Source organism: Athene noctua, chromosome 1, assembly GCF_965140245.1.
Source record: "Athene noctua chromosome 1, bAthNoc1.hap1.1, whole genome shotgun sequence".
Taxonomy (NCBI): Eukaryota; Metazoa; Chordata; class Aves; order Strigiformes; family Strigidae; genus Athene; species Athene noctua.
Genome location: NC_134037.1, coordinates 196017135 through 196078082, shown reverse-complemented (window position 1 = coordinate 196078082; position 60948 = coordinate 196017135). Strand labels below are relative to the sequence as shown.

The window sequence follows — 60948 nt, the reverse complement described above, 5'->3', positions numbered from 1 at the left end:
TACCAGACTGTTACACTAGTGTAAGGACCAGCACTTCACATGACACTAACTGCTGCTAAAACTCCAAAGTAGCTACTGAGCTTTTTACCCTGTAAGCTTCTTCTTAAGTTCTAATCACTTGGAGTCCTCTGAAATATAACCGTATAAAGTGAACAAGTTTAATTACATCACAAAAACAAGTCAGCACTATTTCGTTTGCTTTTAATTGACTTTATTTAAATAGGATAAGGCTACTTAAAAGACAACTCTTTACATACAAAATGTACATTACATTAAAGTTTGCTGTACTCAAGTACAAAAACTGCACAAGTGTTTAGTAAAAGGGAAACAGCACACTATTTCAAAACACATTCTTACCATTTTACATCATTCAGGAAGTGCCTTTTATGTCCTAACAGTGAATGGAGGATTTCTGTCAGTAATGAATTCAGCTATAGTTTTTGGTTTCAATATTAACCAATGTTAAAAATGTAAACAAGCTCTCAGATCACTACTGACAGCTTCTTTTAGTGAGTTAACTAAGAGAATTTAGAAGTTGATTCTTTTTTTGTTTATTAAGTCTGAGAGCATAATTATTGTTTACCATCCATATCTAAAATGGATCTAAATTGGCTTCACCCTGAGCCACTGAGATTTCAGAAAAATGTTTCCATCAACTTAAGTGGATTTCTGCCTTATAAGGGACTACCAATAGTCCAGATGAAACACCAAGTTTCACAGAAAAACAATATCCATCTTAAATTATCAATGGAAGGGAAAAAAAGTTGGGTTTTTTTTTTTTTTTTTTTTTAAGAGTGTAACTACATACACTAATGCTCTCAAGGTACTTCTTTGTCTTCCTGTCCCTGTCCCTCTCCAATAGTTACCTCAGAAAGCACTGGCCTACATTCCACGGGTTTTCCCCATATTCTATAAACATAACTAACAAGGAAAACAAGTAAATTTGCTACATCAGCACATTTTTACACTTACGCATGTATAAAATATGCCTATGTATCTAAGAGAACATGGCACTAATCCATTCACTACTTCCTTTCAAAGATTTATATCAAACAGTCTAATGGCATACTTCCATCTGCACATTTCTTATTTCATACGTCAGTAAGAGAAACTTCAATTTGAAGTAATGCTGTTAAAATAGTTCATCTCTTATCACCAACCTAACTTGCACTGTAAATTCTACACTCCTGTGCAACAAAAAGGAAAAGATTTTGTCTCAGACTATCTTATCGGCAGAATGGTCAGTTTTCTTATCTAAATTAATTATCTTTTTAAAACCAAGAAGTCTCTTGGGATCACTCTGAATCGCAATAGCTATTTTAACTATTTAACCAGAAGTGAAACACAACTGATTCTTACTGAAACAAAAAAAAATATTTATATGTGTGAATCATAGTGACATGCAGTAGATGAACTATAATAATCTTGAAAACTAAGGGGGGGGGGGTTACTATATTGTAATATTACCACCTTTTAAAGAAGTAATGAATTATCTGGTGTACATGAGTAGACACTCTTAAGGTGACTGGTGATAATGACTCCAGCTTTACAACAGGGAACTTTTAAACTTGTTAAAACTTCACAGCAATCTGAATCCCTGTAAGGTTTAAAAAGAAGTGTACTTAAACTGTTTAGATATGACTTATCTGATTGAAAATATGGGAGTAACATTTATGTTTCAAGCACCATTAGCTGTTTCACGGCCATGTAACATGCTGGATTTTCTTCTTTGCTTCCGTAGGCTTTAGGTCATTCTGAAATAAAAGAAAATATATAAGTATTCCTAGATATGCTGTGCAAGTAGGAGTTAGTAATTAACCTGCCACAATCAAATCTAGTACTGGCTATTGTAGTATTCAGCTATATGCTACTACACAGTTTTCTATTGCCATCTTGTGGAGAAAGTTAAATATCACAGAACTTCTCTAAAGAGAAAAATAAAGCCACTGAATTTAACTACCTCCAAATCATACATGCCTTTTGTTTTTTCTTAATCCTACAATTAGTTATGCAAAAATATCTTCAATTAGGCAGCTGAGAAACGGGTACATATTGGAGTTTCAAAACATACTTCTAAAGTTATTTCAGACAGCCTTCTTAAAATACATGTTGAAACCAGATTGTATAAGAAAAAAACCATACAACTAGAAAACCAAATTTGTTTTGTCAAATAGTAAAAACATTAGAAAAAGAGATGGAAAAGTTGGTCTTCCTTTGTAATGACCTGTATAAAAAGCAAAACAATTGCCAATGTCTCAGATGAACTCATTTTTCAAGTCCCGCCTCAAGAAACCAGAAAAAAATCAAGCAATCCCAAAGTAAAACAACGGCAGATTGAAATGCTGAAATAATTACCTTTCACCATCTAAAATAAGAAAAAAAAATCTGAGAAATTAGAGTTTTAATAGTTCACACAAGCAGAGTAAAGACAGGTATATGAGTTTTCAAGAACATTTTGCAACACACTGGTTTGGGGAGCACAATCTAGAGATCTCTCCTTAAGAATTTCGGTATTAGTTTATTTACAGCAATCCTGCAGATTGCAACAGCTGGAAGGTTTAAGGGAATTAGATCCAAAGATCAGAGGGATAGTTCTGTGCTATTCAGCACAAGAACTTCAGATTTTCTTGAAAGTCAAAGAAGAGTCACTTGCTTGAAAAGGCAATTGTCATTATACTAAAAATATATCAGGCTTTATACTCTACAGCCATCTGCCAAGTATACTGGTTCTTACTGGCTGCACCACTTATTACTCAATACCACAACCTTTAATTCCAGACAGTAAAGTAACATCCATACAACACACTTGCCTAACTTCAAACGTGTCTGACCAACATCAACCAAGGCACAACTGAACTTACCCGTCTTAACTTGAACAACATAAACTGTGGCTAAGGTAGAAAGTCAAGTATCAGAGGTCATAACTTCTGCGTGTCAGTTATACAGTGTCACTTAAAAGTGTTTATCACTGTGTCTACAAAACATTTAAATTAAAGAAGCTCTGCGGGTATATCAAAGAAGTTTCAGATGCTCTGCAGGTTCACATCTGACCAATACTTTGAAGAGCTCTAAATACTAAAATGTTAGTAATACAGCCAGTAGGAAACACACCTCGCCAGCATAAGTTTGACTCAGGGCCTCAGCCATGACTCTTGTAAAAGTTGCTAAAGCTGTCTTTCAGAACAGCCATGTGCTTAGGTGCTTGTGTTTAACAGATGTCTGGTGGAACCTACCAATCCAGGCAGCAAGGATATTACCTGTATTCTTGCACAAAAGGATTTTAAAAAAAAAGAGATTAATAGCATTTCATGAAGGCAATATTGAAAAAGCAGAAGTTAGGTCTGGTGTCCTGGGAAAATTTTAATCAATGTAATTGCTCACTGCATATCTAAGTTACCCCTGCAGTTCAACTGTGAACAGGTATTTCTATTCCTCTGAAGCCCAGACTTATTCCAGCTATTCCCGTATTCCAATGGAAACGTGAAAATTCCTTCATTTGTATCATGAAAGAATATGACAGAAATATAAGACTTGCCCATACCTCATGGCATGTTTTAAAGAGGAGATAGCCCATTGCTCCTTGATCACTGACAAGCCCTTGAAGACTAATCAAACCTTTGCAGAAATAACCACTGTTCTACCTTTCTCCCCAACTGGCAGCTACAATCAGCACTATTTCCTACACTTTTAAAGATATGCCCTGCTGAATTCATATATCCTGCCTTAGCAATTCTCTCATCACTTCAGCTCACCAGCCTCATTCTGCCCCCATCTGTAATGCAGTTCTCCTCTCTACAGAAAATTTGTTTGCAGCTGAATCTAACTTGCAGATGGAAGGTAACTTATTTACCTTAGCAGCTCAATCATCAGCCTTCTACTTGAGACCAGCACCCTTCTGTTCAAGATCTCAGTGTGTCTTTTTCATCATCTTACAGAAGCCCAGGTTCCTGATTAAGATCATCATGGCTCAAAACGAGCACTCGACCTTTGGCCTCTCACTTCAACTATTATGGTTTGTTGTCATGGCTTCTCACTCAGACCCACAATCTAGGCAGCTGTCCAGATTTTCACATCCAGTTCCTTCCTCTAGCGTGCCAATTCCTATGTGAGATTTCAAACAGATGGCGTTCTTCCTCTAAGGATATATTCTACAGCTCTCAGCATCTCACTTCAGTTCCTGTAACATTTCTTTCTTCACTTTGACAAATGAAAGCTTGTCCTACTCAACCATTCAAGTGTGATTGTTACAAATAGTATTCATTTTTTTTCTTCCCTACTACAAGAAACAGACCACTTGTCCTATCTTTAAGGCTGTTCATGTTGTTCTGTAACACCTGTTCTTTCAGACTGACCGGTAGGATTCTTTTGTTTGTTTTATTTGACTGCTACCAGCACCACCTTAAGTATTACCTACTTGCTCATTTTAAAATTACATGCATGTTTTCTACAAAGATGCCTCTCTCACACACAGAAGTTTCACATGGACAAGTACAAAGGACTCAATTTTTTTCCTTCTAATCTTTCCTAAACTAGCTATTCTTTTGCCTGTTTCTGAATAAAGACTCTGCTATTTCTCCAGAATAAAATAATCCTGAAAACTCTTAAAAGGTCTACCTCCTGAAAGTTTCTATTTAAAAAAAAGCTGCAAAACAAGATACTGAACGTACATACCGGCAAATCAGATTCTTCTTTTGGAACAGCTCTCTTTAACTTCACAACAGTAGTTCCTGCTACTGGAGACAAAGGGTACACCTTCAGACTAGCCAACACACTGCTGTTAGTCTTTGAAATATTGTTCTGCTTAGCCTCATTGCTCCCCATTCCCAACTTAGCGTCCTCTGATAAACTGGAGGCTGAAATGTATGTTGAGGCATTTGAAGGAACTGATAATCTTCTAACAGTGTTGGTGGTGCTTCCAGCTGGAGGAGGTTTTAGGCGATCAGCAGCTCCATTCTCTGTCTTCTTCACCTTTATGCTTGTACTTGTTGAATTGCCATCAAATACAATTAATGGTCGTTTCCTTAAACCTTCCACTGTTGTAACACTGAAAATAAAACATTATAAAATTCTCAGAAACATAAGCCAAGTGATCCAAAAATAGCACATCCAAGACATCAGTAGTAAAACGGAATTTAACCTTGCTTAAAAATATATCCCCGAGTACTAACCTTAAACCCTTAGCTGCTCCAAACTTAGCACAAAAATTGCTTCCAAAATATAAAGGGGGAGGGGGCAGGGGATTGTGTGAGGAACAGTGTTTTCAGCAAAGAGGGTTGCGTGAGGAACTTTCTAGGCAGACGATGACAGTTGTACGACCAAAGACCGTATGCTTACACCACTGTAGCTACCCCAGAGTAACTGAAGAGATAATAGTTGTTAAGCACCTCAAAAGGTAAATATTTGAGAAAGCGTGTGCCACCATACCTACACGAACAGCATCTAATATTCCAACGCTTCTAAATCTCCCTGTTTCTACTCTTATTCAAAATCATAATGTTAGAATAGCCTAAAATACTCTCAGACAAGGAATAAAAACATTAAGCAAAAAAAGCATACCTGTTTTTGAAATAAGCTGTCTTTGAACAGGAACCCTAAGCTGATTTGATGACTTCTTTTTAATAGTTTGTCCCTTTAAGCCTACATGTAGTCAGAGCCAGCCAATTTAGTAACAAATGATTCATGAAAAAGGAATACTATCAAACTAATATCAAAACTGTCGTATCATAAAACATCGTGACTGTCCAAAAATAAAGCACAAAGTTGTCATTGCTCACTCTACATGAATTTGGAGTTTTAAAAAAGCATTGCTCAAGAATGACAAAGTGTTTAGAAAGTGCAGATTTAACAAACAGAAAACCCAAACCACCATTAAGTTATTTAAGATTCTTGTTTGGAATTTTGGTATACACTTACTGTTTAACCACCTAACATTAAACAGAGGAATAAAAGTTGAACTATAGGGTTTTCAACAATATATTAATTTATAATTAATAAATTTGACAATATTGTTAGGCTAGAACTATAATGTTAGGTCTCAATGGACTTCAAAATAAGCCTCAAGCAGACTCGATTCTTTCAACTTGGAACATCATCAGATTAGTAGCTGCTGCTGAAACTCACATATAAAGAAATTACACATCACTTGCACAATTTACGCCAAGACTGGAGGTTTCTTAAAAAAAAATAAAGGAATCAAAATTTAAGAGCTCACAGAGCAAGAGAAAGTTCAGCTCTCATTCAGTTTTGCTTCTACATCATTATCTGTTCAGAACTTATGCCACATAATCCTCTGCTTTTTCTATTCATCAGGTTCCCAGAAACAACAGAGACAAAGAGAAACCTTCAATACATTTGGGACTTGTTTCTCAAGAGATCAGACACAACTCTTTGGCTTATATCTACAGTAGATGCGGTTTCTAGAAGAGCTTCTACAAAATGAGATTAGCTTCCAAGACCAGGGGTGTTTGGCCAGGCATGTTGTTTCAGCTAAATACTACTGAAACAACACTAGTATTTAACACATCCATTAAATTAAGGAGTATAAATACACTGGAAAATCCTAAAAAGCTGACACCCACTTCAAAAATAAAAACATGGTACTTTTTGCTCACTTTGGCTTTATTCAGAATTTATTCAACACTCCTGACAAGCAACACATTCCCCAGCAGCCTTTTTTGGAAAGCTAGTTTACAAACTATGTGAAAGAAAATATTTTATACCTTTTTGCAGTCACCTTCCTTAACATAAGAAGTTTGCTTTTTCTATGGAGTTTTTTTCTAAATTCAGCTTGGTAAAGACTGTCAAGTCAGGAACTAACTGCAAGTCTAAAAGGACTGTTATCTATTCTAAACTGAATTTTAGAATTGTAGCACTTTGTACAAATGACCACATGCTACAATACAGATAACATTCCCAGAGAAACACTTTAGGACAGTTCCAAAAGAAATCTGGATGCTGTACTGTCAAGAACTGTCACATCTAATTTTTAGATACATGGCTGACAGAACACAGAGCCTTGGGTGTGACATTCACTTTCATTATATAAAGCACAGGCAGTGAAAAGTTTCAGAGTAGGACTCATGTTAGCCAGCACTCTTCTGAGAGACGACACTGACACTAGCTAAGAGTTGAAAAGCACCATTTTGGGATTGTGTCCCCTCCTGCAGGACACTCTGTGAAACCTGTATTTCAAAGAGCAGCTCCTACATCCTAGAGAAACGTTCTAGCCACCCTTTGGGCGGGGCTGGATGGAGGGCATGCTCTAATCCTGCTGGTTACTTTGTAGCACATGGTAAAGATTACAAGATTTACTAGAGGCAGCAAAAGCTTCTCTACATGAGCAATCAGAATTTCAACTGTTTCACATGACTACTCATGTAGTTGGGATGGCCTCTGAGCAACTCCCAATTATGAGGGCCATTTAATGAAAAATGCTCCTATTCTTGTCTAGCTTAGCCTGGTACTTAAGGTAGGACCCTAAAACCAGGGAAAACAGTAGGTTTTAGCTCCCACCCCCTGATTATCCCAAATATTTGCGTGTTACCAAAGATTCTCCTCTACTGTGAAAGTCTGAAACTGGCCAGAAGTACCATGTTTTACAGGGAACTCAACACTACTGGTGTATTAGCAGCTCTCAGAGGATGTCAAAGCAGCCTTCCAGGTGACTAAAGAGAAATGGTGAGCTCTACCAAGGCCACAGCCCTGAGCATGCACAGCCACAGTGCTCCTGGAGACTGAGAGTTTGTAGGTGAGTCTTCAAACTTGATGACACTTCAGAAACTACATATACATTTTGAGATTCATACCAGTCTCCTTCTTCCAGAAGGCAAGATTATCTTACAGAGCTACAAAATTAACTGTCCCTGAACACAAATACTTTCTGAAATGTTTGAAGTTGGATAGACTTCTTTTGTTTCTATTTGGTATGATTGTCTGCAAGCTGTAATATTCAGTAATAAGATGTATAAACCATCATCTGTGACACCTGTGATCTGACTGTGATGTTTGATTGCATTATTGAGGTATAACACCTTACTGCAGCTCAGCTGATATACAGCAAGTCTTTTAGGACATGCCATCAATCACAAGCTGTAAAACTAAACACGATATTCAACACTGACTTTAAAATTTCAAGGTGTTTTTACCACCTAACTGTAACTACTAGAGGCAGGCAAACACACACTGAGCTGTGCTGATCAAGTCTCCAAGGCTCATATTAATTCCAGCACCTGTTGTAGAGCTGTGCTTTCCACAAAGGAACTTGTCAGAAAATTACTCTTATTCAATCCATCAGTCTATCTGACTTCTAAACTGAACAGCACACTTAGTTCCCATCTCTGACTTGCACATAACTTAGAGCCTCACAATACCTAAGAATTTTGGTTTGTTTTTAAAAACAGGAACTCCAAGTTCTACTTCTTCTTCTGCACAACGGCATCGTGCAAGTTCTGCTTAAGTGGTGTACATAACTGAAGAAAAGTGTAGTATCTTAATATCCAAAAGATGATTGAATTCCCTTCATTCTTTCCATCAATATACTAAAACTGAAGTATTCCCTGTGTAACTTTTACTTACTGAGAAGTGTTGAAAGTCTATTTTTCCCACTTCTCTGAGGTTAGTAATACTAGCAGTAAAAGATTAACTTTTCTAGACAGTATTTTGCCAGCATTTTTTTCAAGTATAAAAGATTTAATACAAGCAAATTTATAAAAGATTTAATACAAGCAAAACCAGAACTGCTGGAAAATCTTAAAACTGTCTAACAACAGAGCAAATGGCAAAACCAGGGTAAAGAAAAGGAGATTGGCAGATTAAACATATCTCTTTTTACTTACTATTTTCCCAGCAAATACTACATAGGTTTAACCATTACTGAATTTTAGTATAGAAAAATAAGAGCCTCTAAACTTATTCTACATATAAACTCTGTATGAAGCCATTCTCTCATTGAAAAAATAATATTGCCTCATTCTCTCAAAGACATCCAGCCTGCTATCTTTATTTCTTTGATAAAAAATTCTTCTACTATTTCATCACACCAACAGTTTCTTATTATCCAAACACTAATCTCATGCTTGCGTCAAGTTGCAAGTTGTAAACAGAGGTACTATAACCTTTTATGCACATGGAAAAAAACCAGAACTGATATAAGACAATACAGTGTTCTAGCCCCTGCTAAAAATTTTAAAAATTAACAAAACAAAAAAAAGAAAAAATCATTTGATAGAATTTGTTTAGCTCTTTCCAGTTAGAAACCTCAGTAAAGCTAAAACACATTCATGAAATCAAAAAGCTGTAATACTGCAAAACTATAACAAGAATTTCTATCCACCTTAGGATTTACTGCTGAAGCTAAATCAGAATGCCACCAATGCACACCATACATCAAAGTCAAAATCTTGGGCAGGGGGAAGGTTGGGAGGAGAAGTGATTCAGTAAAATAAACTTCTGAGGAAGATTTTGCTTTCTGATCAAATACAAAGAGAAGGATTTTGAAAACACAGCAGAATGTTTCTTTCAGAAAGCAGATGTTAGTTTTGAATTGGACACACAAAGCTGCTGCAGAATACACCCCTGACTCTAGAGTAGACCAAGCCTGTCCAGGGAACAAGCATAATTAAACATGCTTTAGGAACTTCTCTTAAACACTGTAAATATGATTATTATTTAACAATTATATGGTGAAACAAAAAATAATTAATTCTTCTTCATTATAAAGAACCTTGAAATGTACCAATAACCTGGTACCAATACAGGCTGGGGCATGAAGGGATTGAAAGCAGCCCTGCACAGAAGGACTTGGGGGTACTGGTGGATGAAAAGGTGGACATGATGCAGCAATGCGCACTCGCAGCCCAGAAAGCCGACCACGTCCTGGGCTTCATTGAGAGAAATGTGGCCAGCAGGCTGAGGGAGGGAGGGAGGGGATTCTCCCCCTCTACTCTGCTCTCATGAGACCCCCGCCTGGAGTACTGTGTCCAGCTCTGGGGCCCCCAGCGTAAGAAGGACATGGACCTGCTCAAGCAGGTCCAGAGGAGGGCCACAAACATGATCAGAGGGCCGGAGCACCTCCCCTGTGAGGACAGGCTGAGAGAGTTGGGGTTACTGAGCCTAGAGAAGAGAAGGCATGGGGAACCCTTACAGTGGCTACCCAGTCATTAAAGGGGACCTACAGGAAAGATGGTGACAAGCAGGGCCTGTTGTGATAGGACAAAGGGTAATGGTTTTAAAGTAAAAGAGGGCAGATTCAGACTCGATAGAAGGAGGATTTTTTTACAATGAGGCTGGTGAGACACTGGAAGAGGATGTCCAGAGAGGTGGTACTTGTCCCGTTCTTGGAAACATTCAAGGTCAGGCTGGACAGGGCCCTGAGCAACCTGATCTAGTTGAAGATGTCCCTGATCACGGCAGGGGGGTTGGACCTTGAAAGATCCTTCCAACCCAAACCCTTCTATGATTCTACAATAAGAAGCATTTTAAGCTAGTTACCATTAATAACATTTGGATGACAAAAAAAGACTATCTTCCCCTTTTTCCTATTATTGCAGCAGTAGAATCTAACACTTCTGACACAGGAGAGCTGATTCGGCATTCTCTGTAAACTGTAACAATGCCCCAAAGCTGTACAAGTTTCATTAATCAAGAAAACTAAGATTAAACTAAACTCATTGTCCTAAATTCTCCAAGTCTAGCCCAATAAAAGTTAAATTACCTTTTATTATTACTGTTCAATTCATTTTGCTGTCTTTTCTTTTCCATCATTTTCCCCCATCTACTTTTTGGTAAGTCACGCTGAGGAAGGGGAATGGCATGTTGAATATAGAGATCAGTGAGACCATCTTTGTCCATCTTTACATCCTTCTCAACTAGTATATTTTTCTGCGGGAAACAGAAAAAAAAAAGAGTTAGTATTATGACAAGTTCAAAGCAAAAGCATCCTAATGGCTTTTTTTTTTTTTTTTTTTCAAAAACCACTTTAAGGTAGCGTATTGGGCATAAATGCCAGGGTTTCAGAAGTGAGGTGGCTGCAGGGGTGACCAGTGTGGAGAGGTCATGAACTGCCCTAAGCCAATGACAGCCTGGCCTCATGCCTTCCTACTGACAACTTTCCTTGTCCACAGAAGTGTGGATTACACTCAGTCTCTCCCTTCAGTGAGGCAATGGGATATGCAGGATGTTTGGGTCAGTGCACAGTGTTTTCTTTTTCCACTACCTGCAAACACATTTCTTCACATATCTCCTCATGTGCCTCTTCCTGTACATCCTTTTGTGTCTCCTGACCCTGGTGTCTGTCACTCTTTATTAAGTGCATTAGAGCACAGCTGCCATAAACTCCTCTGCTTGAAATGCTGGTGTGTGATGGACTGTGTCAGACAGCTGGATCCAGCTGCAACCAGTACTGGGCATTTCATCACCTTCACCCACACACGTCAACCCTGCAGCCTCTCCCTACGCAAAACTCTGCATTTTTTCCCCCCAAAAAATAGCAAAAAAAAAAGGAAGTTATGCTAGACATACTGCTGCTGATGACTGATGTTTTCATGCACTCTTAAACCCTGAATCTAACTACTGTATCAGAGTTCTTCTTCACACCTTTAAAAAACATGCAACAAGAACATAACGCAGTTCAAACTTACAGGTGCGGAGCCATACTTCCTTCCCCAGTTCTCAAAAAGTTGCAAAGGGAGATTTCTAATAACTGTCAGTTACAACAGAACACCAGTTTTCTTTCTGATCGTGCGTAGGGTTGTGAAAACAAAATTTCTTGGTACCTCCTGCCAAATTTATTAAAAGAGAAAAAACCCCACTAACTTCCTACAAACTAGGTCACTGAAAGCAGGTCAAGTCCCTGCCACTACTGGTTTTGGCAACACTTCATGACTTCTGATATGGGCCTAAAAACTCACGTGTGGCATCTTTGTTCAAATAAAACTACACGGACAAAAGCATACAAAAATTCAGTGAGCTCACGCACAAACCTAAAACTGCAATTACTGTTGTTTCACTCACCTAAAATTTTCAGGCAAGGCAGTAACAAGCATTACAAATCACATCAACTGAAGCTTCATATGGTCCAAAAGTGTTTATAACTCACTTTCAAACTCATTTTTATGCATATTTAAGCATTACCTTGACTGATTATGTGGGATGCATTTCCTTAATTCACTGGGTATGGACGTGGCAACTTTAACAAAGATAGATTCCACTAATAATTTTTACTGCATGCAAACACATATGTAACAGACATGCTGCTTTGGATAAATTACTCTTTAGCAACTACAGTGTTCAAACACAGCTCCTCTGCAAACACGGGGCTATCTCTCACATTACAGGCCTCCTCTAAGCAAGCCCCTAGCCGACAGAGTACCGACTCGGGTTTTGTTTGTTGTTTCCTGAACGCTTCTTGCACACCCGTTAAGGGCGGTACAAAGACGGGAAGCCGCAGGAGGTCTGGGAGAAAACTTCCAGTGCAGGTGATGGGGGTAGGAGCTTCCCTGCAGGGTAAAGCGGAGAAACAAACAGGGCAGGTCTAACGCAGAGGAGGAACGGGACAACAAGCATAGGCCGCAGGTCCGGGAAGCGTCCCTCGCCGCCGGGCGGGACAGGCGCCGCACCCCCCCCACCCCGCTTGAGGTGCCGCCGCGGGGTCGGGCCGCTCCCCGGCGGCGGCCAGGCGCACCTGCTCCAGGGTGAGCAGCAGAAACTCCTCCGAGAGCAGCTCCGGGTGCAGCAGCAGCTCCGACTCTGGGCGGCCCGACCCCCGGTCCTCCTTACGGCAGCCGCCACCGCTCACCCGGCCCCTTCCCTGCGCCGCCATCTTCTTCCCCCGGCGACCCCTTTACCGGCCTCCCACAATGCCGCGCGGGAGCGGCGCTCGCGCGGAAAGCGACGCGCGGGAAGTGACGGCGGGGCGCGTGGGCGGCGCGGGCGCTTTTTCGGGTTGTCCGTCGGTAAATGCGTGTGAGGGAGCGGCCGCCAGGCCGGGCCGGTTACCTGCGTGGGACGGCCGGGCCGGGCTATTGGCGGCAGCTAGACACGGGGAGGGAGAGGGGGACTGGGAGCGGGGTCCAGAGCAGCCGCGCCGCGCCGGAGCCCGCTTTCGAGTGACGCGGTGGAGCGGGAGGCGGCGCGTAGGCCGGCTCGCGGGCAGGTCGGAGGGCGTTTGGCGTTGCCGGTGAGGTTCCCCTGAGGGGCGGGGCGGGGAAAAGGAGCCTGTTCCGTTGCAGTCCTGCCGGTACCTGTGGCACGTTGCCCCTGCCTCGGCTGCTGAAGTAAACGGGGCCTAAATCTCGCCCGTAAGAGCGGTAACCGCCAAATTAACGCTTCTTGTTCTGTGCTGGCAGAAGTTGCTTAGTAATTCCAAAGTCAAATAGCCGTGTGCTGCTTTGGGGTGGTAATCTGCTTTGCAAGTTGAAAAGCAGACAAGTATTACAACTGATTACATTAGCAAATTAACCGTGTTGTCGTTACAACGTGAAAGTGCAACGTAATTTGAAGTACTTGATGCGTTTTACGGAATTACGAAGCAGAGGCAACGGAGTAACAACAAAAATAACACGCACGTGGAACAATTCGCATATACATGACTACGTGTGGAACATGCTATCTGTATGCAGCTCATCTAAGAATATGAATTCAGTCTTTGAATATTTAAAATTTATTTAAGTGTACCAGCAAGCAACGTAATAACTGTTTGTTGACGTTATTTCACGTGGCGTCCTCAAAGCTGCCTTCTGGCAGTCTGGGCAGTTTGTTTCCTTGTGCTCGCCCTCCTCCCAAACCATCCGCAACTACCGTGGTTTCTTGTTTTTTCCTGGGAGAGCTGCTCTCTCCATCTACGCTTATCCTTCGTACGTCAGGGTCGGACCGGTCCGTAACTGCGGCGTTCGGGAAGAATAACGTGCCCTCCGGCCCGGCTGCACGGACGCTCCCTGCCCCGGCCGCGCCCCCGGTGGGCGGGGCTAGGCGAGGCTCCACCCCCCGGCGCCGGGTACCCCACCTCACGTGACCGGAAGGGCTGCGGCCTCTCCTCCTCCTTCCTCCCTCCCCGCCCCTCCGGGAAGCGGTGGCGCCGCCGCGGGGCGGGGCCTGTGTGGCACCGGAAGCGGCGTGTCCCCGTGCCCCCGCGCCCGCCGGCGGAGCCCCGCGCGCCGCGAGGCCTGGGCGTTGACAGCGCGGCCTGAGGCGGCGCCCGCACCGCCCCGGCCCCGCACCGCAAGGCCTCGAAGCGGCGGGCCCGGCTCCCGGTGTGGCGGCGGCGCCTGGCGCTGGCAGGTGCCGGGGGCGGGCGAGCGGGAGGACAGGCTCCGTCGCCTACCGGGGTGGAGGCGGGGACTGCGGGGCCGGTGGCTGCCGAGCCTGGTTTGCGCCGCCGGGTTGGGCTGCGGGCGCGTGACGGGGGGGACGAGGGCGAAGCGAACGGCGCCGCTTCTGCCGCTGGCCGGGGCGGGCCGGGTGCTCCGCCGTGCGGGCGTGCCCGGGGTGAGGCGGATTCCCGGCTTCCCGGGGGCTGCCGCGGCCATCCCCGGCGCTGGTGTGGGCCAGCACCTCCAGACCTTCCTGTCTGGAATTGTATGTAAAGGTCAGTTAGGGCTTGTGAGCATTTAATTGCACGGGGCGTAGGAGTAAATGTACGTGAGAGGGCAGCGCGGAGGTAAGGTAGGAAGGGTGCTGGCTGGCAGGGCAGCAGCGAACAAAATGTAAGTGCAAAGCGAGGTGTTACTTAACAGAAGTGGGGGAGAGCTACTTTCCACTTCTTACCGGAAATGAGTACATGCGGGGTTATCAGTGCATTTAGGAAAATAAAATTTAGTAGGCTGATAATTTGCTTGCCTATTGATTACTTTTTGACAGCAGACATCCCCATTTTCTTGTTTTCCGGAGTTCTGAACATCTTAAAAGTAGTGTACTGACATCCATTTGTGACTCTGGCGTGACCTCTTGCACTTTAAAGGAACAGCATGTTCTGTAGAACCTGTTCCTTTGCAGTACGTGTAGGTCTCTAAGCTCTTGAAAATGAAAACAAAACAAATGTAAAAAGAAATCACATGCAGATTATGTGTGTTTCCATTGGTTGTTCTTACAAGCTTTTTTCACAGCTTTTTTTTTTTTTTTTAGCATGGATGTTTAAATTTCTTTGCTACTAGACTTATGTAGTACTATGTTATTTTTTTATTCTTTCTACTCAGGGATGGTATATCTATTTTGAGTTCTTTTATGATTTTACTTTATATCTACTTTAATTTAGTACGGGTTTTGGAGGATTTTGAAGGTTTTTGACACATCTTTGTCAAGAGCAAAATTCTGTAGCTCTCCCAATGGTGTACATTAACGTTTTTACCTTGGGCTACAGGAGCGTTAAATTCCCTGCCCAACCTCTCCAGACAATAGTTTATCACTTCAGGCTATACACAAAGGCTCTTAAAAATGACTGGGTTTTTTGGCAGTCAACCTTTGGACAGCCGTCTTTAACTTAATAAGCAGTGTTTCTTTTGATAACATTGAAGGATAACATAGCTATGTTGCCAGAGACTGGCATTATCATTTTACCCTAAGCTGTTTCTCTAGCACTTCCTGGTTGTGGGTTTTCTTGTTGGTAGTCGGAACACTAATTTATATCCCAGGTGAGGTTGCAATTTGAAAATGTCATGGAAGCCCAAACTAAAATCTTTAACTTCTGAATGAAAATAGGAAGTTCTTGGCATAAAAGATGACTGCCATCTCTTGGTAAAATGCTTTGCTTCTGGCTATATTCTTAGTTTGATCTGATTTTATTTAGTGGTTACTTCTGCGTTGTGTACCTTACCTTTCCTCACTCAGTTTTAGAAAATTTTGCTATGGTTTTCAGTGTTCTCTCGCAAAAGCGAAGGGGTTTTTTAGATGTAATAATTTGAAACAAAATTCTTTCTGATTTACATTTAAGTTCAGGATTGTTCACAAGAGCATTTTGTTGATGTTGGTCTCCGTTGGTCCACAAAAATTTCATTTGATGTTTTGTATCTTCATTGTGCATATGGTCTACAAGTAGTAATTGTATATGTTATTTCTTAAATTCTTTCAAGATGTTCAGTGTTGTGTCTTCCCCTGTGTTGGCTAAGTGGTTGTTGCAGACAAGTCATGACAAATTAAAAGGTGATTAAACAAGGGCAGCAATTTCTCATTTGCTTTTCTTTGGAGTGTTGAACACAGATGTCTGACAATTTCTTATAAAAATAACACAAGTCTAGAGTACAGTAAAATTACATGGTTTTTAAAACACTATTAATTGCTTCACAAATTGCATCTGTCCCTTGACAGTGCTTGATTGCAAAAGGGTAGGTATAGTTTGCAGAACGAATATTAGAAGTGGTGCTTAGTGCTTAAAGACAGACTTTTGGAATGGTTGTGATAGAGAACAGAAACTCTTTTCATTTCTGTGATATTGCGTCTTCAGTTTAATGAATGCATTACAGACCACGATTCCAAATTTGCTGTGTGTATGTGCTTTATAATTGCTGGTGCATGTAGTCTGATACAGAGAATGCGTAAATAGCACTGAATAAAACAGACACTGCAGATAATAAAAAAACCACAACACACAAGCCAACAACTTTTATTATGAGTTACCTTGGTTATACCTTTGAGTATACCTTGGCTAAATTATAATTTTGAGTAGCTTGGAAGTTGTGTATTTCTGATTACTGGAGAGCAAGGAATGTAAAATATGTGTTAAAATAGAATATGCCTATGATACTTCATTAAGAAGTTATGTACTAATAGGCCTAAATTGAGTATAAAGCAGCATGAGTTGTTAACGTGTAGCACTAAATAGCTTGTGGCTTCTCTAGAAATCTGAGAGCCGAAGCTTGTATATAAGTTCTGGCAGGAACCACTTGTAGGGCCAAAGTGTCTGGGAGAACCAACAATATGCCAGTTACTTGCAGAGAAAGCACCACTTCAGAATAGCTGGGCACTGTTGTGAATCGTTTCAGAATAGACTTGAAGTGGAAGCGTACAATTTGATTTATTTCTGTGGTTCTTGATGTGCTCATTATGGCTTGTGTAATCAGGTTTGAAATAGGGTATAGACTATTAGAAATGCAACACTGAAGATTTTTTTTTATTGTTGAATGTTAAATTTCTACCTCTGATATTTGACTATGTGTGTGGAGGTAAACAGTGGGGTTTTTTTCTCTTTAATCAGATCACCCAGAAGACACAATGAGTGTTAAGGCTTTCAAGCTCGTTTCTGCTGTTGAGCGGGAGATGTTAATGGGAGACAAAAATTACATCAACATTGAATGCATTGAGTGTTGTGGAAAGAACCTCTATATTGGAACCAATGACTGCTTTATCTATCACTTTCTCTTGGATGAAAAGATATCAACAGCTGGAAAAATAACTTTTGCTGCCACCAAGCAACTGCATAAGTACCTGGGCTTGAAGAAGCCTGTGAGTGAGTTGAAAGCAGCCTCTGCCCTCACTAGGCTTCTTGTGCTTTGTGACAACACGATAACACTAGTTAACATGATGAACTTGGAACCTGTCCCCACTGGTGCTAGAATCAAAGGAGCTGTGACATTCGCATTAAATGAAAACCCTGTGAGTGGGGATCCTTTCTGTGTCGAAGTCTGCATTATCTCGGTCAAGCGGCGGACCATTCAAATGTTCATGGTGTTTGAAGACAGAGTCCAGATAGTGAAAGAAGTGTTTACTCCAGAGCAACCTTGTGCTGTGGCTGTAGATGGTTATTACTTATGTCTTGCACTTACTACACAGTATATAATTTTGAACTATAATACTGGCGCCTCCCAGGATCTGTTTCCTTATTGCAGTGATGAGAAACGGCCAATTGTGAAAAGGATAGGCAGACAAGAGTTTCTGTTGGCTGGCCCCGGAGGCCTAGGTGAGACCAAGGATTGTAATTTTTTTGCAATTTTTTTAACTTTTCTGTTTTAATTTCTCTCAATTTGGGAAGTAAAGCTTAACTAGTTAAGTGTTGCTCATGATAATAATGATTTTCTTCACAGGACTATACTGGAATGTTGACGTAAAAAGGTAAATGGTAAATTTATAGTAATACTTAGTACCAAAACTCTCCTGTGCTTTTTTTTAGTGCCCAAAAATCTGATTATTTGTATTTTAGTCCTGTCTGTAGAAGGCTTCATTCTGCAGCAGTAGTACCTTGCAGCCCAGAGTAGAAACATTGGTTGGTACCAAGTGAAAGTTCAGAGGCTGATATCCTCTTTGTAGTGACTAGTCAGACGGGGTTTAAGGAACCCCATGTTGCTGTAAAATTGCCATAAAATTGTTGAATTAGTGTAGATGAGTTAATTTTTTCCTCAGTTGCTCTTCGGAGAAGTTCATATGAAGTCCATTTTATAGCTTGTAACAGATTTGCAAATATGTATGTTGTCCTACAGTGTTACTAAGAAATGTTAGTGGAAGTAAACTGTATCCTAACTCCTGTAGAAGTAAACTGTCCTATCAGTAGATGATGTCAGATACCACCCAGTTTTTATGCTCCCTTTTGCTTAATTTTTTTAGTAGTATTTTTCAGCTCCATATTACAGAAGATTAGTTTAAGTATTGCAAAACCAAAGTTAGATCATATGAAATAATGCTCTTGTCATAACAGACAGATGATTGTAAGGACTACTGCTGCTGTAATCTGTCTAAATCAACAATATGCTATGAGGTCAGTAATCTTGAGCTTTTTTTGGAAAACCTGCAATATCCCAGAGCTGACAAACCACAGGCAGAATGGTTTCATGCTGTTTGCCATATGACTTTCCATTTAGGAGATGCAGTTGATGTATTTTCCATGACACATTAGGAATAGCATGACACAAAGATCATAACTTTTTAGGCCCTTAATTCAGGGATCTCTGTGGGATTTAATTTATTAATATGAATTCCGAAGAAAAGCAAGAGTGCAATCGGTGGTTTATATTGAAGTTTTGTCTTGTGAGCAGAACTTGAGATATACATCAGCTCACCAGTTTTTCTTGAAAGAAGCAGAGACTCATTAGAATAACAGTTTATGAAAATTAAAGGTGTTCCAGGATGAACTTGCTTTTCAGACACAGGACTTAGCGAAGTTATCTTGGTTATCTTGATTGACCACTTCCTATTAAAACTGTTAGTTGTTTTAATGTTTAAATGTTTAAATACTTACTGAAAGTATTCCCTTTAGACATGTTTCTAAGGGATCCCATTCTTACTTTAATTTTTATTTAACTTTCTAGGAGTGGCAAACAAGATTCTGTTCAAGCAGTTCATTTCTTTTTTTGATTTAAGAAGAATTAGATATACTAACAGATATGCAATAGCATAGTTGTATTTAGTCAGAAAGCAGAATTCTGTTTAGTCTGAATTTTGCTTCTATCTGGTGTCCTGAAAGAGAGCAGTACAATAAGACATTTACTTATAAAATCCAACATCCTTATGTAAGTAGATTGTCCTGAGGTTAGAATATCAGGCATGAAGCAAATGCACTTTTGCAGCTCTAAACATGCTATAAACTTCCCTTTTCCACATAATACAATCAAACTGTATCTTGTATTAGCTCAGAAACCATATAAAGACTGTTTGGCATGGATTGTATAGTTTTTCCTTGCCTAATTCCGCTTGTGGAGTTTTTTTAATCATCTGTTCTCTATTCCCTTATCACCGTCGTTTTGACTAGTATTATCTATATTGCTGTTCTTCTTGGTAAAATTCTTAGTGTCTTTAACATTTGTCTCTTTGAAATTGTGAAAATGGTTGAGCACCTTTATAAGCTATAAACATTGTGTATCTTGGCATTCAAGGTAGGCCTCTGCTATAAGATGAATGGACTTGAAAAGGCTTGATGTAAATCTTCAATTCTAATTTTGGTTTGCTTTCATACATCTTATTCGTTAAGCCATGTTCATTTGGCACTTGGTAAAACATCTATGCTAAATTCAGCCTCTTTTACTGAGGTGGATGTATTCTGCATTATTTGACTTTATAGTGTTTGAAGTGACATTTATTTAAATTAATTTGCTTTTGAGTTAAGACTGGAATTTAGAATGGCAGAAAACAACTGCTTAAAGCAGTAATCAGAAAGTAAAACATCTCTTGAGTTTCTTGGGTATGTCACCTTTTTCTTTACCTGGACTCTGCATTTAAAACTGATTGTTAGAATTGTTCGCAGTTGATCCATAGACTTAGCCATTTGGTAATGTGGCTCGCAGTTAGTATATAGCTCATTCTTTCAAAGGGAGGAGAAACTTATCTTTTTTTTATTTAATGCATCTTCATTTTGTCCAGTAATTGGTTCATTCAGAATTGAAAATCAATTCTTTCTGATTATGTTTGAAACTATACTTCATTTTTTCATTTCTTGAAGCTCTTGTTGCATGTTTCTAATGAGATTCCCTGCTACACAGAAGGCTTTAAGTTTCTGAAAATTTCACCAAGCAGTTCTTTCATATTGGCATAGGTGGAGCAACTGCCCCCAAACATCAGAGGCCTCAGCTCAGACTGAGCTCCCAAGGGAGGGTGCAGCTCTTCAGGTCTTGAGCTGAAGGGAGTGCCTGGTGCCTCTTGCTGAGACTGTGGGAGGGGGAAGTTTTGCCTGCAGGAGATAGGTGCTTGGTTGAAGATTTCTGTTGCCAAGTAAAGGAGATGCAGGAGGAGGTCAGCAGAGTGCACAGCATCAGAGATGACAAAAAGTCAAATCTTCTCCAGGACTCAGGCATGAGCCTGAACCCCCAACTGTACTGAGGGAAGGGCAGGCTGAGTCTCCGCTTGTTCTGGGATAGTAAAGGCTGGAAGCTTATGGCTTCTCATAAAACAAAGAATTCTCCTTCTCTGTCTGCAGATCTGTGTCTGTAGAATACGCTCAGTGCTCAACAGTAACACATGAGAAGCAGGAAGCTATGTCCAGCAAATTGTCTCAGACTGTACAATGCAGTAGCACCAGGAGGAATTAGCAACTAATAGTAGTGGGAGACTCCATTGTATTGGAGACAGATTTTTCTCATCAGTACTGCTGGTGAGGAAGAACGGCTTGAGGAGGAGTTGGTGGATTGTGCAGGTCATCAGCTGATTGCCAGTTTGTGGTGATGAGGGATTTGGCTTTTATGACTATGGAACCCTATTTAAGGAAGAGATGGGATCCATCAGACCAAGTGAGGCAAAAGCATTTTTGCCAACAGGCTGACCAAACTGGTGAGGAGGATTTAAACTGGGAATGATGGTTGTAGGCTGAGTTGGCAAAGAGTACAGGATGGTGTAGGTAAGAGACTTCGTAATCAACAAACATGGCTGAAGAGGCCCTGCTTCAGGCATATGCACACAAAGATGTCTGTATAAAACAAAATGATGGTGAAAACTCTAACTTGTCCTGGGAAATCAGCACTGCTATCTGCTAACATGTAGGAGTATGCCTTAGGACAAAGCAGGAAGCAGCTGAGAGTTTATGGATTAGGGTTAGAGGGCAGACTAACACGGGTGACATTGTGGTGAGCGTCTGTTACAGACCCACCTCATCAGGAAGAAGATGTAGGTAAGGCCTTTTTCACATAACAGGAAGAAACCTACATTTGCAGGTCCTGGTTCTTAGAGGGCATTTGAACCACTGCACTACCTGCTAATGGGGCAGCACAGCAGGGCACAAGCAGTCCAGGAGATTCCTGCAGTGCATTGATGAGTGATGGAGAAGCTGATGAGGGAATGTGCTCTGTTGAACCTGGCTAGGGTTGTGAAGGTCAGGGGAGCTGCCTTGCTAGTGCCCATGAGATGGTGAAGTTCAGGATCTTGAAAGAAGGGAACAATACAAAAAGACCACAAGCCTGGTCTTCAGAACAGCAGACTGGATTGTTCAGGGACCTGCTTAAAAGAATCCCACAGGATATGGTCCTGGAGAGAAGGACTACCTCCTCCAAATTCAAGAATGGTCTGTCCTAATGAACAGGAAAACAAGCAGAGATGTCAGGAGTCCTGCATTAATGAACAAGCAGCTTTTGACTAAACTCCCAATATAAAAAGAAAGTAAATGAGGTGAAAGCAGGGGCAGGTGGCCTGGGAGGAATACAGAGACACTATCCAAGCATGTGGGATGGGGTTGGGAGGGCAGAGTCCTCCTGGCATTGAATATGGTGAGCACCATGAAGGGCAAGAAAAAGAGCTATTACAAGCATATCAGCAGCAAACGAAGGCTAAGGGAAGTGGATGCCCACTACTGAATGGGGTGGAGGACCTGGTGCCAAAAGACATAGAAAAGGCTGAGGTACTTAATGCGTTCTTTGCTTTGGTTGTTACTGGTATGACCTGTCTTCAGGAATCTTAAGCCCATAGGACCAGTGGGAAAATCTACAGCAACAAAAACCTACCCACAATAGAGAAGGATCAGATTATGGAACACTTAAATAAACTGGACAGACAAATCCATGGGACCTGATGGTGTGCACCCATGAATGCTTGAGTATGGTGATTGAAGTCATTGCAAGGCCACTCTTTGTTATCTTTGAAAGGTCACAATAATTGGGGAATGTTCCTCAGGACTAGAGGGAAACAAAAGTCTTCACTCCTCTCTTACATGAGAGAGAGAAAGGATACAGAGAACTACAAGCAGGCCAGCCTTACTTCAGTGCCCAGAAAGGCAATGGAGAAAATCATCCTGGAAGCTGTTTCCAAATATCTGAAAGACAAGAATGTGTTTTGGAGTGATCAGCATGATTTACAAAAGGGAAATTGCCTGACCAGCCTGATAACCTTTTATGATCAGATGCCTAGATTGGTGGGTGAGAGGAGAGCAGTGATGTTGTGATCTTCAGGAAGGCTTTTAATGCTATCTACCATAACATCCTTGTAGATAAACAGTTGAAGAATGCACTAGAGAAACAGTGAGGTAGATTAAAAGCCTGTCTTAAAGCTTTGTCCAGAGTCAAAGTCTGGACAAACTCGATGCCAGTCACTAGTCGTGTGCCCCAGGGGTCTGATAGTGAGGTCAATACTAACATCTTCATTAACAACATGAATGGTGGGTCAGGTGCACCTTCATCAAGTTTGCAAATGGTAAAAAAGTAGGAGATGTGGCTGATACACTAAGGGGTTGTGTTGCCTTTCAGAGGGACTTTGTCAGGCTGTAGAAATGGGCTGACAGCAACCTCATGAAGTTCAGCAAAGGGAAATGTCAAGTTCTGCACCTAGGGAGGGACAACCCCATGCACCAGCGTAGGCTGGAGGCCAACCAGCTGGAAAGCAGCATCTCAGGAAGGAACTTGGGACAAAGTGACCATGAGCTAACAACGTACCCTTGTAGCAAAGAAGTCCCAACGGAGTTGCGTTAGAAGAAGTGCTGCCAACAGGTTAAGGGAGGCAATTCTTCCTCTCAGTCCTAGTGAGACCACATATGGAGTGCTGCATCCAGTTCTGAGCTCTCTGGAATTACATGCACATACTGGAGTAAATGCACTGAAGGACCAGAAAGATGACTGATTGGAGCGTCTCACAGAGAGGCTGAGAAAGCTGGGGCTGTTCAGTCTGAAGAAGAAAAGGCTTGCAGAGATCTTAGAAACATGCATGGGGGGTAAAGAAGACAGAGCCAGACTGCTCAGTGGTATTGTATCCAGTGAAAGGGTGAGAGGCAGTCATTACAAATTGAAATGTTCTGTGTAAACATAAGCAGAAAAAAAAAAATCCTCATTGTGCTGGTGGTCAAACTAGGAAATAGCTCTTGGAGCAGATGTGGAGTCTCTGTTCTTGGGAGATACTCAAAACCTGACTGGGTGAGATCTTGAGCAACCTCTACCAGTTGACCCTGCCTTGAACAGGGAGGTTGGACTAGGCAGTCTCCAGAGATCCCTTCCCACTTCAACTGTTCGATTACTTCAATAAGTAAAAAATACACATTTTAAATACCTAATTTTAGTTTATTCCTCTTGCTTTTCCAGAATAAACTCTTCTCAGTGGTGCGAGGTCTGAATATTTGTATAGTGACTGAGTAGATGGAGAACTGAGCCTTTTAAGTTCTAACAAGCACACAGGTACTGAGCAGAATGATTCATAGAAGGTTATGCAGTGCCTTTTCTCAAGCTGATGACCCTGGATAAAGCAGTGTAGTCAGCAGTAACCAGCATATTCCCTTCTTGTTTTCACCCACTTGTAGTGTTCCTCATGCTGTCAACTTTTATGTAACCAGAAGTTTTCATATTGCTTTTTTAAACAAGTAAAAACAAAGAAGTTTCTTTTTCAATATTTTACAGATATTTGTACTAAGAAACTTTTTGTTTTAAAACAAACTAAATCTACAGTCTAGTCTATAAAATCCTGAGTAACCTGATCTAAGTTGGTCCTGCTTTAAGGGAGGGGGTGTGGCTAGACTGGATGTCCTTCAGAAACCTCTTCTGACTTAAATGATTCTATGATTGTATAAATTTCTAGATTTCTTGGTGCTGAAAACAGTGTAGCTGTGTTTAGGTAACTCTTGTAACCTTTGGATAGTATATCCATTTTTTAATACAAAACTGATTACTGGCTTCATCTCAGTTTCATCAAATGCATCCCTGTACTATAAAAAGGCCATAGTTTCAGATTGTAATTGTTGTGTTTATTGTTATCCTTAAGTGAGAGCTGGATGAAGGCAGAATGTTTTATTCTACCACAGAAGCTCTAGCTATTGAGGGTAGAGGGATGTAGAGAGACATTGGCTTGGAAAAGTACTGTGCATTGCTCTGCATACCCTTTCACTTCCATAAAGGATTGTTTTATAATCACCTAAAAACCAGACCTCTGTCATTAAAAAAAAAAAAGTTTTTAAAGTCAGGTTTGTATAATATTTTTTTGAGAATGTCAGAGAAATAGAAAATTATGAGAATTAATATTTCAAATATAATTCACTCTGAGTTTACTACTGGTTAGTATGTATTTAACTCAAGTTTTATCACACTTCTTTGAAATGGGATTATAGCACAGAGTAACACTGGAAAGCTTAGAAATGGATAGTGCAGTCTGCCTGGCATAAAATTCCACATCTGATCTGTAAGAATATCAAGAACTATAGGGGAGATCTGAAATTATATATTATGGCCAAAAATAAGGTATTTTCTGTAAGGCGCTCTGATTGAAAAGCTGTTCATTATAGTGAAAAAGCAAATAGCATTACTTGCTAATATCAGCTGTGAAATTTTAATTTTGTGTTGCACCCTTAGTCAAGGTAAAGGGCTGATCATTTCAAAGCTGCTATAAAGGATCCAGAAGCTTAGTCTCCACACCGTAGTTCTGTAAAAATCTACAGCCTTCTTTTTTCTTTTTTTTTTTTTTTTTTCCCCGATTCCATGATGGTCCTCCTACCCAGCTACCCTTGCCTCATTATCTTCTGTTTGGAAGAGATTTTGTAAATTGAATAACATAATCTTTTAATCTCCTCTGTCCTTTAGAGCTCAGACTTACTCTGCCAGCTGTCAAGCAGCTCATTCCTGCTGAAGAACAATTTTCATGGGCACGTCTTTATAATGGCATGAGAATACTGGTTTTAAGGGGTATGCATTCATATTTAGAGCAGAAGTTTACATAGTGCTTCAGTATGGCTCATGTGGCAAAGGGTTACTGAACTAGGTCTGAAAACTTTGGAGGTTTTCTTCAATTAGTGTCTTGGAAGAATTGGGGAATACCAAGTAGCATAAATAGAGAACCAGTGGCATGTGATACAAAAGCAAGTCAAACTTTTATTAAGCTAGGAAAAGGAAGGAGGACAGAATAGGCAGGAGGAAAGATAGTGGCAAAGAAAAATAACTGAAGATTTGGTATGGTTGTTTTGAAGACAACATAGGAGGTATCACTGGAATTTTAAAAAGTCTTGGCTTTTTGGAAAATATGCTTTATACACAGCCTCTGCATTTTTTTCAAATGATTGAAAACACAGATGCCTCACAGGAAGTGACTTGTTCCCAGTCACTTGGGTCCTTGTTCTGTGAAAATTTTGCTGTAGCAAAAGTAAAGAAGTATAAGTAAATTGATTGTCTACTAAAATGATCTTAGGCATTTGATGCTACAAGGAACAAACTTGTCTGTATTCCCAGATAAGTCAGGCAGTGTGGGCCTGCAGCCTCCTACTAAGGTGGTATTGTTTGAATGCTGAGTCTCACTAAATATTAGTGTTTTGAAATTAATTCAAACTACATGTCATCATTCTTACTTAAAAAAATTGGAAACTTATTAAACTTGAACAATTCTTTCTTGTTTCTTTCAGTATGCCTCTCTCTTCAGTTTTTGGTTTTGTCTGCGAAAGCGGAAGTGGGGAAAGAAAAATAATTTTTGAACTGAACTAACCAACAGGTCTTTGAGGTCCAGGAAGGTGTGATGCGTTATTGTCATGTCACCTGATACTGTATCTGTTCTTCCTAGACTTTACTCTGTGCCTTGGTACCCATGCTTCACATTGAGAAAACAACAGTTTTCTACTAGCATGAGCCTCAGGCTTTGTTTTTCCCTTTTTGTAGGCATGTTTGCAACTGTAGACGGCATTTCACAGCGTGCACCTGTGCACTGGTCAGAGAACGTGATTGGAGCAGCTTTGTGCTTTCCTTATGTGGTTGCTCTCGATGATGAGTTCATTACAGTGCACAGCATGCTGGACCAGCAGCAAAAGCAAACCCTGCCTTTTAAAGAAGGTCACATTCTACAGGACTTCGAAGGTATTAAAAAGAACAGGTTTTTTGCATCAGTAATTCTAAAACAACCACTGCTGTGGACACAGTCACTTTAGTGAGGTTTTTTTTAAACAAAATATCTAGCGAGCACATTAACTGTTGAAACTTTCAGTGTAAATGCTTTCCTGATAAGATTCATGCAGACTACAATAGGAAAACTTTAGTCATCCAAAATTTCATGCTTCTAACAAAAATATATATTCAATAAATGTGATCTAATTGTAGAGTTAATTATCAGGTAGAAATCTGTGGGATTAGATTTTCTTCTTGTAGCCTGATTATTTCTTTCAAAGGAGTAATGTTAATTTAATACTATGAGTCAGTAATTGTGAGTTACAGGTGTTTGTCCATTGGCTATCCTGACAAAGTTCTAACATCTTAAATATTGTTCTTTTGCATTCCTTTCTAAAATATCTGTGTAAGAGGTTTAAAATGGGTTATTTCATAAAGAATCGTTAAACAAAAATTACAAACATTTTTTTAATCTGTTCTTCAATTAAGAACTCTTAAGTGGGGAATACATTGTGTTGCTCTTTTTTCCAGGAGAGCTGCAAACTCTAGCATTACGAACTGTGTGTTACTTGCTACCTTTGCACAGCTTACAATTTTCTAATGTAAGCCAGTGGAAATATCTGTCAGTTAAAAGTCCCTGTTCTCTGGAATCTCAGCAGTAGTTTCAGTGATGGCCTTTACAGCTTAGTTCATCATGAGAGATTATAACCAGTTTCATTTACTCCAAGTGGAATGAAATCTACCGTAAATAAATAAATTTACCATTATCTCTGTATTTCTGAAGTGCAATTTCAGGTAAACTATACTATCTAGTAAATATGGTGACAACAAAGATGAGTTTTGGAACATTGGTTAAGTTCTTACATCTTAAATAGTAAATCTTAAGGCTTATTTTTGAAATGTGTTTTTTTCTATAGAGAATGTAAACTGAATATGTCTGTTTGTCCAGGAAAGGTGATTGTTGCTACTAATAAGGGTGTGTATATCTTGGTGCCACTACCTTTGGAAAAACAGATTCAGGATCTTCTAGCCAGCCACAGAGTGGAAGAAGCCCTTGTTCTAGCAAAAGGAGCTCGAAGGAATATTCCAAAAGAGAAATTTCAGGTCTGTCCTTCCTTTAATTTTTGTGAAAATACAAATTTCACAGTGGGGCCATGTGTACCAATGGTCAAGTGGGTAGTGAGGGTCGGGGAGGAATTTACACTGAAGAGAGATCTAATACCTTTTATGGTTTCAGCCTGGGGAAATAGGTGTGCTGCTAAACTGGCTTGTGCTTGTAAGGGCTGGGATGTGGGCAGGGTCGAACACTGTTGTTCTGGGGTTTTGGGGTTGGTTTTTTTTTTTTTCAAGTGTGTAACTTGAAAAAAATGGAAAACAAAACCAAAAAACTAGTGATAAAAAAATCCAGTGCAATGCTTCCTTAGTACTAGATTCAGTTATTTGTTATTGCTGTTTAAAAAAGTATACTTCATTTCAGATTAGAATTTTTAGGTTTTTCATTTTTATTGGAATCTCTCATCATATCCTAAACTCCATAGTATCACAGCTTTGAAGTTAAGTGATGGGAAATCTAAAGCAAATACATCCTACTTTGAAACTCATACAAGTAGTACTTACACTGGTGTGTAACTGAATATTTTTTGTGTGGCATTATTTCTCAATAACTGTTCAATTAGAGTGTTGATTAGAGATTTATACTCATTTCCTTCTACGTCTGGTTTATATTACAATACATATTCTACTGTATTTGTTCCTATTTGTCGTTTAGAGACTGAAACTTGGAAAAAGTAGCATGAAATCTCTGCTCGACAAGTAGGTGAATGAGTATTTGACTTGGTTTCTTTCCTTTTGTAAAAGCAGAATTTGATCTGTAACCTGTTGAAAATCTGGTGGGTTTTTCTAATATCCTTGAGAGCATTTGTTGCCATTAAAATAGTATCTGTTGCATTACTTGGTTTGTTCAGAAAGACGTAAAGTTTGGAACGTGACTGGAAATTACAGAATTGCAGTGATCCAAAATGATTCAGTTGGGATTTTTACTCTCTTCTTTTAATTTCAAGAAGCTTATATATAATTCCTTGTCGTTTAAATTTTTGTGAAGGCCATTGAAAAGCAGTCATTAAATTAAATGAAATTTGTATTATCTTTCATTTTGATCCCTAACTCCTCCGTCGAACGAACAGCTGGGAAACTGCTGGAAGTAAAAAGCTTAGCCAGAAAAGTGTTTCCATCCTTTTGATAAGGTACAACTATCTGGAAGCACTTGAAGCTAAAAATTCTTCAGTAAATACAGAGTTCAGGTTCCAGCATATTTTGCTTTGCATCTTCACATCCAACTTTTCCTTTTCAGTCTGTTTAAAGAAGCAAATGAAAATCCTGCTGTGAGGACAGGATGCATGATCTAATCAATGTCTTCTGTGTGATGACCTCTGATTCTCCAATTATTTCTTACCAGTTTGTGTAGATTTAGCGTTGGGAGATATCTTTCTGTGTTTTGTCACAGGGTGAACTGTGTAATGTGGAATCTCATTCCTCCTAAGTTTTCTTGCATTTAGGATTCTTCTGTCTTTAGGATAAGTTACTTTCTGCTTACGTGTACCTTATGTGCACAGTGTCTGTCTCCATGAAGTTACTGTTTCCAATAATAATGTAAGTTCTTTCTAACTTAACATGCTTTTAAGGGTGTTCAGTTATTCTGAGTCAATGCTACAGCTGTAAAACAGAAAGCATATTACTTGCAAGCAAAATAGCCTGTTCTAGTTCTGGGCAGTATTTGCAAACTGATATTAACCAGCTTAAATTGATGGAGTCTCCCACTGACTCGTATTGAAATGACTCAACTTGGCTTAGTTGTCAAGATGTCCAATTTTCAGAGCTTAACGGTAGTTGGAAATGTAAGACTTTGAACTTGCTTTCTTATGTGCCTCTCACATGTAATGCTGTCACTACAGGTTTGTTACAAGCACATCAGCCTTTCTTTTACTGTGGTCTCACATAATACAAATCTGATGGACTTCAGCCAAATTACATGCCTTACATATGTCTTTTGCAACATCTCTTTGGCATACTTTAACTGATCACATAGTTGCTCCTTTTTAACTCCCGTCTAAGACTGCGTAAGATACTAATACATAATAGGTATCTTCTAATAGGTGTCTTTGGGTATCTAATCTGCAAGCTTTACTGATTCCTGAGTAGCTGACGCTTTCACGGCCTTATTTTGCCATTTTATATGAGCAGTGGGAACAAATGCATAGGTTAGCTATTAAGACACTTGTTCCAGTCACTGCAATTTATCCATATGGAATAGTGATAGTAATTGTCTGGTACATGTAGTATAGTGCCCTCTTTATCTTATGCTGCTTTAATTTCTGCAGTTTGCAATGGCTTTTGCCATCTTATGTATGACTTGAACTCTGTCATAGCATTGTAGGACAGTTTTTGATGACATTTTTTTCCTACGGTTCAATACTGCATTGTCATTGCATGCGTACACAGGTGCGTTCTCTTTCTCTACATCAGCATATATATGCTGGTAATGCAGAATGATAGTGGGATTGAAACAATACTGTGCTCAGAACTATTTGTATAGCCAATATTTAGTTATTGGAAAGAAGTAGGTCATGCATTAGTAGCCCTGTTATTTAACCCATGATCCCTGCAGACTGCAAATTTATCTCTGTCATCTTAGATGAAAATTCCTTTGTCTTTGAGCATCAAGAATTACTGCTAGATAGAAAATGCTAAGAAAAAGTGTTGCAAGGAGATGGCTTTGCTGAATATAATTTTTGGTAGAAGAATACAAAGGCCTTTCTACCATGCTACCATGAAATGACTGAATACTACTTAATTTTTCAGGACAGCTGAAGTTTGCAGAAATCATGGTTGATGGTAGTGAAGACCTTGGTTAGATTGACACACATCTTGCATAGGTATCTCTCTCTCTTTTTTTTTTTTTTCTTTTCCTTCTAATTCCTTTTTAGTTTCAAAGAACTTACTAACTTCACCCAACCTGACCAAAAGCTGAAGTGAGTTTCTAGAAAAAATTTTTTTGGCAATCTAGTTGGTAATTCTGACCACTTTAGAAAGGATTTTTCTAGCAGTTGAGAGAACTAAGGCTTTGCTATAGCAGCTTCAGCAGTCATCTTTGTTTCCTAGTGCTTCTTCAGATATGAATTAACACAAATCTTATTTCATGGTTTTGTAGCTAGATTTTTAATGTGAATTCAGTCAGCAATAGAGAATTGTCCTAAAGCGCTTGAAGTCCCACGATGGCCCTTCAAAAATGATAGGGGGATAAATAATATGTTGAATTTTGACTGGTTATAACTTAATACCTTTTTAGAAGGAGCCTGTTCTGGTCTTCTGGGGGAACTCAAGATGTTTCTTCTATCATAAACAAAAGTTAACTGCATGTGGTTGGCTTATAGGTCTAGCCTGTTTTTAAAAACCTGTGAGGAAGAGACAATATTGAATTTTCCACAGACAGTCTGGTCTGTTGCTTTCAGAATCTTTACCACAGGACATCTTAATGTTTCTCTCATCAGCTAACAAATCAACCTGGATATTCCCTGTCCCATAACTTCATCTTTAAAAAGTTGGAAAAGTGTCTGCCTGTAGACATCTTACAGCATTTTTGTGTGGCTTTAAGGGACAAGTGAAGATATATCAACGTTTAAATAAAAGTGAATATCACTTAACCAGGACAAATTTAAAAACGATTCCTTGGGCTTATACTTAGACTACCAATGAATTAATTTCAACTTCTAGTTGAAAAGATTGCTGTACAGACTAAAGTCTACAATTAAAGCAGTATTTTCAGCATCTTGGATCAATTCAAACTTAATTCAGTATCTTAATTCACTAAATATGTAAATATTAGTGGTCATTCCATTGCAAAGATTGAAAACAGATTGATTTTTTTTTTTTTTTTTTTTTAAAAAACCCCACAACCTTCTTCTGATACTAGTTAGCAGGCTAAGAAATGTACTTCAACCCTCTCTGGAAAGTCTGAGGCCAGGTTTTTGAAATTTTTCTGGTGCCACAAGGTGCAGATAGTTGTAGATTGAAATCCTTTACCAGCATCCTTAAGAATGTGACCAGATGGGTATTCATGATTTCACAGATTACCATTTATTGAGGTAATAACACAGTTGTAAATCCAAAATGATTTGAGTATTTTGTGTGTTAATCACCTCAAGTTGCTTTACTTTTACTGTAATGAAATTCCCTTTTAGTTTTAGTGTATTTTGAATAAGTACACTTGGATGTAAAGCATAGTAACATTAATATAAAGATGTCATGAAGTATTGTTCATTTATTTTTATATTGTTATGTCTGTCTGAAAAGGTGTGCCAGATAGCATTTCCCACTGTTTCCCCTTCTCTCCCCCAACAGTGGGGTGACAAGAAAAGTCCCGCAAGTTACATTCGGTTTTAATGGCTTGCAAATGATCAAGATTAAGTATTTCCTTAGAATAACCCATTCATACAGCATGCACAGGCTAAATGGATTTAAACCAAGCTTTTCTTTTGGTAAATCCACAAACTTTATTCAGGGTGCAACATCACCAGTTAGAATATCAGTCTACTCTACTTGAGGCTTGACACTCTTTAGCAATTCCTGCCTGGAATACATTGCTAATGTATTGCAGTTTCTCTGGGTGTTTTCATTTAATATGGGAGTCTGTTATTAATAACAGCATGCATGTACACTGCATATTCATGAGAAAGTTGAAAGGAAAGCTGAGAGGGTGTGGATATAGCCAGGTGTATTTGCAAAATACCAGCGTGGTCACCAGCTTTGCAGAAAACAGTTTAGGCTCCTTGCTTTTAGTAAATCTCTTTTTCTGTTGGGAATATTCTGAGCAGGAGGGTTTCATTTAATCTCGTGGTAACTAACTGACCATTCAGATTAAATAAATACCTAGCATTTTAAAGTAGTTTTGTATTCTTTTTCTAGTGAAATTCTTGTAAACTTCTTTCTGTCTAGGCATAACCTTAACAGTAAAACTTCATAACACATAGCTTTTCATGTGATTTACTTGTGCTTCTCTTTTTAAACAGTATTTTTATATACATTGCATAATGTACTACATATTGGATAAGTTGAACTGTTTTGGAAGTATTTTTATTAAAAAAACCAAAACAAAACACAAACCCCAAAACACAAAAATCTCAAACTGGCAGAAAATCAGAAATATGGTCATCCGCTGGGGTTGAGACTATGAGAATCACCAGCAATATTGCTGCAGAAGTGAGATGAAATGTGGAGACAGTTGTCTGTGTCTGATCAAGTGGGACCACCCTTGAGTTTAAATATTTTTTTTGTGCCTGCTGAAGCCTGGTTATCTTCAAAGATGACCGTTGGCTTTTCCTTTTGCAAATACCGTGAACAAAAATTTGAGGCAAGTCAGACTGATGTCAGATAAGTCACTGTTTGAATAAGAAAACTTAAACTTGCTATTTGTTGTCTTTGCTTTTAGTAAGTACTTGGGAACAGTGTTGTGTTCGCACACTTTTGTGTAAGAAACTGAGTCTGGGCAACAAATTCAGTATATTCAGGTACATACGATTTAAAATGTAGAGGATCAAGGCTTTATTTTGCATGTAACTTAACAGGTCTGGCTGAAGATCATGTGTTTGGTGTTTTTGGCAGGTAGTTATTGCAGTAGTGACTAGCACTATGTAAATAACTCCTTACAAATATAATAAACCTTTTTTCCCCCTTCTCTTTCATAGGTAATGTACAAACGAATCCTGCAGCAAGCAGGTTTTATACAGTTTGCACAGCTTCAGTTCCTTGAAGCAAAAGAACTCTTCAGGTAATTGTGTGACAAGAAATTTATTAATTTATCTTCTTTAAGGAGTTAGCATTCTTGGTTTTGAAAGCTTAGTTGCTTAAATGGGTTTTTTTGATGCAGATGTGAGTTCACTGTGATAAAATGATTTTGTTGGGACTGAAAACAGGGTAACATCAAAACAAGTTTATCACTGCAGAGTTAATGCATCTGATTTTTTGATATATTAACATCCAGTAGCTTTAAGGCTGTAATCTGAGTGTTGTATGAGTGGAGATTTTTTTACTTTATGCCCATGAAGGTTAAGGCTTTATTATTGAGCCTGTGCTGTGATTTACAGCATGAATATTACCTGGTGGTGCTTTTTTTTAAGAAAAAAAAAAAAAAAGTTACATTTTCAATGTTATTGACACAATTGCACTAAATTTTTTGAGGGTGCTGATACTGGATTTTTTTTAACACTTGTTCTGCTAGGCCTTTTCCAGAGGACAGATTATTTGTTCTTGAAGTCTGTACTAACCTTCCCAATTTAGCTGTTTCAGCAGTCACTTGTTTACAAATTGACCCCGGTACTCTGCTTTCATTCAAAAAATGCTGCTTATTATCTTTATTTTATCTGATAATTTCATTTCTGCTAGCTGTGCCTCTTTCTTTGATGGGGCACTGTCTACTTAGTGTAATCCATGCTGACCACATAAAATAACTCCCTTTGTTATCAGCTGAAATTCACTTTAAATCAGTTTAGACTCTATGGAAAAGAATTAAGGTTAGGCAATTTACTGTATACTGTGTATACAGTATAGTAAAAAAGTTGTCCTTGAGTTTATGTAAATGTATCAAGGAAGCTTTGGGGAATGTTAACTACTCATGATGACTTCACCATTTTGCCTCCTGCTCACCAGAATAATGGGAGACACTGGGCTTGAATGAACAGCGTATGCTATGTAAAAATTAGGGAATGACAGGAAAGGCCTGAACAGCATTTAGTGGCAATTTTTTTTGGCCACAACCACTTTCTGTATTACCTTGTAATTTTTGGTATTAGTGAGCAACTTGCAGTCTTCCTCTTCCCTGTAATTTTCCAAACGGTACACTGAATTGCTGTTCTGTTGTGTATCTGAAGTAAAAGTACAAGCTGTGCATAGTTAGGAATCCTTTACAACATTCCCACAAAGCCCTTCCATGTGGCTTTCCAATGGACTTATTTTTCAGTTTTTTCATTGTGGCCAGCTTTGGTAAAATAGCTTGAGGTTGTACTGGCTATAGTGTCTTCGTTGTTCAGGTTTGGTGGCCAGACTTGTACAGCTCTGCAGCTGTTTTGACTATGGCTGACACTTCATCTTTTTTTCTATCACTTTATTCCACCCTGCTAGGCAATAATGCCCTGTGGGGTCTAATCTGGGGGCCCTGCCTTGCTGGCAGTGGCACGAGGATCTTTTAAAAGCAGTGAGAAGGGGATGTGTATCCTGTGGGAGCTCCAGCACCTTGTGGAAGGAGCCAAGATCAGTTATGCAGCCTTCATCCAACTAGCAGTCCATCTGACAAATGAGCTTTAAAAGAACAGGATTGTAGGAGCTCCTCTATGGAAAGAAACATGCTTCATGAGAAAACGTGCTGTCCAGACATGAATTTTGTTGCTGAGTCAGCATCCCAGGATGTTCCCTTCCTCTAAAGGCTGCATTTCCAAAGCAGAACAACTGTTCATGAATTGTTGAATTCTGCTGGGAGTAGAAAGCAAAGATAAGTTTTCTGTGCTTTTCTTCTGGCCAGCCATGCATAAGCTATTCAGAGTATTTTGGTGACTCTGCAAAACTCCTTATGGAATCCAGGTTCCCTGATTTTCAGCCCTGGTGAACACACCCACTTCGAATCATATCTGGTTATACCCCAATATACACTCAGTCTTGTTAATTTTAGACTTACTGATGCTCAAAGAAAAAAATGAGAAAAATAATGGCAGTCTGTGTAAACACTTCCTCCCATCCCTGCATGTTGCTCTGCAGGTGTTTCAAGCTAGTGTTAGTCAGAAATAACTTCAGTCTTAAAATGCCAAAGGGAAACTTTGTGCCTATCTGAGAAAAGATGGATTTAGCAGTGAAACAGAGTGACAGGAGTACCTCCAAGAACTTGGTGTGATGTGAGTCTACTTCTGGCCAGATATGAAGTGAGATTGTCTCCCTCCTCAGAAAATATGTCAGTTACAGACTAGCGGGGAAAAATATTATATTGGACTAAAGGTCCCATTTTCTTGCATCAATAATCCTTCTTGGATAACCTTGTCAAGATACAGTTATATCTTATGCTTAACTTAACAGTTCTTAAATACTGAATAGTTCTTAAATGCTGAAAATTTTATGAGGAATACTTTACTGCTAAGTTCCTTTTGGTTATGCTGATGCTTTGGAATGCTGAAGAAAGTTGACAAAAAGAAAGGAAGTGGTAGCTTTATTGAAACTCAAATAGTTGAACAAAGGAAGGAGAACTTTTTTTAGCTGCATCTGTTAACCTTAAACTGAGTGGTCTGTCAGAGGGGCTTCTTTGGTCTGACAAATTCTGTTATAAGCAATAACAGAATTGTGACTGTGTTATATAGCTGTGATTTATATATTATATTTTTGCTATTTCATATTGTTATCATTGGAGGCTCGCATGCGATTAGACCAAAAAATTATGTTTATCAGGCCATTTGCTGATTTCTAGATGTCTTGCTGAAATGTTGGTAGCTGTCACAGTGACATCCTTTCTCTCCAGTGTGTTTGGTTATGTCCTTTCACTGGTTAGATGTTGCTTACAATCTGACAGGTCACATACTGGAACTTTTCTAAACTTTGTTGCTCTTTAACAAATCAAAACGTAAGGTTTTTTTTCACATTGTTGTCTCACCTGGGAAAGGCTGTAGAGATAGACTTACAGCTAAAGTCTCTCCTACACTGCAAAGGTTAAGAAGCTGCTGCTATTTTACCTGGAGACATAAGAAGTGTGAGATTTGCATCTTAAATGTGATTCAAGAATATAAGCTTCTATTATGGCCAGTGGGATCTAGGTAAAACAACTAAATCATGTAGGCTGCTTTGACAGGTCTGATATCTGTAAATTTAAGGATCTGAATTTAGTTTCCTGAAAACTTAGAGTCTGCCTGTTGCATTGTTTGTATATATGAAGTTCAAAAAGACCTAATGCAGAATTACTCAAAGGGAAGTTTCCTCTTAACATTAACAGCTTGACTTGTCTTAAGAAAGCCTGTTTTCTACTTTGTGATAAGTTGTTAGCTATATTTTGCTAAATCTGAGATGCTAGAAGCTGAAGACTCAAATGTGTTTGAGAGATGAGTGTTCTGTAGCTGCTTCTAAACTGTTTCCTCCAAATGTGGTGGCAAGAGGCACAAGACACCCACAGATCCCAGGAGCCATAAGACTTGAGATTGATGTTAACCGTTTGTTACAGCTGGGGTCATTGTTTAGTATTTGGTATTTTTCTGAAGAAGTTTGTTCTGGATCATACTGTGCTTTTAAGGAGGCTGCTTGATCACTGACTAGCTTTGCTGTGGGAAGAGCAAAACTGTACAATGTGAGCTTGAGTCAGACCCGCTGAGAGAACCACTGGTGATTCACAGCCCAGGGTTTGGGCTAGCCTGAGTTGAAAGCTGGCTTTGATTCTCCTTTTGGAAGCAGATGATCATTAAGGCCAGAATCTGTAAAGTTCAGAGGTAAAATAGCTGACTGCTTCCTCATCTAGGAAAAGTTAGGTGGTAAGATGAGGGATGCACAAGCTACTGTAAAAGTTAGAAAATGTTTTAAAACTTATTAACGTTAAATATAGCATTATTAAGTTCATCTGCCTCCATGGTCATAGTCTTCATCTTGAGCTTAGACCATCTCCAAATATTTGACAGCCTAGCCAGCAAGGTAATAAATGTTTATACTTGAATTTCTGCAGATCTACCAAGACTCCTTGCTTCTGCACTAGAGTAGCCTTTTGATGCTATTCAAGTTATGGGTTAGCTTTTGTTCTAAAACAAATCAGTGAAGAACCTTGGAGGGAAAAAATAAATTTCTTCTTTCTTTAAATAGGGTTAATTTTCTAGTTTAATACATATCACGTAACATTTTATGTGGTGGTCCTCAGGTCTTGAACTTTTATGAGTAGTTGGACTAGCCAAAGCTGCAGTTAGATGACTGTAACGAGTCCATACTGAAAGCCCAGATGCTCTTTGAACCATCAGGCCATGCCACTGACAGACCTTGCTACTTCTTGGTTATTCTGCCTATGAAAAAAAAGTCCTCATCTACTTGTGATTTCCATCATAATACAGATCTAAGAATTTCAAAACCAAATATCAAGTCTAAAAAGAGTGATTAACAGGAAATTTCAACTGCAGAAGTCTGCTAAGTAGGCATGAATCCTTTACTCATAGAAGCTGGTGTTAATGTAGAAATGGTTTTTAGGCAGTAGGAGTTCTGTGTAGGAATCAGAAAAACTTTGGTATTCAAACCTCTTCTCACGGGAAAGCTTCCCATGTTCAGATTTTTCTCTGTTCTAGTCCTCTATAGTTCATATTGCTGTTTCCATGTTTTGCAGTCACTAGGTTCTGGAACAGGATACTCGCTGCTTTCAAATTTGCTGTTGCTGCTGTCTCCCAGAATTTTGTTCTTCTGGTGTACATTTTTCTAGCCAAATGACAGTATTTACTTTTTTAAAAGTTCTAAATAGGTGTTGCTATGGTATTGCTTCCTACTAGTTCATATTTCCTGAATGGTTTCTCCTGAATGGTTTCTGGCAAGAAGTTAACAACTTGGGGCATGCCCCACTGCTATAGTTAGGTTACAAACAGTAGGGAAGTGATGACCCTGCCTGTGAGATCTCTCACACTTTATTGCCTTCAGGAACCTGCTCTTTCATCTACTTCCACAGCTATAACTTGTTTCTTTTGGGAATTCTTTCTAATCAAGGTTGTAAAGGGAAGGGCTTTTTGAGGTTGCTGATCACTGAATAGATAAGAACTATTTTTTAAAAGTTTTCTTTGCAACAAAATAGTAACTAACCAGGGTTTCTTTTAGGGAACTGTCAGTTTCGTTTTGATCTTTTTCTTTCAGCAACAGTATCTCCTGCATTTCATAAATGCTCATCTTGCAAGATGAATTCTGAATAATGACTCTTGACAGTGAAACAAAATATAAATACTGATTTCTTGCTGTTCTTCTAAAGCAAGGCCTGGGAGGAGTCATTCTAGCTGTGAAAGCTGGGGAGTTGTTTGCTGTGTGTGAAAACTTGTTGGTTTATTCTTCAAATTCTTGAGGCATCTCATCCATCTAGGCTGAAAGAAGAATCTTTTCTAACAGCAATATGCTACACAACTTGCTCCTGGATAAAGTATAGATGCCCTTGACATGCAAAGTGGAAAAACCGCTCCACAGTTATCTGGCCAATGTACACCCGAGACCTATGCCTGTACAATAGACTACTAATTATTGTTTAGACAGATGCAAATCAGCATCCACACTTCATTTTCAGAACCTCCTTAAGTGAGCCAAAGGACGAATCTGGGGCATTTCAGGGTTAGGGAGAACGTTTTCATCATCCAAACACGTGTTCTGAAAGCTTTTAGTTTTCTACAGGAAGCTGCTGTTTTCTACAGAATTACGCTTGCACAGTCTTTGTGCGTTGCCTGAAAGGGTTCACTCTCTCCACTTGTTTTGCCTCCATCAGAAGACTAGCTCCCATAGCATACGGATGAAGTCTAGGACAGTCCTAGGAACTGCACTAAGGCTATTCAGCTGATTTTTGTATATGCCACAGAACAGGTGTGAGATGTCAAAAGAAAAAGGCTGGCCAGTCTCTGAATTCTTAGAGCTTTTGATATCTAGAGGAGGAAAAAGTGATAAACAAGTTTGGATAGAAATAGCAAAAAAAAAAAATCTGAATTTGTTTTGAATATATCTTATCCAGCATAGAAGCAATAACTTTGAGAAGCTGACAACCTGTTAGTGTCCTGACTCTAACCATATGTGAGCATACATTCCCAGTATGTTATTTTTTTGTGCCTATGTATACTTTTTCTTTCTTTTTGCTTCATCTAGTTTGACACTGTAATTGCAGAAGCGGCCAGCTTGATGTCCGGGAGCTGATCTCTCTCTACCCCTTCCTGTTGCCTACTTCCTCTTCATTTATACGGTCTCATCCCCCTCTGCATGAGTACGCGGACCTAAACCAGCTGACCCAAGGGGACCAGGAGAAGATGACAAAATGCAAAAGATTCCTCATGAGTTACTTGAATGAAGTCCGCAGCACTGAGGTTGCAAATGGCTACAAGGAGGATATTGACACAGCTTTACTCAAGCTATATGCAGAGGCAAATCATGAAAGCCTGCTGGACCTACTAGTTTCAGAGAACTTTTGTCTTTTAACAGATAGTGCTGCCTGGCTGGAGAAACACAAAAAGTGAGTGGATTTTTTGAGTATTGCACTTTGAGACCAGAGGAAAATTTGTCTTAAGTGCTGTTGGCTTCTAGACCATGTTCAGATCCTTGTAGTTTCTGTGCTTTCAGGTCCAAAAGACAATTTGGCCTGACTTGACAGCATTTAAAAATGTTGGTGAAAAATCATTAACTGATAGTGTGAGGTAAAGGAAATGCATTTTGTCTTTTGCTGGTAAATACAGAGTTCTCCCTGACAGTTTGTGTCCAACGCAAAAATAAAGAATTGGTACAAATTTGGGAAAAAAAAAAGTGATTTGTTTGCCCTTGTGGCAATGTGAGAGTTGAATGACGCAGTAGCAGTACTCAGACAGAATGAAAAGATGCCTTAAAGCTTGCACTACCTTAGGTAGAACGTATTAACCAGCTAGTGGCTTTAAAATCGTAGTTTCTTATTCAGGGATACTTTCTGTTCTCCCACTGATCCATGCAAAGGAGGTTGCTTAAGATGACTGCAAATGACTTCAAATTGGAAATGCCAGCAGGTGGAGAATTGGTTGTTAGTCATTAAGCAGGAAACACTAGATAGTAAATGTGTAAAATACAGACTCCAGTTGTAGGCAGTGTCTCTGCCTTGGATTTAACTTCTTAAATGTTTAAACAGTGTGATGCAGTAGTAGCAACTACAGCAGTGAGGAGTCGTCTGTAATTGTGATTATATGTAGGGTAGTTTCATTTATTTCAGGTATTTTGTTAAGTCCTCTTGATAACTATGGTTGGCATGGCAAACTATCGCAAATGTGAATGGTAGAATATTGTTCCATAAGAACACGTTACAGAACTGTAGCTTTATTTTTATTACAGTGCACAGAAAAACCCTCTGCAATGGCACTGTAAAAGCTCTTCCTTGCCTGACTTGATTTCATGCTGTAGTAAAGGAAAAAATGTTTCTGATAGTAAAAGAGTTTTGAATAAAAGCATCATAAAAAATTGATTTAATGACACCTGGTTAACTATTGGAGCAATATTTATTATTTGGAGCTGTGTGTTAAATCTATATATAAAATTCAAAGAACAGCATGGGAATAATCTCTAATCTGACACATGCTAGCTCCAAGTTAAACAAAGTAACTAGAAACTGCCTTACAGACGGGAGAGACAAAGACACGTTTCTAGGACAGAACTTCTCTCCTTTGATTCTGAAAAACAGCGTACAGGCACTTGAACAAGTGTAGATGTGGCCTTATACATGTCACCTAAAAATCCCACTGTAACAATTATTTGTTATTCTGTGCGAATCAAACAATAATGAAATTGTTAGGAAAGATCAAGTGATTTTAATATTATTTTCTCTTTCTATACAGGTATTTTGCCCTTGGTCTCCTGTATCATTACAATGGTCAGGATGCTGCAGCACTTCAGGTTAGAATAAAGCTTTTAGTGTCACCTGTAAACCATTTCAAAATACCAGTTTAACTCTGAGATAAAAATCTGAGGTGTTAATTTATCTCTTGGAAAAGTAGTGATATGTATATATGAGAAACTTATGCTAAGACTTCCTTGAATAAATTAATATGATAAATGTGAAAAACCCAAAGAGCTTACTGAAGATGACAGCTATTTAGATGCTTGTATGCTATTTTTTAAGCAAAACTGTACATACCAGAACATATGTTTGTACTCTTAAAAGATGAGCAGAAGTACTAAAATAATCAAGAGATCACTTAAAAAGGTGTTTGAGGGATTTCAGGGACATGCCCTGTGCTGATTAGTCTATACATACAGCAAAGCAGTATTGTAATCTCATGGCAGACACTGACAGCAACTGGGAGTTTGTTTCCTTATCTGATGATGGACAGTGAACACAATCTGCAAGATCTGTCGTTTTCAGCTGGGTCAGTAATCCCTTTGGGTACACCCCTTCTGATGTCACTAAGACCAGCACTGGTCTGTAGACTGGCGACTGAATAGTTTTGTTATTCCTGTCTGCAAAACTTGATCAAGAACATACCGATTTTTCTAGATAAATAAATAACATTTATGTCTCAGACCGTACCCAAGACCTTAAGTAGTTTGCCTTTACTGTGTGGTTTTTTGAATATGTTAATCACAGTAACACTGTTGCATGCATTCAAGGCAGTTATGTAAACAGTAATTTCCTGAGCAGAAAACTAGTAAGGACAACAAAACCAGTATGTACTTCTGTCATGTGCAAGGTATTTTTCTTTGTTTTGAGGAAAAAGGTTTTTTGCTAAAGTGGCTATATGGCACATTTTTATTTTTATATAAATTATAATTGGAATTATCTCACACGGTACTTAAAGTTCTTCAGTCAAAAATGAAAGAGCAGCAAAAAATCAGCTTTTCTAAATTGTTTATATCATTTGCTTTTAATTTTGCATACAAAGAACACATGAAAATTATACCATGCACTGAAGAAAAGGACTTTTATCAAAAGCTTTCTTTGTGAATAGTGTACTTCCTCCTGCAGCATTCGGCCAGTCACTTTCAGAATGTGAGAAGCCTCATGAATCAGAGTCTGAATTGGTTGAATATGGTAGGTGCGAGAAAAGCCAGTGATGGAGAGGAGGCATGAATTTAGTGAACAGTGAGGTTCCTTGCAATTGGTGTTCCTAGAAGCTCTTTCTAATTCCACAAGTACCAGTGGCTAATACTAAATGCTGTAGTAGCTCACATGCATTTTGAATTTGAAGAGCTAGTACGTGTTTTTAAGCACTTTAATCTTTGTGTGTTTCTGTTGCAGTTATGGGTGAAAATAGTTGATGGAGACATCCAAGATTCTACACGTTCAGATCTCTACGAATACGTAGTGGACTTCCTTACCTTCTGCCCAGACCAAGATCTAGTGTGGAAATACTCTGAATGGGTTTTGGAAAAAAATGAGCAGGTTTGTGATTGGTGAACTTTTCCCAGAACGTTGTAAATGTGAAGTATCTCCCTGCAGTGATGTTTGAGTGTTCATTAACATTGTTCCATTTTGATAGCTACTTGGACCATTTTTGCAGCCTGTTTTAATGACAGTTGAATAGTGATTAACAGAAGAAAACTTCCAGGTTTCTCAACTCTTCTAAGTTCCTTTGTTAACAAGCACTAGTGATAAATGCCTAATAAATAGCAAGATAATTTTCAGATCTTAAAAATAAATAAATAGAATCACCTAACAGGTTAACTCTTGCTGCTGTTTATTTATTAAAGGGATTCCAGGGATGGTTGATATCTGTGTACACTAGGAGGTGGAATAAATAGCCTTCATTTGAGACACAGCCTCGTTGCTACAGGAATTAACTTAATCCACCAAAACTAAAAAAAAAATAATTTTGTAACATATATTGGTGCGGTGTGCTGCTAGAGGGGATACTTGATGCTGTGTCTGACAGTCTGTGCTGTTGGAACTTGTCATTGCCTAATTTGTATTAATTTAAAGCTCAGTTATTACATGCAATGTCAGATTTCTAAACTTTGTTGGTCATTGTAGAAGTCTCTTGCTCTGTGTATATCATCACATTTGATAAGGCTGTGAACATTCTAGTCCCTAATTTACACTTTCTTGCTGCAAAGGCCAAAGTCTTATTCTGCTGTTATGCAGATCTGCTCAGTACTTTTTGTGGCTGATGGAGGTTGTGTCCAACACAGGGTTTATAGACTGGACAATGTATAAACTATGAATTGAGGTAATGGAGATAGGAGGGAGTGGGATCATGATAAGCACCAAGTAATGTAAACTTGGTGATGCTGAGCAGGGATTTGTGGTGTTTATTTTCCTGCCTAATGTACTAACTTATCTGATAGTGCTATTAAATAAGTATTTAAAGTAAAAAGGTAATAAAATGGCTGCCACTGAGTTCCTAAATGCAATTAACTCTTTCTAGGTTGGCATACAGATTTTCACTAAAAGGCCTTTGGAAGAACAGGAGAAAACCAACTTTAAACCAGATGATATCATCAGTTGCCTTAACAAATATCCCAAAGCACGTATTAAATATCTAGAACATCTAGTATTGGAAAGAAAAATAGAGGTGAGTCCTACAAGAATACTAAAAATAGACATGGGATTCAGAATGTAGATTATGATGAACAGCTCTGAAAAAAGTCAAAATCCAGAAGAAATAAGCATAATTTGAAGGCTTTCAGGTGTACTTAGAGTAGGGAAGGAGTAGTTTTAAGATGAAAGTAGATGATGAGGAGTGGATATCTGTATTACTTTTAACTTTTCAACTCTGTTGATGGCAATACAGTTGCCTACCTCCTCTCAGAGGTTTTTTTCATCTGATTGTTGCATACTTTTCTGTTTCACTGATGAGACTCAAACCTCCATCTGGTAAGACTATAGAAAAATGTTTGAACAACTGCTGATCCTATTGCGGTGTGGTAGCAATATAGTGAAATTGCTAATTTAGTATTTTGCAAGTAGGTATGTTTATTCTGTCCCTCTGGAGAGATCTGAGCAATTAATGGTAGAATTAAACTATGCGCCTCTTCTGTAGAATTCCCAACTGCTCTAGATTTTGAATGTCCAAAAGATGTGTTCACAAGTCATAAGTGACTGAATTCTACCTTTGGGTTTTTAAACGCTATACAGAAGCAGCCAGACATTATGGTACTTGGATATGAGATGTTTTAAGCACAGGAGAACTTGCAAAGAAAGCAAGGAAATGAACACTGAAATAACTCAGCAGAACTGATGACCAGTTCACTAATTTACATTCTTCAAATACACATGCCAGATCAATGACTTCCCTCTGTCGCTATTGTGAATACATCGAGGTGTCTGACACCATCACAGACAAATGTACTGTTTTCTGATGTCATTAATATTTTCAGACAAAATTAAGTTTAATATAGTGCTTTCAGAATATTTGTAACAAAAATAATTTATATTTAAATCCAGTCTAGCTACTAGTAAAGACTGGGTTGTAAATTGATTTCGTCTTTAGAAAGTTTAAGCCAAAACGTCTTCCTAACCTTTTTTTTTTCATTTTGCTTTTTTTGTCTTGCTAAACATTTATTTTTTTTTTACTGAGAATAAATTAGGTCAGTGTCAATGTAGCTTCTGGTATGTAGATTCTTCTGGTACTAGATTATTGTGAATGCTTTAGTGAGAATTTTTCAAACGGTCAAATCATTAACTTGTTTTGAATATTGCAAACACAAATATTGTGGGATAACACAAAAAGCACTCTGCCTACAGAGTGCCCGTCTACCTCTGGTGGCTTTCTCAGATTTTATTGCAGAGATAGAAAAGGTCAAAGAACATGCGTAAATGAGGAAGACTGAATTAGATCAAAATTATTCATTTTACAAGGGAAATAAAAGGAGAAAACACAGAGGACATGATACATACACTCAAAGGAGAGACATCTGCTTTACTCTATTGACTTTCATTAGGTGAACGTTTGAAGGAAAATAGCGTTTCTTGTGCAAAAATTATTTATAGAGCTTGTTTGGTTAAGGTGAAGAGGGGTTTAGGAATAAGATGTTGCATATCTACATGTTGAAAATATCTGTATTAATGAAATAGAAATCCCGTATTGTAGGTATAGTGTATTTTGTGAAGCTGATCTGAATAAATTGTCTATCTGCATGAACAAAAGACTTTGATTAATTTGAATTAAATAAATGAATTAAAACACATTTCTATGTGATTATGTCAGTATGAATCACCGTTATTGCTGGGGAGAAGGGGTTGTCTCTCTAAACTGAACTAATGTCGTTCTTTTCATCTGTAGAAAGAAAAGTACCATACTCATCTAGCTGTTTTGTACTTGGAGACAATACTTCAGCTGAAATCTGTGACCATGGATAATTGTACAGAAACAACTGAACTGCTGTTTAAACTACGCAGTCTTCTTCAGAAATCTGATCTTTACAGAATTCACTTTATTTTGGGTAAGATGCGTGTTGTCCGTTATAAATGTTGTATGTCATTTCCACCAGAAAATGAAGTAAAGTCTTCATAAGGATAGAAAACTAAAAGATCTTAAGTTTCTAGGTGTATTTGGTTGACAGCCTTACCATCTGTATTTCTGACAGACACAAATTAATTTAGAAAGCTTATCTGTTAGTGTTGTCTTTGATCTCCCATAGCTCATGAGGCACAATGGTGTATTTGCTGCTGCACCAAAGATAGAATACCATAACTAGCTAGAAAAAACCTCTTCATACAATTATCAATTTATAGTCAGTTTCTTCTTACTGATGAGCATGTAACTTGCAACAATCTTTTGCAAATGGAAGACTTAGAAGTTTATTTGCAAAGCAGTCTGTTTCTTAGTGAACTGAAGTGAAGCTTTGAGGAATCTGGTTACCAAGGACTTCTTTGCTGTCTGTAACCTACTCTCACCCCCAAAGCTGGGGCTCATGCTAAACAAAAATATGAGAATCTTTTTGAGTGAAAAGTGCAACATGCTTCCTATACTATTTGGTATGAGGCAAGCAGCAGCTGAGCTAATTTTTTTCCTTGGCCAGTGCTTATAATGGCTAATTTTTAATGTTTCATCCACTGGATGAAAGGGAAATGACTTGTTATTGTACTGAAAGATGTGAAATGTTTTTCTGAAATACAGTGGAAAAATCCAGTGGATGTGAAAATAAAAATAGCTGAGTAGCAACTAAAATAATTTACCAACTTTTAATGTCCCCTTGGCTTTCCCGTCAGCAAAACATTATATGACAGATAATGTACAAGTATAACACAGTCATTGAAACTCTTGCTCTTTTTCATCTTTTAATTTTTAACGAAATTTTTAAGGGCAAGAGTTAAAAGATGGATTATTCTCTTGAAATCCATGCACTCCAAAACACAGGATTTCTTATATGACAATTCTTATCTTACATGTAAGTAAGATACATGTATGCTAGTGTGTTTCTCCTCGATAACCAAAATATTTTGGGGAAAAAACCACTGTATCTCCATACCTTTTACAGAGGCCTATGCCAAGTCTTTATCACCTTTACAGAAAGTAGAGGATTTTCTACTTTATCTTGAAATGCTAGATGAAGTCGGCGAGTTCCTAGACTCGCCAGAGAGACTCTGCCTGTCGCTGACACTTTAAGCTGTCAGACTGGATTAAGGGTTTGTAGTGTCCTTTTCATAAAGGGAAGTACTACTTGATCTTTATTGTCTTTTATGGACTTTAAACTTTTTATATAGTAATTTTCTATAATACTGGAAGAAGCAGAGTTTAAAAATATTGCAGCTTCATCTTACAGTCTGTCATACATGGTAGCAGCATGCACACAAATGCACAAGACTGTCACGCTAGAACTTAAAAGATGTCAGTGACACTGGTTTTATCACTTGTTATTTAGTAATTTCTTTTTCCTGTATTTTGTGGTGCTCTTCTGTTAGAGGCCTGTTTCAATACATCTAGGCATTCTTGTGCTTAAAAACATCTGTCCTCTTTTAGCAGCCAGCACCCCTGCAAAAATAGCAGGAGTCTTCAGTGGGCTTGTTTGCCTTGACTTTGGGAGAGGGAGTAGTTGTCTTCTCCACTGAGCAAATATTGCCTTGTTTTTCATTTAATAGACAAAATCCAGGGCACAGACCTTCATATGGAAAGTGCAATTTTATATGGAAAACTAGAAGAACATGAGAAGGCTTTGCATATCCTTGTCCACGAGTTAAAGGACTTCCATGCTGCTGAAGAATACTGTATGTGGAACTCTGAGAACAGAGACGTGCAGTACAGACGGAGGCTTTTCCATATGTTGTTGTCAGTGTATCTAAATCCAGGCACTTCGGATTGTGCACTAGTCATGGCTGCTGTGGATCTCTTGAATAACCACGCTGCTGAATTTGATGCGGCTCTAGTTTTGCAGGTGGTGCCTGACAGCTGGTCAGTGCAGCTCCTTTCCCCATTCCTGGCTGGAGCAGTGAGGCAAAGCATTCATACAAAAAGAATGACTCAGGTTGCACTTGGGTTAGCACAAGCTGAAAACTTAATCTACAGACACGAGAAGGTAGGTTGTGGGATTTTTTTTAAACAAGAGGCACTTTAAAGCTTTACAGTTGAGTCAGTTGATATATAATAGTCAGAAGAAGTTTGAAGAATTAGGACAAAGCTGTCTTTGTGTCCTTGTCAATTTTACTTGCTGCACTTACTAGTTTTTTGCCATGAATACTAGATCAAAATTTAATTTTACGCTTTCTCTGTAAAACAAAAGGAAAGCTAAGGGCCTTGAAATAGGAACAACTTTAGTGAACTTCTGGACTGAATGAAAAGTGAATCTGGGATTTACAAATTAAGGATGTTCTTGCAGAAACTTTAACAAATGTGAGTTAGTGTTTTTTCACGAGGATTGAGACCTGTCAAAATTTGCAAAAATTTACCCAGCACTTGGTATTAATTGAAGCTTGTTAGTAGCTTTTTTTAATGGTAAATTCACTTGTGAAACTTTCTTCTATTTCTAGCTAGAGCTGTGTTGCTTAAAGCTCCCAGCAGATTCTTAAATCTGTTCAGTTCTAATGACAGTATATCCAGCAGAATCTGTCTGAAATGAAAATGCATCAGTACTCAGTTTTCTGTGGAGTTGTCCTGTGACCTTGTTTAGGAAGCTGCATTGGGTTTTCAGTTGCATTAAATGTGTGAGTGCTCTTCTTCATTAAACAAAGAAGAAAAAAAAAAGATGGGGGAAAAAAAAGCAGTACTTAAGAGGAAGCGTGAAAATGAATGGGAAATTGAATTCAAGTTAAATAGTTCAAGCTGTCTTCTCCTACCTCTGTCATTGACCAGGTTTGTCCATTTGGTACAGTTGAAATTATATGTCTCGTAATTTCCTTTCTTGCTAGGTTCATGTTTGGATTTTTTTCTTTCCTCTCTTTAGGTTAAAGAAAAAGGAACCCCAATTCTTCTTTCGGACAAAAAGGTCTGTCAGGTGTGCCAAAATCCTTTCTGCGAGCCCGTTTTTGTAAGATACCCAAATGGTGGTGTGGTCCACACACACTGTGCTGCAAACAGACATCTGAATTCAAACACGACTCATCACTCATCCAGCTCCAGCAATAAGACTTGAAATATGTTCCGGTCCACAGATTCCCATGACTTATACCCCATTGAAAGTGGGCTGGAAAAAGAACAAAGTGCAGCTACTTTAGGTATAAATCAAGATGAACAGCTAGTCTTTGGGTTAATGGGAAGACTTCCAGTAAATATGAAATATTGCCACTTATCTTTTTGATTTCTAATGAATGTAGATAGAAAAGAAAATTCACTACCAGAAATGGAGAGGTGCAAATATAGACTCTCTGTATATCATAATAAACAGTTCAAGAAAATGAGCCTTTTCTTCAGAGTAAGGATGAATGTTATGGAGACAAGGCAAACAGTTATTTTAAGAAATGTCACTTTGCACTGAATGTGGTGTTGATAAATTTGTAGAGGTGGAGATGGCATCTATTGGAGTTGGAATTCTTGGAACATTACGTGACAAGACTGGCATCATGCAGCTTACTATCAAGACCAAAATGTGTGTTGGTTATGTTTGCTGCAGCATGTCTTCTTTTGGACTGGATTCTCTTCCCCAGGATCACATTATGGACTCGGTTTTTGCTCTACAAATTGTTGGCTTTTGATGCACTTTTTACTACTTTCTTCCCTTCTCCTCTCCTCTGCTGTATAGAATTTAAATGTAAGCACTGGTCCGTTAGGTTTCTACTCTTACAGTTACTCTACTAAACTGAGTGGGAACAGATAGCCTCAGTCACATGGCTGTGCTTGGAAGAAAAAAACCCAACAAAGTCAGGTTGTCTGGTTAGACTGTAGTCACTTTTTTATAGGGAAAGAGACCTTAAATTTAATATTGATTTATTTATTAATATGCAAATATGCTGTACATACAGTTGAATAAACTGAGCTTATATCATTCTCAAGTTTCTTTGGAGGATAATGATTGTAGCTGATGCATAAGTGTACAGGTTATGTGCTAAATGTTTGCTATAACATAACTTAGGCAGATTGGAGCTCCACAAGAATAGGTTTTAGTACTTGTGGATGACTCTGTGCAATCGAAATTATGAAATTAAAATTGGGAAGAAATCTACAATGGTGCACTACAGGGGTACTGGATATCTTCTATTCTACAAAACATTCTGTAAACTAAGGTTTTTCAAATAACAACACAACCCCTTTACTTAACTGCCCTGATAAGTATTCACCATTTTAAAGTAACCGGCTTAAAAGAAGCAGCTTCCCACAGGCAAGATTCAAAAATCATGACTTTAAATAAAAGTATTTAAAAGTCAAAGCATTTCTTTTAATTCTGTAAAGCTCTAATAAATACCAAGCTTACTGACCAGCATGCAGTTGAGTTAGTATGGCTGCTCACTGTTTCAGTGTTCCGAATCAGAGACTGTCAGCAAAATGGGATATCTGCATGGCATCTTCTAGGTGCAGTCTCAGCAGAAGTCTCCTGTTACAGAAGGGTTGGCTTGTGAAATGGCCTTGTAAGCATAGTGCTGCTTCCAGGAAGGGGCAACCAGACTACACCCAGGGGAAGAAACATTCGTTTCTTTGTCTTTGAAGCAGAAGACCTTTAGATCTTTCTCTTTCTGGAGTTTGAAATTAAAAAAGTATAGCTGTTGGGTTTTAAATAAATAAATAAAATCCAAATAATTAATTCTGCAGCACTTTCCGCTAAGACATGTAAGCCATGTTTAGTGAAAAAACAAATGTGCAAATTTCTGACTTAATTGTGGCATGAGTGATTCTCCTGTGGCACTATACCAGAGCAGATTCTTCTGTATTTCAAACATGGTTTTCAAACATGGTGTATGCAACTGGCAATGATGACACAGACACATTTGTAGTTCCCCTGTCCTCAAAATACTTGCTAATCAAGAGGAAGTGATTTTACAAAGATCTGATAAGCCTTTTGTGTACAGTAGCATGTGATTCATAAGAAATACTTTTTTTTGCTGCAAGCATCCTCAGTATGCTCTTTGTTCCTATCTAATGAGGTACTAAAACAAAGACCACTCCCCATGATTGACTAATTCTAGCCACTAGGCATTGATGAACTTAGTCTTGTCAACTAGTGTTGCAATGAAATAGAGATAATATCATTTCAGACTACAAGAAAGTTCTTAATTGTTATTGCACGAAAAAGTATGTCTGTAAAAGATAAAACAATTCTTTATTAATATTCACATATTTTTTCAGATTTGTACTTTGGCTAAAATGCAGCAGTAACAATAATAGTACATACAGAACAAATACAGAAGTCAGAGTAATGCAAAGTAGCATGTTTGCAGTCATAGAAATCTAAAATAACATGTAAGTTGGGGGACCTAATTTGGTCCCCCAGAAGTATGGACTGGGAAAATACTGACATTGATTTACTTATACATTGTTACCTGTTTCTTTGTTAAATTTTGTACTAGAACTCATTTGAATGATTTAATATGGAAGTCCCATGGTAACAAAAAGAAAAAGCAAAAAAACCAATGTGAGACTGGGGTAGAGCAAGAGTTCAGCAGGGAGGTGGCAGGTGGAGGATGCTCTTTCAGTGTGCCTGCAGTGCATGAGCAGCTGGGATAATACTGGACCAGAGGAGGTGACAGTCTATGTCCGAGTGCTGCGTGGTATTCTGTACTTTATCACCGGGAAATCTGTGGAGGGTCTGCATTCAGATTTCCTTAGGTAGACAACTACAGTGCCCCTTGGGTAAGAACTTCATGTTGGAGAATCTGAGTTCATTCCCTCTTCTATTTTGGCACCCTCAGTTTGCTCATTTGTGTTTTATGTACGTGAAGGCCTGGGACAGCATTGCTGCTCTGGGAAGTCCTGTTATGCCTGCAGCAGCAAGGGGGGAATGGATGGTAAGCTGGTTATTCAATGCTGACTGGATACGTGACGGCGAAGAGGCAGGAAAGAGGAATATTTCCTTGACCATCCTTCCAGTTTGATAATTAAATGGGTTCTGGAAGTTTAAGCTTGATGCAATCTTTTTCTTTCCAGTTAGGGAATGTGGTATCTTAGACCTGTCCTTGGAGAGAGGAGATTCTGACAGAATATTTCTTCTTAATTGACCTCTTGCCAAATTATTTGTGTTTGTAATTCATGTCTCACTTCTTTTTCCAGTGAGTTTACTCTAACTTGTGTATGTGTGAAAACCAAAAGAGTAGTGCAGATTTTTAATGTCTGTGATTCAGGCCATAATAAATGAGATTAGTCTTTTGCACAGAAGCTTTTGCAGATATTGAGGCACGTTTGCTTAACAAACCTCTAATTACAGAAATGTTGCAGCTCTGACTTTTTTAGCCATCCTCACAGTCGCCAATACATACAAAAAGCAGTTGTTTAAACCCTTTTCTGCTCTTCATATCTCCACACTTCCCCACATAAAAATTACCTATGATGTCTGTAAGTCATCACATGCTGTTTTTCCCCCAAGTCAAAAAAAGAGAGGAAAAATACTAATGAGAAAAAATTGCCCAGAATCGGGCAGTCTGCTCAAAATAAGATTAATGGTTCTACGTTTATGGGAAAGAATTCAGTTAGAGCTTCAGTTCTATGCTTTAAAGGGGTAAGTTATCACATTGATAATATTACAGGAATACTGGTCTCAAAGTCTGGAAAAAGCAGGCAACTGGTGTTTGTTGCACAGAGCACACCACAGGTACCTATGAACAGACTTCCTCAGGCAGCCCGTACTGTGGTGGCTCCATGTGCACAGGAGGCTGGGTTACAATGAGAACTTCTCTCTGCTTCCCTGCTCCCAATCTCTAAAGTTTCCAACCTGATTAGTGTCACTCTTATAGCACTTAATCCACATGGCTGTAAATCTTGAGAGTTCTGGGTAGACTCAAGCACATCTGTCTTTGTTCAATAAAATGTCACTTTACTACATCAACCACATGAAACCCTAATAATGTCGACTGCAGAAAGGTAGTGGTAGGGGTGGAGTATGTGTATGTTTTCGGAGCCCTTTATTACATGTTTGAACACACAAGCATTATCCTGGCTCTGCTAATTTCTTGGTAACAATGTCTGTTCTTTGCAAGGACTCCTATCCTGAATGGCATTAAAAAATACTTTATACAGTTATACCAAGAAGTAACTATTTAGTACTCTTCCCAGTTTGCTGCAGTCTTTATTCAGCATAGCTCTAAGTGTTCTATTAACATCTTGCTGTTTGTTATAGGCAGCAACTAATATATTTTCGTTGTGAGCTCTCCTCCTATTGCCTATATCTACTAATCAATTTTTCTCTTGCTGTACAACACTTTGGAGCTTATGCCTTGTGAACACTGATAATTAAATGTGCTGCTACTTTTAAAGGGAGAAGAAGGAAAGAAGTTAATGACATTCTGTAATGTCTGATTGACTACAAAACTGAAGTTCCCCTGCAGTAAATTTGTTCAGATGGAAATCTGTACTGTTAATACTTTCTGACTTAATAGTTATGTTGGTGAACATATACAGCAGTATGTGGAATGTACAAATTTATAAATATGTTGATTTTTAATAAAAAAATCTTTTAATTATGTTTCTGTCATTCATTCCTAGATACATAAATCCAGGGATGTGAATGTCCAAGTGCAGAAGAAAGGTTCTTCAGTGGTAAATAGAGGATTCATCTGGGTGACTGACAGAGGTGGTCAGATGAAAAGGCTGAATTAAGCTAATGCAGGGTGTTAATGGAGATAAGCAGGTCTTCTTAAAAAACTAGTGAATTTTACTCTCAGAAAGAAGTTTTACTTTGTTTTTACTTCTTCTGTGACTGAATCTGTGGTTTTTTACAGATTCGGGTGAAAGCAACTACTGCAGCTACAGATTTGGAAGATCTTGATCTGCCTCTGTTGCCAAAGCACTCCCTTCCGTGGTTAAAGCTGGTGGTTATGTGGAGGGGGGTCTGGTCAGTGATGGGTGCATGAACATCCTGGAGCAGTATAAACCCAAGTACTGAAATGTGTTGAGGGGAGAACCTCAAAACAGGGATGGTGTTAATGTGGGAGCACAGGCTGGTAGTTGAGAGCACTAAAAGTGGATGCTTTTTGTCCTTATTTGCAGAGTCACTTCTGGGACCAGGCACAAAGTTTAATCTGCAGCTTCTCTACTGGGGCACTCCTTAGTAAAAACAAGAATTTAGGGAAACTAAAGATACAAGTGCTACCCCTGTTTGATTGTATTTATTTTTATTACTAGGCATCCTTAATTTAACCTTAGGAGGTCAAAAACAGAGTTACTGCCTAAGTCTAGCCCGTGTCCCCCAAGAAAATGGGATTATTGTATCCCTGCAATGTGGAAATGAGGCTGGCAGCTACACACAACAGGGAGCTGGTGTTCCTCATCTTCTTCCTCATTGCTCAGGAGTTGTGGCCCTGGTTCAGAGTGAGCTTCAGGGCCAAAAGGCCAGGTGTCCCCCTCTTCCCACTTCCAGCAGAAGGGACACCACAGTGGCACTATAGGACCCAGTGATGAGGAAACCCCAGGAAAGGGCGGGTCGTTAAACCAAGCAAACCAGTGTTATCTCCAAGGGGAGGCAGCAAGGGAGGCATGCAAAGGACAAGGACAGTAAAGGGAGTAATCTGGGTTTAGGACACGCAGGTGTGACCTAATTCAGCTGGTCTCCAGTCCCACTCTGCACATGCTTGGGTTTCTTCTCCCTGCATCTTTCCTGCCCATAATAGAGGGGAAATCTTGTACGTGACCAGATTGTACTGAGGATGCTGGCTAGAAAGGGTAGGCAAGTGGTGGCCTGTGGGTAATGAGAAATGGGAAAACTGAATGAAATGTGTCTCAACCCTGTAAAACCATCACTAGAAGGAGTTTAAGAGAATGTGACAGTAACCAAGCAGGGGAGAAGTGGTCACAGCTAGGTTTATGTATTGCTATGGGCCTCTGCAACCTGAGCAGGTGGTATGTCCTTTGCCTGCTACATCCCTCTCTTTCTCTCTCACATGCAGTTTGTGCATGTGATGGTTGTCCTGGCAAACTAAAATGGGCAGACCTCACTGAAACCATGGTTTAACTTCGATATGAATGAATCTGTCACCTTAATATCTTACTGCTCTTGTGCTAAAAATCACTTGGATCTTTGCATAGGCTGTTTAATCATCAGGAGTTGCTGCTTGTTTCAAGTTTGTGCTAACTGTCTTTGTTGTTGCAATTTTTTAGCCAAAAGTAGGTTTATATAAAGAAATAACACCATAAAGACGTGAGTAGTAGCTATGTGTCATTCAGTCAACTTGGTTTTAGTTGTGAGCATGGCTTTGACACTATTGCATTGTTGTGGTTTTATTGGATGTCTTAAAGCCAAATAACAAATGGGAATGTGTTCATTCTCTGGTTTGGTTTGTGCATTAAAAACTCATGGGTTGGTCAGAAAAATACAGAAACAAAACTTGTGTGGTTTGGCAAGTTCCTGATTTTCAGCTACTTTTCTGAAACCACTGGTTAGATGGTTGAGTGACTCTTATCAGAAGCGTAAGTTGTATTATTCTTCTTCATTCAGGTACTCTGGAGAGAATCCTGGATGTCTTATGCCTGAGCTCAGTTCAAACCTCTTAAAGCATCCAGGTGCTCAGGCAGTAGCAGAGTAAGCCCTCAGTCAGGCAACATAGGCACTGGCAGTGCTGCAGGCATCTACTGACTGCCAAAGGCGGGTTGCGCGCTGTGTAGCTGGGGAGCTGGCAGGGTGAAAATTAAACAGAGTAGGAACTACAGTGGAGGGCTCTTGTTTTGAAGTTCAGGTCTATGTTCACTCGGCAAGGTTTCAACAACCCTATTGGGTCAAGTTCGTTCCTTTGGCTGAAACAAAGGCTGTAGGCACATTGGTGGGTGCTCAGGATTGTCTTACAGAGAATGTTTTGGTTGCAAAGGTTGGAGTGCAGCATGATGTGGAAAGGAATGACAAACAAGCATCATTTCATTAGCTCAGCCAGAGAAAATGCACCCTGGAGAACCCTGGTTTGCATTTCCCCAACCATCCATCCAGTTAGTGGAGGAAAGGCAAGGCAGAAAGGATCAGAAAAAACAAGTTGTGGCTTTGGCATGGTGGGATTTCACCTATTTTTGCCTGTAGACAGTGGTTAGAAAATGGGTCCATGCTAATCATCCAGATGGCAGCTCCTTCCAAGACAAATAATCAACAGAGCATAGCTGAGTTTTGGCAGAAATGAATCCCAAAGGTCCAGTTTACCACAACAATCATAGCTGCGGGATAGCATAGGATCAAAGAGGTCAGGTGTGCTAACAGAAAGCTGATAGCTGAACACACAGCAGGTTTTCAATAGGTAATGAGGCTGGTAATAATAGTGCCTAAAAATCCGATAGCGGTCATGAACAACATTACCATTGCCTATAACTGCCAATAACCCCCTGAAGATACTGCCTTGTCAACATGGTGCTTGCATTGAGTGAGACCTGACCATCCCAATGTGTGTTAAAATCCTAGAAAAGTTTAAGGTGGCTGGGTTCTCTGGAAATGGTGTTCTCCAAGACCATCTTGAAGCAGGGCCAACCTGTGTCAGGTTAGTTGTCTTTAGACCAGTGCTGACAAGCTTGAAACCAGATTGGGAAGGGTCCAAATGTCCTGGTCAGCTCTTTGCCAGAGGAATGTATTGCTTAAGCAGCCGTAAGACTCTGCAGTAGATAAATGGCTAAAAGGTGCATCTGTCTTGGAGGAATGGTTTGAGGGTCTTTTTTTTTTTTTTTTCAGATATTCCAGAAAGATTGAATAAACAGGGAATTTCTAGAAAGTGTACAAGCTACTGATGACAGCTTCAAGAGTGTCTGCTCAGTGTTTCTCTGACCTGAAGAAGTATATTCAAATACAATGCATTTTTTCTGTATCTGTTTGAAAGTCACAGGCTGCATGCAAAGACGATTCAATCCCTTTAGTCCCTGCAACGTACAAGGTTACTCTGCAGTGTTATTCCAGAAGGCTGCCAGAGTTTGACAGAAGTATGGGTTTGTCTGCTTCAATCACAAGCAGTTGAAGATGGGGGAGGGAGGAGCACAGGATGGATTTGTGTCTGCTTTTTAAAAAAAATGTTATGCACTGGAGATTTATATTTTCAAAGCAGAAAGAAGGTTTTCATTTCTGTACTTGTTTGATCCATCTTTAGGTTTTAATTTGTCATATCTTATTTCAAAGCATCTCTGGCCTAATGTGACACACTGATTTGTCAAGAAGCAGCTTTAGTGTTCCTCCTTCAAAACCTTCCCAAAAGCTCTTGTTCCGGATAGCAGCCACTCAGTACATCCCCTCTAGATACTCCAGCCAGCATGCCAAGACTGTTTCTGACAGGACTTGCCCATTCTGTAATGCTGAATGGCCATAGAAATCTGGTGGTCAAAACTAAAAACTAGAAACTAAAGAAATCTCAGTCTCAAAAGAGGGAGGAAGTCTCTTCTTAAGCTTTTGGTTTTCCCATCTGCCTGATATCAAGTCACTTACAAGTGTGCATACAAATAATCACTTCTGCTGATAACTTTTCTCCCCATGGAAGGAAAAATGGAAAGACCTTCTTTATTTGAAGTCAGGCCATGAGAGGATTCGAAGGCAGCCAAAAAGAAGATCTGCAAGGGCCTTTTTTCAAAGCAAATACCTGTGAAAAGCACCAAGAGAGCTCTGAATGCAAAAGCTGGACTTCAGGAAAATGTGAGCTAGAACAATTTTAAAATGGAAGAAGCACATGAAGTGAGTAGGGAGAAAGTTTTTAGGGTCAGAAAGCAAATTCCCCACTTTGTGTCTTGTAAGGTCAGGTTTTGACTTTGTGTTAGATTTCAGAACAGACTTCATTGCCTTCTTAAATTGCAAAGCCCCCTCCACCAAGTCTCTTCCCACTCCCTTTGGGATAAGCCCCACTGTGCTGCTCTCAGGGCCTGCCAATCTCTGCTGTCCCCGCAGGGTCCTGTCAGTTCCTGGCCATCTTGCTCACTTGCTTCCCTTGCTTGGCTGCACCTTGTTCTCCAGGCATCTTCCCTGGCTGAAGAGCTGTGTGGCACTCGGGGGGTGCAGGCTGTGCCCTGCCCGGTGGGCTGCCTCCACCTGCATTTGACCACAAATCCCCTCCAGACTTATATCAAATTTCGTGCAGTTTGGTAGTAAGCTTTAGTAAAATCCTAGAAAATAAAGTAGATGATCAGAGGGCTGGAATACCTCTACTACAAAGACAGACTGAGAAAGTTGGGGTTGTTCAACCTGGGGAAGAGAAGGCTCCAGGGAGACCTTATAGCGGCTTTCCAGTACCTCAAGGATACTTACAAGAAAACTGAAGAGGGACTTTTTACAAGGGCATGTAGTGATATGACAAGGGGTAGTGGCTTTAAACTGAAAGGGAGTAGGTTTAGGTTAGATGCAAAGAAGGAATTCTTCACTGAGGGTGGTGAGGCCCTGGCACAGGTTGCCCAGAAGCTGTGGCTGCCCCCTCCCTGGCAGTGTTCCAGGCCAGGTTGGACGGGGCTTTGAGCAGCCTGGTCTAGTGGAAGGTGTCCCTGCCCATGGCAGGGGGATTGGAACTAAGTGATCTTTAAAGTCCCTTCCAACCCAAACCATTCTGTGATTCTATGATAAAAATAAACAGAGGTTCCTGCCTTTATTAAACAATGATGCATTAAATGAAGAACAAAGCTGTGCTCTAACACAAGAATTCAGTCTCTTAGTAGCAACATCTTTCTGTGTTGAAATGTTTTCATACACTCACTATTTTAAGTCTCCATAGCGAAATGTCATATTTATGGAATTATGGAAGTCTCTGTAGCGAAATGTCATCTTTAATGATTTCACTAGGGAAACAATGGCTATCAAGTCAATTTACTGTTTTAATACTGAAAGGAGTCTGAAGGCATTCATAAGCAGTCCTCCCAAATTCTGTCCAGATCTATTTCAGGAAGTCAAGAGACAGCTCTGCTGCATGTGGACTTACATCATACAGTAAATAGCAGGTGCTGTTTTCATGCAAAATAAAAGTTTTAGACAAGATCTCCTGAATCAAAAACTTAGTCCTGAAGATATCCTTCTGAGCTGAAGCAAAACTCTCTAGTAGCAAGATCTGGGCTGAGAGGAATGGGGTGAGGAGTGGCAGTGCTTAATTGCTGAACTATTTTTAGAGTAATAATATTTATGAGATACCTTCGACTTAATTTTCATTCTTCCTCATCTCCAAAACCCCAGACCAGTGACCCCTTCCCACTCAGAGCACGATGGATATTTGGCAAACGTGCAGGGATCTGGGCTGTTCCTCATTTCTCACCTCCAAGCTTCTCTGGATCTAGCCAGAGACCCTGGCAGCAGGGTGACAGAATAGCCAGTAACATTTGGTAACAGAGGTGACAATTATATCTAAACATTATCATTTCTTTCATACCCAGCCTATTTGGGCATTTCTCTTAATTTCATAACATTTTTCTAAAGAAGACCAAAAAAAATTTTTTTAGAAGTCTAATATTGTAAGGGTGAAGCTCATGCCAATTTCGGGCAACAAATTTTGTGGACTGTAGGTTTCTTGGCCCATTCAGGCTGACCTCCATCTCTGGTGGAGGTAAGCTGAGGGAAGTGGAGGAAAAGATATGCACTATCCATGTTTTGTCATCATGTCTTACCTAGATGCTTTAGTTCTGGTATAACATGGCACCTAAGTGCTGTGTGCTCCCTTCAGCATGGGGTCAGACCCATCACAGAAAACTTACAAAATGTCTTGTTCAGGTAGTCACAGCAATGGAAATCATAAAAAAAACCCATGCTCATTTTATGCGTCGTTACCTGCTGCTACTTTACGCAACTGTCCTCCTGCTGTCGGAGCACAGGGAATGCTCTGGCATACAAAGAGCTTTTTTTTTTTTCTGTTCTTTGCCGCATTTGAGGGGAAGAAAACTGTAGCTGAGGTAGAGAAGGACCTCATTTCTCCTTGAATACTGTCATGCTGTACCAGTGAAGTGATGGTGGTGGTGCTAAAACTGTGCTCTTGCTGACTTTGCTTTCCAGTAGGTAGTATAATCACACTGTAACGAAAGCAGGTAGCACCAGTACAAGTGTGAGTCCTCACCAGTATAGTTTTGCCCACTGCAGGTCCCCGGTGCTGCGGAGGGAAAGGACTAGCTCTGGCGCTGTGGTGGGCAGATAATTCAGAGGCAACCGTATTGCATCCTCAGCTGCACAGCAACACATGTTGTTTACAAGGCTGTCCTTCACTCGGCCTTTTCCAACAGAGGTTTTCTTTCAGCCAAGTCCAACAGCAGGTGGGAGGCACACAAGGCGAGACCCATGCAACAAATAAGCTGCTCTTAAAGCACACTAAGAGACTCACCAAAGACCGGTACAAATTCTAGAGTCCCACGCACCCCATAGTGGAACAATAACAACAGCATAAAAAAAAAAAAAAAAAAAAAGACTGACTTGTAGCATCCAGCCTACTTGGTGAAGCCCCCAGACATCTGCTCTCACACTTGACCTGTTTGTTCCATCAAACTACCAAATCTGGCCTCAGGAGCAACATGTTTCTGCTCGTTCTGATGGCACCAGTAAAGGTCACCAAACGAATCCACACAATCTAAAAAAGACTAGCAGTTTTATCTTTAGCAGCATAAAAGGTGTGTACCACATGGAGGCAACATTTATTCAGGTCCATGCTTGTCACTCTATGTGCTTTCTTACAAGAAAATTTCAGAAGCTGTGTATGTGTCTTCCAAAAGATGGGTATGTTTTTTCTCTAGTGTAATCATGGAAAATAAATTTCCAATCTTGGCTAGTGCTGGAAAGAGCACTAACGCTGTGGAGTTATGCTACTTAGAAGCCCCTCTTATTCCTCCCTGCTCCTCACACTTTGGGACATTTCTATTATTTTTGCTGTCTCCCACTATGTTATTTTAAAGTGTATGTTCTGTATTTGTGCAAGCTCCATTCCTGCATACCCACCACATAAAGCTGATTAATTTACCCTTTCTGAAATTATGCACACTGCATCAATATGATATCAGTGTTTCACCCCTTACATAGTGTTTTAAAAAAGGTCACAATACATTATCCCATTAATAGTACTTTGGAAATACTGAAAAAACCTCACACACTGAAAATGTCAGGAATCTCATCCAAGTGGCCT

General features: G+C 39.4%; 2 protein-coding genes across 3 annotated transcripts; one reads left to right on the top strand and one right to left on the bottom strand.

Annotated features, from left to right (window-relative positions):
• Nucleotides 1-203: 203 nt before the first annotated feature.
• Nucleotides 204-12838, bottom strand: C1H2orf49 (chromosome 1 C2orf49 homolog). 2 transcript variants are annotated; one of them, XM_074909252.1, is made up of 5 exons: nucleotides 12680-12838; nucleotides 10712-10878; nucleotides 4921-5044; nucleotides 4672-4800; nucleotides 204-1754 (listed from the first exon to the last, which is right to left on the bottom strand). In XM_074909252.1, exons 1-5 carry the CDS (start codon nucleotides 12815-12817, stop codon nucleotides 1698-1700), a joined length of 615 nt encoding a protein of 204 aa, XP_074765353.1. In that variant the 5' UTR covers nucleotides 12818-12838; the 3' UTR covers nucleotides 204-1697. The 2 variants fall into 2 exon arrangements, with proteins under 2 accessions (XP_074765353.1, XP_074765346.1); XM_074909245.1 differs by having other exon boundaries at nucleotides 4672-5044.
• Nucleotides 12839-14117: 1279 nt separating this feature from the next.
• TGFBRAP1 (transforming growth factor beta receptor associated protein 1) lies at nucleotides 14118-54721 on the top strand. Its single transcript, XM_074909234.1, has 12 exons — nucleotides 14118-14274; nucleotides 17183-17884; nucleotides 26451-26645; nucleotides 27622-27776; nucleotides 33413-33495; nucleotides 39568-39909; nucleotides 41249-41306; nucleotides 42649-42792; nucleotides 43775-43921; nucleotides 45632-45791; nucleotides 47431-47864; nucleotides 48729-54721. The coding sequence occupies exons 2-12, from the start codon at nucleotides 17200-17202 to the stop codon at nucleotides 48915-48917; spliced, it is 2592 nt and encodes an 863-aa protein (XP_074765335.1). The 5' UTR covers nucleotides 14118-14274; nucleotides 17183-17199; the 3' UTR covers nucleotides 48918-54721.
• Nucleotides 54722-60948: the final 6227 nt, after the last annotated feature.

Bases quoted from the DNA above. Each gene is read 5' to 3' on its own strand.
- TGFBRAP1 (XM_074909234.1), top strand. From the start codon at position 17,200: ATGAGTGTTAAGGCTTTCAAGCTCGTTTCTGCTGTTGAGCGGGAGATG. The intron at 39,910-41,248 runs GTGAGTGGATTT...CTTTCTATACAG, and splicing joins TGGCTGGAGAAACACAAAAA to GTATTTTGCCCTTGGTCTCC. The intron at 41,307-42,648 runs GTTAGAATAAAG...TTTCTGTTGCAG, and splicing joins AGGATGCTGCAGCACTTCAG to TTATGGGTGAAAATAGTTGA.
- C1H2orf49 (XM_074909245.1), bottom strand. From the start codon at position 12,817: ATGGCGGCGCAGGGAAGGGGCCGGGTGAGCGGTGGCGGCTGCCGTAAG. The intron at 10,879-12,679 runs GTGCGCCTGGCC...TGTTTCCCGCAG, and splicing joins TGCTGCTCACCCTGGAGCAG to AAAAATATACTAGTTGAGAA. The intron at 1,755-4,671 runs GTATGTACGTTC...CTTTTATTTCAG, and splicing joins AAGAAGAATCTGATTTGCCG to AATGACCTAAAGCCTACGGA.